Below are 65,734 nucleotides of genomic sequence, written 5' to 3' on the forward strand. Positions count from 1 at the left end.
TATTTTTATTTTTAAGATATGTATATTTTAACTAAATAAAAATAAAAATAAATCAGTTCAATCTCTAAGGATTATATATAGATAAGCTTGCACTAAGTTTTATTTATTAAATGTAATAAAAATAAACAAAACTGGTATTCGATAAAAATCCAAAACATACACCATCGCACTTTTTCGTAATAATGAAATAAAATATATTATAAGAGTATATTTGAACAAATGTGAAATCATTAATTTGAAAGGAAATCTAACTAGTTTGAGAGAAAATTGCCTATATAAGTGCAACCATTAATCACTTACTTCGACCTGAGCCCTGCGACCGTTTCACCTTTAATGAGTCGTTTTAGGAACGATCCTCTCTTTTGTTTCAAACTAAAGGTACTAGTACTAATTGAAATAAGTATTTATATAACTATATTTATTTATCCGAATAATTTCTTTTTGTAAGATTAAAAGTGATTACTAAAATTTATTTGTTATAATACAAAAAAATAACGGCCTGAAAGCCCCACTGACAAAGGCACTACTCTTCTTGAAACGTTTTTTTTAAGTTAATCGCAGCAAGATGCTTCAGTTCTGGTCAATCAATACACATGTGGTATAGATTTTTATACGACACATTCTTAGTATAACAATGCTATTCTACAACGCCGTGCACGAGATGAAATAAAATTACAAATGCACCTGGAATTCAAACAATGCTTGTCCAAATTTGAAACAGCGATCGAAATAGTTCCACGTGTTCTCTCCGTACAATTTTATTCTACAGTAATATTTCGTTGTTGTCCCACTGCTGGATAAATGCATCTTGTTAAGAAGACAGTCTGAAGCTTTATTATTACTAAATGAACCGTAAGTTTTAACAATATTATTATAATTGTTTTATGACTGCCTCGTTGGGCTGGTGGCTAGATGTAAGGCCGTAGACCCGGAGGTCCTGGGTTCAATCCCCAGATCGGGCTAATAAAAAATTATTGGATTTTTCTGTCAGAAAATTCTCAGTAACAGCCCGAATCTGGAAGTTGGAAGTGAAGAAGAAAGTACGTAAAGCCGTTGGTTTTGCGCCTGAACTCTTTCCGTTCGTGTCGGATTGCCGTCCTATCGGATTATAAGAGCTAGGGAATAGAGAGTGCACCTATGTTTGTGCACACATTTGGGCACTATAATAAACTCCTGTGCAGTTGGCTAATCTTTCTTGAGATTGGCCGCCGTGGTCGAAATCGGTCTGGAGGACATTATTATTATTATTATTATAATTGTTATATAATCTGAAAAACTACGGTTGCTGTCATCATTAAACTAAAGTGTCAAAATCGTGATTGCGACGGCGTTATTCTATTTTTATATGTCTAACTTTTGCCGATAAATAACGTAAGTAAGACCGGATTAAGTATATAATATATAATAATATGGTTTATATAATAATATGGTTTAGGACCGGTTCACAAGTGGCAGAGATTTATCCGAGACAGGACCCCTCATGATTTCTACCTTCACCGCCGATTACAAGATGAATTATATATAAACAGATTTAAAAATTCAACGGTGCTTTCACACACTATTACAAGGGCTGTTGGCTCATTTACGTCATCACTTATCCGTTTGAGTTACATATTATGATTTTTTGCTTTTTGCGATTTTCAAGCATTTACCAGAAAATGATATTGATGTTGCTTTGTTTTTAATATTAAAAGTTACTACATAAAAATCTAATTACAGTCACTTTAATACACTAAAAATCCAAGTAATTGTAATGATTGATCAGGTCTTATCGCGCATGATATTTTTTATAAACAAATGTCATGCGCGTTAAGACTTTTATATAGACATTGCGCGACATATTTTATTGTACGTTGATGGTACTATGTCAGAAACCTTCACGTGTCAATAGCACTGTATAAAGTATCAACACGAACAGTAGAATGGCTTAGATATGCGTACTACACAAACAAAAAAAAACATTCATTTTTATATACGATTAGCTGTTCCGCGCGGTTTCAACAGCTTTAAACGATACTACTCCTGCCCCGTGTTTCGTTACGTTCCTTAATAAATGGGCTATCTAACACGAGATATCATATTGTAGATTCTGATATAAGGGCGTTTAAACAAACAATAACAAACATTTCAGCTTTATTAATCCTCATATTATAAATTCGAAAGTGAGTTTGTTTTTTGTTTCGCTTTTACGTCTTAACTACACAACCAACCATCGTGAAATACACGTTGCCAAAATTACAGAAAAGGACATCGAGTGCATGAAACCAGCCTCCCTGCGAAGCCGTGAGTGGTAAGTATATTAGTATATGATAAATTCAACAACCCTGAATAAGACTTCCGTCAGTTATACTTAACCCCTCTCTCCGTAGCAATCTATTATTTATGCTCTTGCCAACGGAGACGTTGCTTTTTTTTTAATGCACAGTTGTGCCTTCGATTCGACGCGAATAACATATTTACTACTAGAACGCGAAATTTACGCTTGTCACATCAATAAATCTGGTGAAAACTATACTTATATGAAACAGTATTCCCCGCGGCTTCCCTTGCGTTTTAGGGGGAGAGGGTTAGGTAAAAAAAGCTCAGTTCGTCCTTAGGGTTCAAACTTGCTACGTACGAAATTGCAACAAAATCGGTTAAGCAGATTAGCATTGAAAGCGAAACAGATAAACAGAGCTATTTTCTTATTTGTATTATATGGTGTAATAGTTAAAGAAATACAAGAAAAAATTTGGTTTATTACAATCACAAAATTAATACATAATTATAATACAACCAACAAGCGACAAAGATTGCTTGATTTAGTTTTCATTTGCCTAATATTGCTTGAAAATAATAAAGTTCTATTTAAGCATTTGAAAGTGTGATGACTGTGTAATGCCATACAAATCATTTATGAGAAACATCTACAGAACTTTTGCAAAATTCAACCGAGGCAAAGTTTCTTTTTAAACGTTAGACGTCTATAATGTCAGCTAAAACCATTTTAATGATTCATAAACTATACTGCCATTTTAAAAGGAAAATATTAAGTTTTATGTTATTAAAACTTTGTGAACTTAAACATAATTTAATGGGGTGAAAATGTAAAAATAACAGATTAAATTTGCCTCCGAAGTTGTTATTAAACTTTGTATATATTAAAAATATATTTGCAAGAAACACGCTTCGCAAACTCATTAACTTCACTTATGTAAACAAAAAAGTATATATTTACAATTATTTAATACTTTCATGGTATCCGACTTAATGAATAAATTTCGCTCAATAATTATTTTTAAACACTATAGCCGGCCTACCGTCCAATTTAAGTTTCGTTCTTATACGAAATAATTGTAAAATTGTAAGTAATTAATCACATTATAAAAATTATTAAAATCTATCTGAATAAATCAAAAATTTTATCGTTATTGATACACCTTGTGTATTGTGAATATTAAAACACTGACTTTTGACTGCCTCGTTGGTCTATTGGCCTTACATCAAGCCAATAGGCCTTACATCAAGCCAATAGACCAACTATTGGCTTGATGTAAGGCCGCAGACCCAGAGGTCTTGAGTTCAATTCCTAGGTCGGGCCAGTAAAAAGTTATTGGGTTTTTCTATCAGAAAATTCTCATCATCTCATCACATCAATCTAATGAATTTCCGATTTTAACCGAAAATCAAACCGTTGTTAAACGCAGCATTGCAATAGGTATATATTTTTTATTTGTAATTCATCTCGTGTTCAACGACGAAGAACAACGTGAGAATACCTGCATATGTCGGATAAAATTCTGACACACCAATCCATGAAAAGCAGCGTAGTGGAATAATCTTCAAATATTTTTCCTTAACACGAGAGAAGGGTTTTACCGAGTATTTGGACATTTACTGACAATTATATATTTGTATTTAATGACACTTTATATTAAAAATAATAATAGAAATTCCGATAGTTTGAGTGTTTGAATTTTTGTAAACCAATCTTGCAATAGTTGGAAGTGTATTATGTTGTAAAGTAGGACATGGAATTTTTTTCAACAAAAAGCTTGTTGAATTTTATATACTCCTAGTGAAATGAGAACGAGCTAGAAATATTAAAAAATCAACTAATATAGTTCCCTAACAGCTTACCCAACTAATACGTATACTTAACACATATTGTAATTAAACAACATCAATTAATTTGTGTTACTAATGGGAAACTATTGTAATTGAATAGTTACTTGTGTCTGAGCAAACGGATCCAAGCCGATATGAGTCCCGCAATGTTTACTTCTATCAAAATTGATAGTGCCATTCCTTTATTAAAGCTTAGACCAAAGACACTTTACATTATAAAAGACAGTACGAAATGAATTGACGGTCTCGTTGGTTTAGAAGTTAGCTACTTCTAAATTCCCGAGGTTCTGGGTTCAAGCTCTGGTTCAAGACAGAATATAATTTATTGTGTTTTTTCGAGAAATTCTTTGGACAGCCTGAATCTTGAAGTTTGAAGCTGCCTCAGAAATTGTTCCTACGCATCCCATTGGATTATGAGATTAAGGAAATAGAGAGTACTTATATTTACAAATATGTTCGAAGAATAGAGCTTATCCCAACTCATGTTTGATGGGCATTTGATTTACCTTCTTTGGGAAAGGCCGTCCTGGCCGAAGTTGATCATAAATGTTTATTTTAAAACTATATTAAATTATATAATATGTAAAGAATATTTTATACAAGTGTAAATATTTTCAAAAGTTCTACCGAAATTTAACGATAAATATAATATTATTCTTGATAAGTTATTCAAAGGTGTTGGTAAAATCGGGAAGTTAAGTATAATGAGTAAAATACGTGATTTGAATATTATTAAATAATCTAATCAATTCCCGATCTATATACATATATATATTGTTTTTACTGTAACTATAATAAACTGCTGTCACACTGCTGGGCTAAGACCTCCTCTCCCTTTTTGAGCAGAAGGTTTTGAAGCTTATTCCAATGCGGGTTGGTAGAATACATATTTGGCAGAATTTCAGTGAAATTAGACACATGCAGGTTTCCTCCCGATGTTTTCCTTCACCGTCAAGCGCGAGATAAATTAAAAACAATGTTCTTGTAATATTATAAACATAATGTTCTTGTAATATTACATTATTTAAAATAAGATTAACCAATATTTAATTTGCTTTTCAGGTGCACCTGTCATTGTGGATAATCCCACAGTATACCAACATCGTAAAGTCTAGTGTCCTAACAACGCTACACTGTACAGAGTAATCCTTTTATGTAAATGAAGCGCACCTCTCGGACACACTTAGTTCTAACTGACACGGAGTCGACCTCAATTTGTCATTATAGAATCCCTAATTACGTTTTTACAGCGAAACTTTCCACAATGGTTAATATAATATTTAAACGAGAAAGCGTTTTTCGCGATTTAAATGAAAAGAAGCGAATCAAGCTACTGTAAAACTTATTATTAATTACAGAGGTTTTTATAGTGAAAATTTTTATTTGACTTTTTATTTATATTCGATAAAATTTTCATATTAAATGAACATTAAACGTACTATGTCTTAATATAGACTTTAATTAACGGCAGAAAAAATACATGTTTTGGCTCGATGACAATATCAGACTGAAAGTAGAATTTCTTTAAGATGTGTATCTTTATAAAAACAACTTACAGGCGACATGCTACCTGCTTTTTGTGGTATATATTTCGCTGTGGATTGTTTGTTTTACATTTGTTATATGGAATTGAGTTACTTTTTGTGTAAATAAAATCTACAATTTTAAAATCGTATAACTATCCTTTAGGCTTTAATTTAAGGAGGTATAAACAACACAAACCCATGGCTAGTAAAGTTGTAGTACTAAGGGAACTAAGGATTTGTAAATGCTGTAATCCCATTGCTGGGCTAAGGTTTGAGGGACCCTTCCCTTATGGAGCTTACTCCACCGCACTGTTGTGTGCTGCTGGTACACAGACCGAACACGAGATCAATTATAAATACAAATAAACCACATGAGAATTTAATGGTTGTTGCTCGTATATTGGATTATATTGCTAGCAAAGTAAGCTTTTGTTTCATGGTATAGGTTAGCGGACGATTGGTAAGTGGTCACCAATGCCCATAGACATTGGCTTTGTAAGAAATGTTAACCATCGCTCGCGCCACCAACCTTGGGAACTAAGATGTTATGTTCCTTGTGCCTGTAATTACACTGGCTCAATCACCCTTCAAACCGGAACACAACAATAACAAGTACTGCTCTTTTGAGGTAGAATATCTGATGAATGTCACCAGTAACTTGACTTCATAAAGTTAACATCGATCATACAATATTATTATATGTAAGTAAAGTACATTTGTGAATGTTGCCTACTCGAAAACAGCTTATTACATATCCATAACAAATACCTCGACGATCACTACGTACAAAGCAACGCATATACACGTGATTTACAGGATACTCTAATTAAAATGTAATAAATATAAAATTAATTCTTATAACGAATGACAATAATGTAGCCTTTAAAGTGTTTTGCACTAAATTTTTTTTTCTCTTGATTATTGTATTCTTGATGTTTTCTGTAAAACTGTTTTTGGATAGTCCAAATAAATAAAATAAAAATGTAATGCATCATTATACAACACCAGATTTAAAGGTTTTATAAATGTTTAAAGAAAATACTAGGTGATCATTTTTGATTACATACTTACTAACTAGTTATATGTGATAAAAGTAGGGCTATATAGTAGGATAGTAGGATTTAAATCTCAGACAAGACGAAATAAAGGTTTAATTTCAAGTCTAATACATAGTTTACCGCGTGATCATAAACTTCTCTTTATAAATGTAATAATATCTTGGTCAAATTTTAAATGTAAAATAGTGAAAAAGAAATACTTAAAATTAAAATGTTATTTGCTTTAATAATACTGTTTCACAATTAAAAATAATTTGCCGATATATGTTTCTGTACGCAGACAATAATGCTTTATTTGAGCAGTCCAATGAAATCAAAAAGTTAAAATAAAAAAGGTTATATTTCTCAATTTATTATTTCTCTTCCCGTATTCCTCTCAATAGAGACAATGATATGGGGATAACGTTATTTAGTTTGGCAAAGCGAGCAAAGACCCTAACACAATCAATTCCACATCACCGAACATTAGATCAGACTTGACTTGACTCGCTATGCACGGACTGGAAAATAATGAAGTTAAATAAACAAATACTTATTATATAATAGTAGTCCATTTAAATATGACCTCGTTCATCATGCATTACATTATGATATATTAGTTAGGTGGAGGTGCTGCGAATCAGGGCTTGCTGGGCGAGAGTCCTTCCTTTCCAGCGAGAGATTCCAGCGCCTTCAGCGCCGGCAAGTCCCACATACCCCTCCACCTTATGTGGGGGAAACACGTAAATGTGTTTTTCCAGCGAGAAAAAAAGTTACCCCCTCTATTTCCTGCTCTTAAAATTTCTTAAAAATCCTCCTCGGCGGATGCTTATGTTAAAATACACTTATGTTTCAAATTTCATATTTCTAGATTCAGTAGTTATGTCTAACTTTTTTTAAGAATAGATTTAAAGTAAAACATTTAGATATGATTTTCTTTTTTGAACTGAGCCAAACTAATGGAAACTCTTTCGCCTTTAGAATCTGACAAAAATATAAATTACTTCTTATATCATCAAGCGCCGCCAGTAATTAGATGTCACATGTTACGTCTCTTATGCCTTGTATAACACTCCGTCAAACTGAAAATTACTAAAACAAAGTATTGTTTTGCGATTGATTAATTGCTTTGTTTAGTACAACTGGTATCACGCGATAAAAAAATGCGATTATGCACTTTCCCCCACATAAAGTGGAGGTATGTGGAAAGTAGGTGGTATGGCTCACCGTTGCTAGTGCATATAATGTACCGGAATACCCACTAAAAAAACCAGCTATACCCAAAGTTGGCGGTTAAAATTAAAAACTTTGAATTCAATTCAGAGCACCTCGCCGAAAAACCTATTGCAATTACTCCTAATATAAAATTCAAGAAAATGATTAGAATCTGTCCACTTTACTATGTTATTACAAAACCACTACATATTTAATTAAAATGTGGTTTCAGCCAGGTCTATTAACACGTTTCAAAACCTTTGCTTTATCTTCAATGTTGGTAATTACAGAACGGGCTTTTGAAATCTTTAATGTGGTTTAAGCCTTTTGACCCTTTCAGCAGCTTACTTATGACATTGTAAAATATTAGTTTCAGGTTTATATTTATGTACAGCAATATATTTATTTATTCGAATAATTAGTAGCTTTTTAACAATAATATATAATATAAAATAGCTATAATACTCGCAAATACGAATTTTTTTTTTGAATCACGACATTTACTTTAATTTTATTTATTAGTATAGATAAGAATAAAATAGTTGAAAACAAAGATTACCTATCTTGAAATTAAAGATGTCTCAAGTTTTGATAGACTGACGGGCCGGTTGGCGTGGTTGGTAGATACTTGCCTTTCAAACCGAAGGTTGTGGGTTCGATTCCTATCCAGGACAGATATTTGTGTGCATGAACATGTCTGTTTGTCCTGAGTCTGGGTGTAATTATCTATATGAGTATGTATTTACAAAAGAGAAGTAGAGTATGTTCTGATAGGTACAATGTTGGTATCTTCAAATTCAGAGTAAACAGGTTTCTTATAGGCAAGCGTGTTACAACTTAGACTGTGTCGATGTTTAACATCAGGCAAGTCAACGGTCAAACGCTGGCCTATTAATTGTAAATAAAAATATATGTAGTATATCAGTTGTCTGGTTTCCATAGTACAAGCTCTGCTTAGTTTAAGGTCTGATGGCCGTGTGTTAATCGTGCAAGATATCATTATTATTACTCACACTCGACTCGAATTTAATTCAATACAAACTAAGCAGAAAATTCTAAACACTAAGTCGTACGTGTCCTTTTTCTGTCGACCACTTAAATCGTCGGTTTCTAGGTAACGTTACCATTTTGTGTAGTCATTAAAATACACATAAAAAGGGGCTTTCCCTACAAAAGGTTACGGAAAGTTGAATTTTGGTAGATAAGTATAGTTTAGTGGCCTGATTAGTATTCCAATTTGGTGACCTTGAGTGATCGCACATATCAGTTTTTAAAAATGTCTTCTCTCCAGTACCATCTACGTTAAAAATAGTTAAATAAAAATTAAAGAACATTAATTTATATAGAAAATATTTTGAATCAGAATATGGTCCACAAGTTACAGCGGAATCTGGACTAATTGTTTTCATACGACGTTCAGCGAAAATAAGACTACCCAAGTTTAAAGGTCGAACAATCTTCGTTCCATTTGTCAATATCCGTTCTCTGACGAGCACGATATTGACTCAATGATAGCAATCATGTCCATTTCCATATGCAGTGCCCATCTGTCGCAGATTGAAATTAAACACTGCCGCTGGCCTTATGATCGAAATTGAGTTACCTCGTGATTGCAGTATTACCTATTTCAAAATTTCCATTACCAAATTAAAATTTTTGCGACCCTAACTTTATCTCCCTCTAACTTCTCACATCTGATTGTTCTATTAGTATGAGTTTATATATATGAGTTTATAAGTTCAATCTGAAAAATATGCCTATATGTGGCGCAAATATTATTTCGTTTTTTCAAAGGCGAATGACAAGTCGCAGTCAACTTACTATATCGAGTTATAATTATAAGTTATTCTTAACTTGAAACCGAACTACGAAAAACATTTGGTGTACGCACACTGCTACATATCGCTACTATATAATAAGTACACTGTACGCTACATTACTAGTAAAACCGGATTCCATAGCGGCTAGCTGCTCCGCACGGTTTCACCAGCTTTAATGATTTCTACTCAGTCCTTACCTGTACCTTTCAGAATTAATGGGTTGTGGGTTATCTGACGCATTTTTTTTATTTACAGGTCATCTGATGGTAAGTGATTACTACCGCACAGTGCCAATGCCTGGCATTGGCACTGTGAGATATATTTACCGTTCCTCAAGATTTAAGATGTTATGTCCCTTGTGCCTGTAGTTACACGAGTTCACTCACCCTTATAATCGGAGCACAACAATACGAAGTGTTACTATTTGGCGGTTGAGCTTATGATGAGAGGGTGGTACCCCAAACGGGCTAGCACAAACCGCTACCACCAAGTAACAGTTACGTCTAAACATTGTGCTAAGAATCAATTTAAATAAAATTATTGTGGAAATTATGAGTATATAACAGTATCTAGTTCTATATTCTAGTTTTTGATTATTATTATTGACTATTTGATCTCCCATAATCTCGATTACTTCGATCGTAAACATTGCATAATTATTGTAAATATAAATTAGAAAATCCTTCAAAACAAATATCAGTATCGTTAACATAAATATTTGTATTGTTCAGATATCCAGTAAAGTACACTTTGGGCGTGGTTTCACCGATAAGCGCGATTTGGGATTGACGCGTTGGTTCGCTTCTATTATAAATAAAGATTAAATTTTTTAATTTACCAGTGATTCCTTTGTACGTTCGGTGTGCAATTTTTTATTGAAATTTATGTTTTAAGATCTTTATTGAATATATAAGTATTAAATTAAACATTACAGTACAGTAACAGCATGTGAATGTCCCACTGCTGGGCTAAGGCCTCCTCTCCCTTTTTGAGGAGAAGGTTCGGAGTTTATTGCACCACGCTGCTCCAATGCGGGTTGGTGAAATATACATATGGCAGAATTTCAATGAAATTAGACACAGACACATGCACAATCAGACACATAAGGACTCCTATCTCTTTTTAAGGAGAAGATTTGGAGCTTATTCCACCATGCTGCTCCAATGCAGGTTTCCTCGCGATGTTTTCCTTCACTGTCAAGAACGAGATGAATTATAACCACAAATTAAGCACATGAAAATTCAGTGGTGCTTGTTCGGGTTTGAACCCACGAACATCGGTTAAGATTCACGCGTTCTTACCACTGGGCCATCTCATGCTTTATATTAGATTTATTATTAAATTAAAATTTAAGATAATTAAATAAGTAGATACTACATAATACGCTATTATATTATATATAAAAACTAGTTTTCGCACACGGCTTTGTCCGTGTTTGTTGCCAGTCCGATGCCAGATATAAAAATACAAAACTAAATATTTTCCTGAATGGAATTCTATATATATATCTCATGTATTATATATATATATATATATATATATATATATATATATATATATACATACTATATATATATATATATATATATATAGATACTATATATATATATATATATATATATATATATATATATATATATAGAGAGAGAGAGAGAGAGATATAGAATTCCATTCAGGAAAATATTATGTAAGAGATACAATTAATGTTACTTACTATATCTGGCAATTAAAATTTAAGCATCCGATAAGAAAAGCATAACCGCATTAGGAAATTTAAACATAAAGAGGGGAGGGCGTTTTTAAATGGGACGTTTTATGATTATTACCCCCATACGAAAGTACTAGTCATATATCCTAACCAGGCAGCCAATTCTACTAATTCAAACGGTGACGATACGTTCACAATTCTATTCCGTTCCAACTTCGATCGAACCGGATCGTTGTGTTAATAGAATAGGAAAACGGTTAAACGCCAACAATTACGTTTCGATTCGATTACGATAAAGTGATAATTTGTTTTTAGAATTGCCTCAGTCCTTAAGCCGCTTACAGAAATCGGCCAGTGGTAAGACGACCCAATAAAATAACTGGTGGGTAGTAATTATTACTATGAGTTAAACATATAAATGTAAATAGCTACAAATGTTTCGAATGGTAATCAAATCACGAGTAGAGCTCGAAATCAACTCATGCAATACCAATTAATTGAATAGGTACTTAAACGTTTTCATACGGGCAATTATGTTTTTACGAGCCGAACGTTCGTTGCTGTATTATTTGACGCAGGCATAACATTCAATCGCAAAGGATTTATATATAGGAATAGTTTATTGTCGGTGTTATTCATGTCTCCTATGTATTTTATTGTTTGATGTTTTCGAGAACAGCTTTTGCTTTTTAGTTTTGATATTAATATTATACTCCAGCTCGTATTAAAATTTTGTCACAGTACACACAGCACATAAACAACTACAACACCATGCAAGCAACTAGTTTGATTAATTACAGATTAGGTTCGATAATTCATACAATTTGAGTACTGGTGGTAGGGCTTTGTGCAAGCTCGTCTGGGTAGGTACCACCCACTCATCAGATATTCTACCGCAAAACAGCAATACTTGATATTGTTGTGTTCCGGTTTGAAGGGTGAGTGAGCCAGTGTAATTACAGGCACAAGGGACATAAAATCTTAGTTCCCAAGGTTGGTGGCGCATTGGATATGTAAGCGATGGTTGACATTTCTTACAATGCTAATGTCTAAGAGCGTTGGTGACCACTTACCATCAGGTGGCCCATATGCTCGTCCGCCTTCCTATTCTATAAAAAAAAAAAAAAAAAAAAAAAAAAAAAAAAAAAAAAAAAAAAAAAAAAAAAAAAAAAAAAAAAACAATCTCATTGTTTGTATTATAAAGCGGTCATATCCCATTTATTAATAGAAATTGCGTCATTTAATTTGTGCAGTATACACAAACAAAACGTAGACATTCGAAACCCGGGGCGCGAATTGGCTCGACGGCGCGGGTTATGTAGAATTAAGCGAATAGGTATTTTTGACAGTTAGATTTCTAACGAATAATTAAAAGTATTTTTTAAGTGAAAATCACATAGTACCCTTAATCGATGAAATTTAATTTATATAAAAATTTTAATTGCTATTTACTAGGTTTTTTGCAAGCCCGTCTGGAGGGTGAGTGCGCCAGTATAACTCCAGGCACAAGGGACATAACATTTTCATCCCCAAGGGTGGTGGCGCAGTGCCGATGTAAAGAATAGTTAATGTTTCTTACATTGAAAATGTATATTGGCGGTGGTGACCATTTAACATCAGGTGACCCATTTGCCCGTCGGCCTACCTATGTCATTAAAAAAATGTATATAAAGTTTTTATTGTTTAGTTTTTAATTTTATTTCGATATAAAATTTGTGATTTCATTCTTTTGAAAAAAAATTTAGAAATCATATTTTCACAATATATATAACATATACAATATATACATAAGCAATCATATAGTATTTAATCCCAACTGTTCATGATTTAATTTGAGATTGATTGAAAACTTTCATTGTTATGCGGCATCATAAAAGTAATTTCGAAAGAAACTATCGTTCTACTGATATTTTATTATCACTACTTCCTACAATTAATTAATTTTAAATAACTTTAATTGGTTTATATGTAGGACTTATATAAATAGACACATATTTCATGTATAAATTAAGTTTAGATTAAGCTTACAAGGCCGCAGGCAGTTTCTCCTAAAACAACACCACTTATATACTATGTTTATCTTATTTTTGCAACAGAACCCTTTAGTTTACATTTAGTTTATAGATTTAAGACAAATGAATAAAAAAAATTGCATGAATGTACCTTAAATGTCCTTATATGATTTAATCTATTTATATAATTACTGAGAAATGACGAGATATTAAATTAAGAAAGGATTGTTCAAGCATTGCAAAATAATAAGTTAAAATTAAATAAATATTAAAATAAGTAAATAGTGTATTTATAGAAGTGATTTGCAAAGTTACCACATTTAATTAAATCTGACACTGACAAAAATGCATTGCGAGCGTTTTAAAAAAATACCTATTTTAGAATTAAGTTGGCATTTAGATATATAAAACAATGAGTACAAAGCTTTAGAATCTCAATTATACATTTTGTTTTTGTATAACAATGAGCTTGATGAATTTAAAATTCTATTTTAAACAACGCTTGTAAACAGAAAGACCTCTAGAGATCCCTTTCCGACCTGAGTTTCGAAGGTCATCATTTTAGAATAGAAACGTGAATCAGGATTTAGACCTTAAACTATTAAATAAAATACGTTCAAAATTATAATTTATAAATAAATAAATTATTTAATTAAATATCATATCTCTTATTTTATACCATTTATTTTATATCAGCTGAGATGGCCCAGTGGCTAGAACACGTGAATATTAACCGATAATCGTGGATTCAAACCCCGACTAGCTTAACTGAATTTTCGTGTGAATAATTTGTATATATAATTCACTTTGTGATTGACGGTGAATGAAAACATCGTCGGGAATACTGTATGTGTCTAATTTTGCTGAAATTCTGCCACATGTGTTTTCCACCAACCCGCATTGGAGCAGCGTGGTGGAATAAGGTTCAAAACCTTCTTCTCAAAAAAGGAGAAGCCTTAGCCCAGCCGTGGCCCAGGCTGTTACTGTACTATATTTTATATCACAATATTACAAAAGGCAGAAATTATTAATTTAAAATAATGTGGAACGAATGAAATAATAGAACTAGTGTAATTTTGTACGATAACACACCGGTGGGTTGGTTTTATGAAACTATCACCTGCATACCATTTCAAGCAACAATATAATTATATTGTTTTTGCGTATGAGAGTTATTTTCGTTGGTTCTTTTCATGTCTTAGGTATTTCTTTCCGATTTAAGAATCAATACGTAATTATAAGGAACATATTGAACTTCTAAATTGAATAAATTTAAATTTTGGCTTTTATGCTCTACCGGGCTGTTAAGAGGAGAAAAGGCACAGTCGCGAAATATCGACCTAAATACCTTCTGAATCCAAGGTCGTGATGACTGCTATGGGGTGGTTAGTAGCTAAATAAATGAAATATTATATACGTCAAAATTAGGGATGTATAACATAATATATAATGTGTTTTTTTCCTAAAACGATATATCCATTTTTACATTTAGTAAGAAGTTTGATCGGCAAAAATATCAAAAATATAATAAGTTTTCATCTCATACTGTAAAAAAACCTTACCTTGGTACTTTCTAAGACAGTCATGATATAATGAAAAACTGGCTAGTAAACGTATAAAAAACAAAGGAGTTACATAAGTAATTATTTTAAACTACCTGTTGCTCGCGGCTTCGCTCGAGTTTAACTATAAAGAAAGGATAAATGATAGTTTGAAAGTCTGTGATTTTAAAATGAGAAGCATGAAATGTCATTCTGCTTAGAAAAAAGTTAGGTCAAGGGTTTTTTTTTTTTTAATTTTTAGATTGATGATTAATCTTTTAATATTCATCAGTGAACTTACTGTGAATTCCTTACTAATATTCTTATCAACGATTCTGTTGCTTAAAAACCACGGCATCTACCCACGCCGTTAGATATAGTTAATACTGTAAATGAGCAAGCGTACCAATTTTTTTTATTCTATCAAATTCAGGTTAAACAAAACCATTCAACTAAATAAAAACTTTATTTATAATTAATAGCCGGAGCATCCAAAAACCTGTACACAATTTTAGTTTTATCTAAATCTAGGGTTTTTACATAAGCTACATAGGTGGTGGACCTCTGACTCTGAAACTAATATAAATTGTAATATCAGCGTCAGTGATTCAAATATTACAATTTACATACATACATATTATTTACATAAAAAAATATGATTGAAATATTTCCTTTTGGGCCAAAAGTTACTCGCAGAGCTCACTCTGGAGCATGCAACATAAAAACTGTCCATGTGATAACAGTTCTCGCTAAAATCAGTGCCGGCCATGTTCAATGGGAGGCCAGGCAATGGGACTTTTGATTGTCATGGGGAAGCACACTTTAAGAGGGAACTATTATATATTCTTTCAAATTCAATATATCATTATTTATTCTCATGGATGGTATTCTTGGAATGAAAAGTACCTCTTCTCGAGCATATCCTAAAATAAATCTGTAAGAATTGAAGGTTATGTTGAAGCAAAGCTTCGAGACTATCAATTAAGTGGTGCACATGGCATTAATGGAATACGATTTCTTAACACAAACTTCACACACGTTAAAGTTCGTTTAAAAAAAAGTATTACTTGCACCTCCCTAGAAAATATTGATATTAAGACATTGTGTATTTGCATTTTGTTATTTGCACCCAGAGTATATACGACCGTTCTAACGATAAAAAAAACTAATTGGCACCCGTTTTGGTGGAATTTCTAAAAACTTTGAAATACATGTATATCAATTCAATTAAGAAACACAAATAGTAAATTTTAACCAATTCAGACTATTTTTTTTAATTTTTATATTAATGTTTCAACCCCATTTCTCCCGGTTGGGATTGAATTTCTAGAAATGACTAAATATATATGCATTTATTTTTAATCAGAAGCTTTAATATAAAATATCATTCTTCTTACATCAAAAATGATGGAATCCCCATACAAACTTTCAACCCCTATTTTACCTTCTTAGGGGTTAAATTTTCAAAAACACTGAAATACATATTTATTTATAACCAGAAGCTTGTATATGAAATTGCATGCCTTCAAACTTACGGTACGGAAGGTATTCCATACAATCGTTCATCCCTTAATTTAACCCTTTAGGGTTGGAATTTCCAGAAATCCTTCTTTAGTGGGTTTGCACCATAAAATGTATCAACTGCTAAAATTTCAAGTTTCTAACCTCTGTAGTTTAGGCTCTGCGTTGATGAATCGGTCAGAAAAAGTCATTATATGTGTATTAGATATAACAACAAAAATGCGTATGTTTTTGTAACTTTCGTTAGACTCAACCGATTTTAATAAAATAAAGACTAAACGAAAACTCGAAAAACCCCTGTAATAAATTAGTTATTTCAATCTGTAATTTGAAGCCGTTTCCGGGATTAGTCTGGACAAACAGACAGACAGACAGAAAAAATTAAAAAAAAATGTTTTTTTTGGTTTTGGTAAATCGCAAATAGCCATATTAACTTCAAAAGGGGCGGTTATTTTAAAATCACAGAGAGACACTTAAATTTTATTTATATGTATAGATATATAGATTAGGTACATACGCAATGATTATACTTGTTTCATATTGAGTAAAAAATGATTTAAATTTATAAAAAATATACGGTACTACTGCTTAACAGCTGTTTAATTAAACACAGGTTTATCTCTTTCCGTCATTATTTATTTGACATTAGAAAAAAGAAGACAGCATTGTTTAAATAATCACCAGCTAAACAACGTTTATAAGTATGCCTAAACAATATAACCAATATTATGTATTAAACTATTTTCTTTCCAATATTGATAAAACATCCCCGGATTCTTGTTGACACGTAAAATCCACATCAATATTTCAAATGACATACATAGTTCTGATTTATATAAAAAAATTACCTGCCTGATGGATGAATAAATTACCAATTTAATTATCTAATAATAATAAAAATTACTAACGATAAAATAAACGTTTATCATTCTGAACTCTGTAATTGGAAATGAACCGATTTCCTGATTTATTTCAGGCAACATTATGTCTCCCGGACAGAGCAACAGGTATGAGGCTACAAGTAGGTCAAGGGCGTTCAGCTGGGTTACGACTTACGAGTGAAAAATTATTGATATGGATGATTCATATTTAATTAATTAAAAATATTAAATGATTTTCTTACAATAACTTTAATTTAAGCATCATTTACAATACATATTTAGTAACAATGAGAATAACTGCTACACCCTTTATTTCAGTATACATTTTTATAATTACATATACAAATCAACGATTAAATATGTGTGAAGGTAGTATTTTTGTTAAGAAGAAATCTCTACAAGACAATCTTTCGTCATGAGGCGACGTAGTCGCAGCTGTGTGTGTATAGTCTAAAACGGTGTTAATATTAAGTATTTTCAATAAATCAAATTATATAAGCATTTACAAAGTATACATAATTAAATATATATACAAATACATATACATACGTAAAGTGTAAGTTATAGAAACAAAATCGATAGTTATGACGTATACAGCGACAAAAAGTGTATTGAAACGCGCGTGAGAGCGCACTAGAGAAGATATTGTATATTATGATGACGATCCTTTAAAATCTGATTGGGATCCATTTGATTTTATTTATAAATAATTATATGAAATATTTCTTCTATGAAAGTGCTCAAGCTTATTTAAATGGTCCTCGTTATGAGCGCGCTTAAGCTAGCAAAATTTAAGATTTCATCCGCGCGTCCCTCACGCTCATTTCGACACGTGACCTTATTTTTTTGCGTTTTATATTTAAAACAACCGGCGGTATTGTATTTAATTTTAACTAAATTATAACAATGAATACAAAATTTTTGTTGTAGCCCTCTCGTCTCATCAGCGCTGCAGCGACCGATTTAAGAAACAAATATGTTTGAAGTATGGGTAAATTACAGCAGATGTTGTTTTTCGCGGCAAAATCTATTAATTGTTATAAAAATAAAACAAAAAGTTTTAATAAATAATCCCGAGAGACAGCCCTCGCATATTTGTAAATGTAATTCATGATCCATTTTTTTTCTCAATGTATTATCGGCCAATTAGATGCCAATTCGTGTTTTTTTATCGAGAAAATTTGCTCACAATCAATTGTTTATGACAATATAATAAAAGTATCAAACTTAGAAAATATCGTATAAAAGAATAAAAATTAAAACTTGTCGTCGTTTCACACGAATTAATCAAAAAGGTAAAGTTAGCTTACTATCCTAAATCACATGCCGTGACAACAGGAATAGGTATATATTAATTAATTAAAATCTATATAATATAATGAAATATTTTGTAAACATTAAATCTAAAAACATAAAGCCCGCATAAAATCAATACCACTCTAAAGGAACCCCTACATTAAACAACTTTCGTAATTTCCTTCCGAGTTGTCGAGTTAACTCTAATCCCTGTGCAGCTATTAAGTTAATCCCACCTGTCACGTCTGTATAGCCTTATACTTAATTAAACTTATTTAACACTAATCAGAAATTATTTTTATTAAATGATATCAACGCTACAAAGACTATGTTTGTTGACATAATTTTATTACATAACCATTTGTAATTTAAATACCTAGGGCAATGGAATTATTCTATTTTTAAATCATATTTTTTCAAACCTCCATGTTTAGAGGACAATTACGTTTATTGGAAGGATATTTGTGTATGTATGTGTATTCGTAACAGATATGTGTTCGACGTTTAATTTCAGATAAGCATATCCAACTATTCTATGTGCTAAGGTTTGTGTTTATAATTATAATAATAATAATATTCTGGGACATTTTTCACACACGGCCATCTGATCCCAAATTAAGCTTGTAAAAAGCTTGTGCTATTGAAACCAGGCAACTGATATACTACATATACTTGTTGTCTTTTGTAAATACATATATAGATAATTACACCCAGACTCAGGATAAACAGACATGTTCATGCACACAATTGTCTGTCCTGGGTGGGAATCGAACCCACAACCTTCGGCGTGAAAGGCAAGTATCTACCAACCATGCCAACCGGCTAGTCAATTCATCTAATGTTAAGAAAAAATCTGACCGATTATAAACCACAACTATCCATACCAGCTAACTGGTACCAGTATTAGTTCTCCTTCTCTTCAAGCCCTTTGAGGTAGCCGAAAAGTGAGACATTTAGAGGCCGTTACTATGTTCTTCCTTTTTAGACGACTTTTTATATGACGACCTCTAACTTTTGAAGTTTATAAATATAATTTTGAAATGAATCCAAAATAAATAAAGTTGTACCATACAATAGGAAATTGAGCCTAAGCACCTACGTTCAAGAGCGCCAACTAGCTTACGGAGACTGGGCCCGCTACGTGTCTTCGGTCCTCTTATTTATACGTTCTTCCATAGGTTACCAGTTGTGAGTGTCGTCCACACTTATATATATGATGATAGAACTCACAGAAAACACAGATGACAATTTTTTATGAAAGCGCATAAAATGTCGACCAGACAGTTCGGATATCGATGCGAAGAAAATACTGAATAGTTCAACGTATGTGGCGCTGTAGTCGCACATCTAACCAATAGGAACGTTTCTATTCGGTTACCTTCATTTTGAGTAAAAAAAGTACTCCAACTCATTCCCAAAAAAAGAAATAAAAAAGAAAGAAAAGAAATAAAGATAAATCTCGTTTCTAAAGATTGTGTTGTCTTATAAATTGAGACAAAAATAATCAATTAAAATTATAGTATATTAATACATTTGTAGTTTTAAAAGAAATTAATAATTCGAAACTTCATCATATGTGTTGGTAATTATGCAAATGAGATATTTTTTTCTCTATATAATATATATATATATAAACGTACGATGAACGCAGATTGTGGCTTAGCCAACCCCTCTGAAAATTAAATGAATACGTAAGTAATGCAAACTCTTATGTAGGAAATATATAGACGTATAGTTATAATACGCTAATTCAAACGAAGGCGGCAGGTTCATTTGCGAGATAATCTTTTGAGAATAAATGAAAATAGCGTAAATGAATCTGTGATGACTACTTTCACGTACCTCTCAATTACTTCCTCCGGTGCGTGATATTACGGACGGACGCACACGGAGGGAATATTATCCTTTGTGGAAACGCATGCAAATCCATAGCGGTGTGTCAGATCTGCTGCCAGTGGGTTCAAGTTCAACTTCAAAGGTGCTGTGGTACGAATTTTTTCACTTTGAAAGGAGAAAATGGCTTTTTATATTCGCCGGGAGGGCAAATGACTCTACTCCACCTGATGGTAAGTGGTAGTAGAGTCCAAACGCGACGACGGCCAGTACAGACGGGAAAAACGTTCTGCATTAGCCGCCTTCGCCTTGCCGGCCCGCAAGATGCCTCTTCACGCCTCGTTTGAAGGAACGCGGGTTGTAAGAGGAGGGGAACACGTGAGCTGGTAAGGAATTCCATTTTTTGGAAGTGCGACAAAGAAAGGAGTTGCCAAATTTCTTTGTTCGCGATGGAATTGATGTCACAGTTAGGCGGTGACATCGAGAACCAGCTCGCATGGACTTAAGAAGGAAGGGGGAAGCAGGAATTAGAGAGAATAATTCCTCAGAGCACTCGCCGTGATACAGTCGATAGAAAGCGCTCAGTGCTGCTATCTCACGACGCAATTGTAAAGGTTCAAGGGTGTTTGTGACCTTTACGTCGCCAATGATACGTACGGCACGTCGCTGCAACCGGTCCAAGGCCTCAAGTAGGTACTTAGTGGAGCCATCCCAAAGGTGCGAGCAATATTCCACGCAAGACCGTACCTGTGTTTTGTACAGCAGGCACAGTTGTTGTGGCGTGAAAAAACGCCGCACCTTGTTCAGAACTCCGAGTTTCCGTGAAGCTGTTTTTATAACAGCCTCGATGTAATCCCTTGGACTTCGAATCTCAAGACCGACACAGACCGAAACTGTTGGAAAAGCTATGGTGCGGTGCGTGGCAGTTCGTGGTCGGACAGCATTATGAAAAAAAAATAATCACATTCTATTACCTGAAACATTAACGACAACGACATTAACAAAACCTGCTGAATTTAAACACAAAAAACTACCCAAATACTGTTATAAGTAACGTAACACACATAATTCTTTAGATAAAAAAAGCCATTGTCCATAGAATCTGTGTCAAGAGTTCTACTTGCTTAATGATCGCTAGCGTTTGTTAAGACCAACACAGATGATGGAGACTTTTTTTTTAGTTTTCTTTGTGATTGCCAACTTAAAAAAAAAAAAAAACAAATCATTAAACTTCTATTTTACTAAATGTATGATAAAAAAGTAATATGGAACTAGTTTTATTATGATTAAGTTTGTAGTAAGTATTTGTTAGAGTATCCTTTGTTTTTTTAACAGATCAGGCATATTTATACATAACGTATACAAACAATGAGTAACAATGTTATCCCACGGCTGGGCTAGGTCTTAGTAAAGAGAAAGTTTGAAGGTTATACGACCACACTGATCAAATACAGATTAGGGGGGACACATACTGAAAATTTGAATTCACAATTCCACTAAGATTAATGTATTCCAACCACAATGAAATAGCGCTCTCCAAGCCATACATAAACTGCGACATAGCAACAGAAAAGTACACGGATTACCGAAGTCCGTAACCTACTCGGTCATCTTTTCAATACATTCAGAATTCTGAATGAAACTTGTTGAATTTATAACGGGTATTCGAGCTCGACTTTGGCCTCTCAATCTTCCACTGCGCTACAATATTTCACATTGATTTTTAAACAGCTCAAAACCTTATACTTTCTACTTTATCTATAAAAATATCAGTAACAAGTATAAGCTTATAGATATTAAGTTTAAATAATAAAAATATTTTAAAACTAAAAGTTTTAAAATCGACATGTATTTTGTAGTTATTTTAACTGGAACAATTTTAATAATCTTAAAAAAGTTCGAATTTAGATTTGGTAGAAAGAAAGAATGAAATATATTTTTATTGCCATGCAATACAGAACTAAAGAAATAATCAATTTAAGCTTAACGTTTAATTTTGTATGGCAAAAAGATTCAACTCTGTATAGCTGAGTTAAACACAATACTAGTTTTCAGCTTGTCCCTTTACCGGAATTAACAACACATAGCTACGTGATGAATCGCTGAATAAGTTTTTTTATACAAACTTGCTAACGGTCGGCTGTCGTTAAACTTGCAACACCTATTTTAATTTGTATATAACAATAAATATTTTTATGAGTATTTATTTTAACTGCCCCTGTATTGTGTGGGTGAAATCTTAACTTACTAAGTAGTAAAACTTAAATATAAAATCACACTTCTAGAAAAACTTATAGTAATCACTTAAGTAAAGCCTACTTACTTACTTGACTCATTTAACTTACTCACGTTGATCTTGACTCCTAGAACGAACACAAAGCTCAATGCTACAACCAAGATGACTTATGTCAGTATAAAATTCATATAAAATTAGTGTTCAAATTGTTCACTAAAAAGTTTTTCCTTACTAACGGCAGACTACCGAGTAAGAAATATTACTACGATGCACTAAAAGCGTGTTGAAAAACTTTTTATTTAGTTTCTTGACATCCACATGTACGAGTTTTTTAATTCAGAGTTGCCTGATAATACACGAGAACTAAAGCAAAATCTAAAACATTGCTCTAGTTTTTTATAAGGCGACATTAAAATTACATAGTAATCTTTAAAATAAAATATCTTAAGTCATGTATGAAAAATAAAAGAGCATCGTAAATTCGAAAAATTATTATTTATCTAATAATATTTTAAATACATTTTACAAACTCACTACATATTATAAAACAAAGTATAAAATAGTTTCAGTATTTACTTAAAATATGTAATAATGCAGCTAACAATATAATTCTAGGCTTAATGGCTCATAATATTATCTAACATACCATTACATTAATCCTATTGAATAAACACATATTAATAATATATTTTTAGATAGATATAAGCAATGTATTTGCAGTAATCGATCTTTATGATTGTTAGTTTGTCTCTTGGTTCATAGTATTGATTGTAATGTCATTAAATGTTTTCTCTAGCAAGAGTAACATACACTTGCCATGAAAAAAACTTGATTCATTGATATAATTTTCCTGCGTTTAATTTTCGTTTTACGAGTAAAACAAAACTCTTTGATCCTCTGTTTACATAAAAAATATAAAATTAAATGAAAAAGCTTCAAATATAACAGTATATCCACTCTATGTAATAAAAAAATTATTATGAGTTTATATATTTACTTAACAGTTTTGTAACAACATTTATTATGATAGCAATAAGGTAGTACATGGAATAAACAACAATCGTGTTAGCATTATAGATTTAAAGGAAATTTCTGCTAAGCTTTACCTGGAGTAAAATGAAAAGTCGTGAAGTTTCTTGTTTCGCTCTTGACCTGTTTGCCTTAAAAAGCTAAGACGGTTTACTCCCTGTTATTGTTTGTTTTTGCGTTTTATTAAAATCTTATAGTTACGCTTTAAAAAGTTTTTATATTTTCGTAAAAAAAATAACTTTTTTAATTATATTATGTAAGCTAAGGCTTTAAGCTATGGACATTGAAGAATCGAACGAGCAATGAGTTTATTACTTTCGTTTTTTTAGTCTGTGCCCGTTCAATGTGAAGGTCAAAGTAGAAATAAGTTGTCCGGGCATATCTCACCCCAACAAGAGCAGTGTTAATTATAAACGCAATATATATTTACTTAGGCTAAGTTCATAATATCGTAACGTTATTGATGACTTCCAATGTAACCTATATATATTGGATTCTTAATTAAAATGTCAGTCTTATTTTTAGTCATAGAAATGAGTCTTTGTTTATTTATTTCTTTTGGCTATCTTTGCCCAAGCTTATGTTAATAAATTTATTTGCAAATATAGAAATTAAAAACTTTATTATGTGATTTTCGATACACTTGACGTAAAAAGCATTAAAGCACAGACAATAAAAAATATAGCACAAGCTTCTGCAGTATCAAGGGCCTAGTACACGGTAGAGCACTGCTCTCAGCCTGGATGAGTCCCTAAAATAATACATCTACTTTTGACTTTATCTTGCCTCCACTCGCCTCTGAATCTTTACAGGTTATAAATAGTTATTTAGTATGCTTGTTTTCTTTATTTTTATATATTTAATCTTCACGTGTATGAAACACAACTCTTTTGTCTGTGGTATGGAAATTATCAATTTTTTAATGTCGTATAAAAATCACTTTTACATGACTAAAGCCTTACATTATAAGGCTTATTGATCGACAAACCGAGACCGATCGGCATAAGCTTGATAAGCACGTCTCACTTCTCATCAGACTCTAAAATATTCAGTTTCAATAATTTCGACACCTTAAAATACTTGAGATTGAGAACAAGTGTAAGTATTGTGTTAAATTAAAAATATCTAAATTTCTTTTTTTTTTTTCGTTGGTTAACACAAGTTGATAAACAACCTATAATTAAGTACTTACTGACAATTAAAAATACCATTAAAATCTTTATCCACAATTATTATTTCTATAAGATCAAAAAATCAATCAATCAATCAATCAACAGCCAATCGTTATCCACTGCTGAACATAGGCCTCTCCCAAGGTGCGCCAAAGCTCCCTGTCCTCCGCCTTCCGCATCCAGTTGGTGCCCGCCACCTTCTTAAGATCGTCGGTCCACCTGGCTGGAGGGCGCCCTACGCTGCGCTTGCCGATTCACGGTCTCCACTCTAGGACTCGTCTGCTCCAACGGCCATCGGTCCTACGACATACGTGACCAGCCCACTGCCACTTCAGCCTGCTAATTTTGCAAGCTATGTCGGTGACTCCGGTTCTTTTCCGGATAATCTCATTTCTGATCTTATCCTTCAAAGATACTCCGAGCATAGCTCGCTCCATAGCACGCTGAGCGATTTTGAATTTGTGGACTAGTCCCGCAGTTAGCGTCCACGTTTCGGCACCGTATGTCATGGCAGGTAAGACGCATTGGTTGAAGACTTTCGTCTTCAAACATTGCGGTATAGACGACTTGAGGACTTGACGAAGGTTGCCAAATGCTGCCCATCCCAAGCGAATTCTTCGATCGGCTTCCTTCTCGAAGTTGTTCCTACCGACTTGTATTATCTGTCCTAGGTAGGTATATTCACTAACAACTTCGAGAGGTTTCCCCTCGACGTATATCGGTCCCGGCACGACATGCCTATTGAACATGACCTTGGTCTTGTCCAAGTTTATACCGAGACCGAAACACCGGGAAGACTCGCCTAGGCTACGCAGCATTTCGGTGAGTTGTTGTTGTTGCTGGAATGACGACATCATAATGACGATATCGTCGGCAAATTGAAGGTGTGAGATGTACTCGCCGTTTACATTGACTCCATACCTAGTCCAATCCAGCGTCTTGAAAACGTCTTCCAACGCGTTGGTGAACAGTTTCGGGGATATTACATCCCCCTGTCTCACCCCTCTGCACAGTTGGATCGCCTTCGTCTTACAGTCCTGGATGTGGACAGTCATTGTAGCGGCGTTTTACAGACATCTCAGTACCTCGATATATCTCCAATCGATATGACATCTCTGCAATGAGTCGAGCACTGCCCAGGTTTCGATGGAGTCGAAGGCTTTCTCGTAGTCCACAAAGATACTTCAGGTATATTCAGGTGTCGTTTGTTAGAAGGATTCATACATGAATAGAGTTTAGCTTATGACAAATTATTAGATTAGATTTTTCTTTCATTTAATTATTTTAATAATTGATTATAATATTATAAGATTTCGTGAATTTCCTTCCTTTCAGTGAAAACAATATTTTCAATTATACTTGTTGCTACTATAATTACATACATTATAAATTGAACTCCACGACTGTTCTGTTTACAATTGTATTAATCTTACGCTCAGGTTTACAAATTTCCCTGTCTACCAAAACGTTTTCTTACTAGTACGAGTTATGAGACACGTAAGCATTGTACGTCAACTACCTTAACATTTATCAACCTTACTAATATTATGAACGTAAAAGAGAATCTTTGTTTATTTGTCATTCAATCAATTGAAATCCAAAAGGAATTGAAGAATACCTTAGTAAGCGTAAACTTACACTTATACTCTTAGGATTAGTACTTAAATACTAATAATAAAATATAATATAAAACCCATATATTATAATTTATAATTATTAATCTTTACGATTTATACTTCTGACAAAGTAATAAAAACAGCATTGAGCCGAGCCAAACAATGAATCAAGTACTTCATTGATAATAATAGATAGGCTGAGTTTAAGTCTTTGAAGTGATAATAAGCGTAATGCCTGTATTTTTTATTTTTGTGTAAGCCGGGTTGGTCCAGTGGTAAGAACGCGTAAATTTTAACCGATGATCGTGGGTTCAAACCCGGGCAAGCACCACTGAATTTTCATGTGCATAATTTGTGATTATAATTCATCTCATGCTTTACGGTGAAGGAAAACATCGTGAGGAAACCTGCATGTGTATAATTTCACTGAAATTCTGCCACATGTGTATTCCACCAACCCGCACTAGAGTAGCGTGGTGGAATAAGCTCCAAACCTTCTCCTCAGCCCAGCAGCGAGACATTCACAGGCTGTTACTGTATTTTGTCTAATTTTGCCTGACTGAGCGAGTTTCTGACCTGATGGCAACCCAGCACCAGTCCAGTAAAACAGCATCCCAAAATGATCCATTTTACTAACTTGACTGTCTATCAAAACTATAAAAGGTCCAAATGCAATCCAGGTCGCTACATATGACCTAAAAGCATTATATGGTCATGAGAATCGGATCAACAACAAAACATATTAGTCACTTAAATGTTTTCAAGATTTTGAACCATTTATAATCCGTACCGTAACAGCCTGTGAATGTCCCACTGCTGGGCTAAAGGCCTCCTCTCCTCTTTTTGAGGAGAATTTATAATATTAAAGAGAAAATGTGGCTTTTATTGAAGCCAACGACCCTCTGTCTGATTAAGCGATATGGCCTATTTTAACCTTTTAAAAATGTATAGAGTGAAGCCATTGAGACACACAGAACGCTGTCTCAATCGAAATCTCGAAATTCGGAATTCCGATTCGGACGGGATTTTCGAATATACTAATAGCAGTATTGCTACGGAGAGACATGTGCCTTGTCTTTACAACAATTATACTTTAATTCAAATCAGTTATAACATATCGAAGCCTAAGCAAATTTTGCGATAAAAATTAATAAATCTCCTTAGCATGATCGCAATATTCATTAGATCATTTTTTAGGACTAGTAACGCAGCGATGTTTTGTTTCAAATCATTATTATGTAGATACAACATACATACAAACATATGAAGACAATCAATGTGTGGTAACTGAAAACATTAGAATTTGAAATTCCGAAAATCCAAATTTCCGAAAGAGCGTAGTTTTCGTAATGCAGATATAAAAACTAACAATTCATAAAAAATGGTTTTGTAGTTACTAGATCTAAGTTAAACTATCCTTCATATATAATATTTCCTTTTGTATATTGCAATATAATGTAGAGGATCCCTTAATTGTAAGGCAAGAGGTAGCGATAAACCATCATATTCCAAAATTAAATCTAACACTCAAAAAAATATATACATTAGCCCTCCATAGAAAAGGATTTCGTAAATGTACAGAAGCGAGTGCCCAGAATTTTCAATAGAAAAGTTAATACTTCAAAGAACATCATTCGGAAAATTCGTCCTTTACGATAGTAATCTGCAGTCCGGTCTTTGGAGACGAGACTTAGCCTTTATTTGAACTTCTTAGACGTAGGGTTGTAATGAAAAAGTTTTAAATAACTTTTCTTTATTTTTCCCATCCCGAATTCATGGGCTTATTTCAAAGCGAAACAAACATAAATAAAGCGTAATGATTTTTTTTACAGTTTTCTTGTGTTTTATTTGTTGTTTGAGTTAACGTTCTCGTCTTTACTTCGTGTTGGTAATACCCAGGAAAAACCTAGATGTATATATGCTAAATTGTGGTCATTATTATAAAAAAAAGCATAACAATCTTCAATTTTGTTGTAAATAGTTTTTACATGTAATCTATATAAATATCATAAATGACAATAAATAAATAATGTAATGGCAGCCCATATTATATCTATATTATAAATTTAATTTAATTTTATATAACTTTTTCTTACATCCTCCGTGGCACATTTTTTTGAAAAAACTTCTTTTAAATTTGTGATGTTAATAAATTTGGATTTTTGAATAATATTTAATTTGGATGGAACTAGGAGACGATGAGTTCATACTTCAGCTTCTTCGACTAATAAGACACTTTTCGACGTTGAGTTTAGTATTTTTTGTTCGGTATTATATAGTTTTGTCAATTTCTGTATTAATGTTATTTTTATATTATAACAACATATTTTCACATAGAATTGTTCCACGACTAAAGTGAGTTGGCGCTGTATATGATCTATATGCCAAACATAATGCGTGAAAGTAGTCGCAAAATGCAATTGTTACGGTATTAAATGAAAATCTTTTATTCTTATTGCTACTTACTTTTCTTAAGGATATCAAAAAATCAGTTAATGTATTGTACTTTTAGGCCCTTGTTAAAAATAGGCGTTCCATGGGGATTAAATTGAGATTTTTTTTTGATATATTTAAATTACCTTAAAGATATTTGTGATATTATATTATTTGCTGACGATTTGGTACATTTTAAGTTGACAGAATTAAAATTGTTTTTGATTTCATGATACAAAATTGATTTACAACAAACTATTTTCATTTGAACCCTAATCTCTACTTGTAACAAAGAAACAAGTCATGTCAATTATCATAACTGACAAACTGCAAAAGTTTTAGATTAAGACGACGGTTCTTATATATATAAATAAGTTATGAGACAATAATTGGGCTCCAATGGTAGGAAAATAGTAAATTATTTAACACGTTATCTTAAGTTACACACGGGTAACTTGTGTACCACTATAACTTATATAACAAAGTTCGCCGCTACATCTGTCCGTCTGTCTGTTTGTCTGTTCGCGATAAACTCAAAAACGAACGTACGTATTTTTATATGTTTACTTTTTCACCACTCAATGTATTGATTCATGTTACACTATTTCAGCTAACAATAAATATACAATATGCGTGCAACATGCTACGTTGCACACATCTTAAAGGTGAACGTATTAAATTCTGGAGCTATTTCATTCATCATAACAATGAAATTATTCAATTAATCACTTCAACAAAAAATATACAGTAAAGTTGAGGTTATATACTAACGCCTATACGTTGTGAAGACACGATTCCTAAAAATTTTGTCGATAAAAAATAAATCAGAAACATGTATCGAAACTAAAATATAAACTGGACTTTATTCAATGATAGCTTTATATATACAAATTAAAACTATATATAAACTAAATTTAATATAATAATATGATTAACATTTTTGCAACTGCAGCTTATAAATTTAGACATTAAACCGATAGACATAACAATTGGTGTACAGGCAGGATAACGTATGCCGGGTTTCGCTAGTATTATAGATATTACATTGAGACTAAAGATTACTCCTTACTTATTAACGCAAAAGTTTCATAGACAAGGTTTTAAGACTATATGCTTTGTTTCAAGTACTTACTAGAAGGCTCTGTAGCGTTGCAAGCAAACGTCATTAACACTGATATATATTTGCTCAGTAACAGTACAGTACAGTACAGTAACAGCCTGTTAATGTCCCACTGCTGGCCTAAGGCCTCCTTCCCCTATTCGAGGAGAAGGTTTGGAGCTTCTTCCACCACGCTGCTCCAATGCGGGTTGGTAGAATACACATGTGACATGATTTCAATGAAATTAGACACATGCAGGTTTCCTCGCGATTTCTGCCCATTAAGAATATTTTGACGCCATTGTATCGGCATTTTAAAGAAGTCTTTCAGCACATGCTGGACGTCGCGAAAGAAAATGGATAATATTCATCGCATAAACTTTTTTTAAAATGTCTCGCGGTAAAAAGTTGGTCATTGCCGTGGAGTCCCCCCTCCCATAAACATCTTACTCCCCTACTGCGCTCGCCAACACGCCTGCCCAGCGCGGCGAGTATGGGCAAACCCCTCCCTTAATGGCAGATGCGCCCAAAAAAAAGGCCCCCAGTTACCGGCAAGCCCGCTAGGCCCGACCAAGGTAGCGGTCGCGGTATCGGCAGGGCAGGGGGTGCTAAGAATCACCGGTTCATGGCAGGCTACCGTATAAAACGACTGCACATGGCAACGTATAATGGACGCTCGATGAGGCTGGACCATCACCTCGCCGAATTAGAAGTAGAGTTAAGTCACATAAACTGGCATATACTGGGGTTATCTGAAGTCCGAAGACAGGGGGAGGACACGATAACTCTAGAGTCCGGTAACTTACTCTACTTCCGCGAAGGTGATAACCTCTCCCAGGGTGGTGTCGGTTTTCTAGTCAAAAAGGATCTCATTAGCAGCATTGTGGAAATCAGTAGTGTGTCGAACCGGGTAGCGTACCTTGTCCTAAAACTTTCCGACAGGTACTCCCTGAAGGTCGTACAGGTATATGCGCCAACTTCGACATACTCTGATGATGTGGTCGAAGCGATGTACGAGGACATCGCAAAGGCCCTCAACGACACCTCGAAGGCCCACTAGAATGTTGTTATGGGAGACTTTAATGCTAAAGTGAGAGTACAAGATAGCGGTGAATCGAAAGTCGGACCTTACGGCTTGGGCTGCAGAAATCACAGGGGGGCAAATGCTGGTAAACTTTCTCGAAGCGCAGGGGCTTTTTTTGATGAATTCTTTCTTTCAAAAGAAGCCTCAGAGGAGGTGGACCTGGCGAAGCCCCGATAACGTGACAAGGAACGAGATAGACTTTATCATTTCGAATAAAAGGCACATATTTAGAGATGTTTCAGTGATCAACAGGTTTAATACCGGAAGTGATCACCGCTTGGTTCGAGGCACTCTAAATATCAACTTAAAAGCCGAAAGATCGAGAATGATGAGGTCTACTCTCCGACCTACCATGCTCCAAGCTGTTCAAGGCTCCGAAAAGTTCCAAATGGAACTTCAAAATCAATTCACCGCGTTGGAAACCATAAGCAGCATTGATGAGAGAACCGACACGCTGGTCACAATACTGCAAAACACATCCCGCAAGTGTTTTCCGCCACAGAGAAGAGACAACGCACCAAAACTCTCTGCTGAGACACTCGAGCTCATGAGAAAACGACGAGAACTACCATCGCTTTTGTCAGATAAGGCCTTAAATCGAATAATAAAAACGCTGACGCGACACGATCTCCGACGCTCCAATACCCGTGCCATCAAGGCTGCGATTGAGCAAAATCGGGGATCGAAAGTGTTCGCTCGCAAGTTTGGGAGGCCGCGTCTGACAAAACTTAAAACTGAAAATGGTGGGGTCGTTACCTCTAGGCCTGAGATTGTCGGAGAAGTAGAGAGGTTTTATGGGCAGTTGTTCTCTTCAAGATCGGATAAACCCGTGGGAATCAGTATTGATGACCAGCGCGCCCCTCTTATGCGCCATTACTCCGAGGAGCTCCCGGTCGTTGACCAAGGCGAGATTAAGGTGGCTCTAGAACTCAAAATAACAAGCTCCGGGAGATGACGGAATCACAACAGAGTTGCTTAAGGCAGGCGGGACTCCGGTCCTGAAAGAGCTAGCAAGCCTCTTTAATTCCGTCATCCAACATGGCAAGACCCCGGAAACGTGGAGCGGGAGTGAGGTGGTACTGTTTTTCAAGAAAGGTGATAAAACCCTCTTGAAAAACTACAGACCAATCTCCCTCCTGAGTCACGTGTACAAGCTGTTCTCAAGAGTCGTCACGAACCGTCTCGCCAGACGACTTGACGAGTTCCAACCCCCAGAGCAAGCCAGCTTTCGATCAGGTTACAGCACCGTGGACCACATCCATACTGTTCAGCAGATTGTGCAGAAGACCGAAGAGTACAATCAGCTGCTGTGTATGGCATTTGTGGACTACGAGAAAGCCTTCGACTCCATCGAAACCTGGGCAGTGCTCGACTCATTGCAGAGATGTCATATCGATTGGAGATATATCGAGGTACTGAGATGTCTGTACAACGCCGCTACAATGACTGTCCACATCCAGGACTGTAAGACGAAGGCGATCCAACTGTGCAGAGGGGTGAGACAGGGGGATGTAATACCCCCCAAAACTGTTCACCAACGCGTTGGAAGACGTTTTCAAAACGCTGGATTGGACTAGGTATGGAGTCAATGTAAACGGCGAGTACATCTCACACCTTCGATTTTTCCGACGATATCGTCATCATAGCAGAGTCGCTGGAACAACTCACCGAAATGCTGCGTAGCCTATGCGAGTCTTCCCGGTGTGTCGGTCTCGGTATAAACTTGGACAAGACCAAGGTCATGTTCAATAGGCATGTCGTGCCGGGACCGATATACGTCGAGGGGAAACCTCTCGAAGTTGTTAGTGAATATACCTACCTAGGACAGATAATACAAGTCGGTAGGAACAACTTCGAGAAGGAAGCCGATCGAAGAAGTCGCTTGGGATGGGCAGCATTTGGCAACCTTCGTCAAGTCCTCAAGTCGTCTATACCGCAATGTTTGAAGACGAAAGTCTTCAACCAATGCGTCTTACCTGCCATGACATACGGTGCCGAAACGTGGACGCTAACTGCGGGACTAGTCCACAAATTCAAAATCGCTCAGCGTGCTATGGAGCGAGCTATGCTCGGAGTATCTTTGAAGGATAAGATCAGAAATGAGATTATCCGGAAAAGAACCGGAGTCACCGACATAGCTTGCAAAATTAGCAGGCTGAAGTGGCAGTGGGCTGGTCACGTATGTCGTAGGACCGATGGCCGTTGGAGCAGACGAGTCCTAGAGTGGAGACCGCGTATCGGCAAGCGCAGCGTAGGGCGCCCTCCAGCCAGGTGGACCGACGATCTTAAGAAGGTGGCGGGCACCAACTGGATGCGGAAGGCGGAGGACAGGGAGCTTTGGCGCACCTTGGGAGAGGCCTATGTTCAGCAGTGGACAACGATTGGCTGTTGATTGATTGATTGAAAAAGTACATATATTCCAGCCATACGTCGAAACGGGTAGTTTGGGGTTAGTTGAATATATGTAGTGAAATATTTACATTTCTCACATTTACGTCATCGTAATGGAGGTCTTTCCTTATCTATTGAAACATCTGATAACACTTCAATCGATAACTCCATATATAATTAAATATGATATTTAGATAACGTCCGTATCACTATCTTAAAAGGTATTTTATATATTTAATATTTTATAGTTTCATTCAGCGTGCTGTGCGTTTTTCCGGAATAATATTTGCCCGTTAACTGCCTTTATGCTATCGCTATTACAATATTTGGAAGCTTCACTAATTTATAGAACTAGTAACCAATAACCACTTTTACATTGATATAGGTCCACTCTAAAGGAGGGCCCACCCAGCCAAAAATAACACATTTTTGTTTTATTTAGTTCTATGTAGAAAAAAAAACTGTTTTGAGGAAAGTTAGGAGCCATATAGTTTTAAGCTAATACTCTAAAAACTAAAGGAAACCGCAAGGCACACCTAGTTGTAAACAAATTCCTATCTGGAACAATATACGTCTAAAGACGTAAATTACTTAGCTTTTTATGTCTAGTATTCATATTCAGCCCACATTTATCCACTGCTGGACATAGGCCTCCTCACAGGCGCACCAATTCTCCCGGTCCTGTGCTAGTCGCATCCATTGAGCACCCTCCATTTTCCTAAAATCGTCTGACCATCGGGCGGGTGGTCTGCCCACTGGCCTTTTTGCTTCTCTAGGCCACCACTCCGTGACGACTTTAGTCCACCTTTCGTCTTCTCGTCTGGCCAAGTGTCCAGCCCATCTCCACTTTAACCTCTTGATACGCTTCCCAATATCTTCGTCTTTCGTCGGATTTCCGAGTTTGGTACACGATCAACGAGGGAGATGCCTAGCATAGCACGCTCCACCGCCCTTTGTGCCACTTTTATTTTGTGCATGCTATGCTTAGTAAGCGTCCATGTTTCGGCACCGTAGGTGAGTATAGGCAAGACCCATTGGTTAAACATTGGTCTTGACGCATTGTGGGAGTTTGGATGTCAACGTATCTTCGAGCTTTCCAAAAGCAGCCCACCCTAATCCAATGCGTCATTCAATCTCCTGTATTTGAGATTTCCGATCAAATGATAAACTATGTCCAAGATAGATATAATCGCTGACCACCTGTACGGTGTCCTTACCTACGATTATGTTAGGTGCACGTATGTGGCGATTAGTCATGATTTTGGTCTTGGACATATTTATCCACAAATGTCTAGTATACTGTTTCTTAAATGTTAATACATTTTAAACGTATATTTTAATATTATATATCGTAATTTATAACGACGGAGAATTTGTAACGTATTAATTTCAAGCAATACAATAAAATAAATTAATAAAATGATTTTATTTATTATTTTAGTATTTTTTATTATAATAGAACATCATTTATATTTTTTATGTTTGTATAGGTTAATGGTATTTTTTATTGTTAATTATATCTCAAAATGAAATTAAGAATTGTATTTAATTAGCTGCTACCATAAATGTAAAATTGAAATCATTCGTTTATTACACTTATGCCTTAAGTGTCTCAACATGTCGTGGTAACAATTAGCACAATACCTTGAAGCGTTAAGACATATTTCATATATAATATGTTTATATATTCTATACAACAAAACACACCTTGTTTTGTTAAAACTAATTCAATTAACAACGATTTGGAGTATCCCACCATTGCCTAAAGTTGGGATACGTTGTAATTTTTTGGACCAAGTCTTTTTCATTTAGCATAGAGCAAAATCCACAGTAGTCATCAGTTTCTATACTCTCAGATTTATGATGATACGAGTAGTGATTCCTCCATCTAAAGTAATCCGCGTAGAGATCTGGATTACGAATTAGTTCATTCATTTTCTCGGCCAACTTAACTGCGCCTAATTCTCTTGCATTCAGATACATACCGTCCGGCATGAATCTGTAAAGGACGAAGAATAATTATCAGCTTGTGTAAAAATCATTACTGAATATATTGTTTTAATATTTACTTTTCATGAATGAATATTGTTATTTAATTACGTCATTTCTCCCTTAGTTTTAGAAAATATTTATAAAATTGTTAAAATATAATAATTACTCATAATAATTAATAAAAATGAACCATTTTTTTATAAACTTAAAATATATAAATATTTAATAAAATACATATTAATTTTTTTCTTTAATACATATGATATTTCCTTGTTTAGTTGATAAATATCAAACCTTCTCGTAATAGACTTAAAAAATTCTATCCAAGTTTGGTAGTCTCTGAATTATTTTATTATCAGTTGATTAGTAACCAAAGTATTATTAAAATTACCTGTGATTATAATTTATTTTACAAAAAATCTCATTCAGTTAAAAATGACTAGATTACCTTGTATAGTTCGCAGCACCGAACACAATCGGTACAGCATTATTTTGTACGCTGGTTAATAATTTTTCAGTCACGTAATCCTCAGCAAACGAATTCTCAAATGATAAATAAAAATAATAATCTTTTTCGAGCATTTTGACACATTCATTGTTTTTTTCTCGAGGACATTTCAGTGGACCACAACGACCATAAATATCTACTTTTAATTCATATTTTTTTAATTCTTTATTTAGCTTATTTACAAATATTTCTCTACCATTTCTGGAATTACAGTTGGAGACAAACCAAGCCGCTGCTTTTGTTTTTGATTTTAACTTTTCTCTGAATTCGTTGCTAACGGGATCCATTTCTGACAATTTTAACCAATGCATTTCAGCATTTGGTCCAATAATCGTATTGCTTGAATCTCGCACGATCATGTAGCCCCATCTTGCGTCTGAATTAACCTTGTAAGTCCACGTCCAATTAAAGAAATTATTAAGTTTGTCAGAACAAACTGGATAATAATCTGGTGATTCTAAGCTTGCAAATACAAATTTCTGTTGAAGTGATCTCTTATCAGGTAAATAGTCTTCAGGTGCACGCACTATCTCTGGTCCAGCAAATGCAATGACATCAAATTTTGTATAATCACCAAGATGATTCTTATCACTTGTTACAAAACAATTATTGTAACTACAGTGCCTGTCAAAAAATACTTTTCGACCATTCCCCAAATAAACGAAAGGAATATTCTTAGGCGAAGTCCATAGTAAAATATATTTCATATCAGATGTACCATCTACTGAAGAAATTTCCATGATTTTTGTTTCTTCTTCTGATTTTTGCTTGCTTTGTTTATTATCATAATATAAAATATATAGAAAGATTAACATTAACGACGTTGTTATATAAAAAAAAGGTTTTATCAACAAATTACACCTCATTTTCACCAAGTCACCCACTAGCTCATCACTCATGAAGTATACCTCCATTACTAAAGCAATTATAGTAAATATACAATATACCTAATAATACATGCCATGTACATACAATAGAACAATATATTCAAATGCAGAAATATACATAACATAACACATCCATTAACATATTCTAATTTGAATGGTAATACAAGAATACACTCTTATCTTAAAATATGTATATAATACGCGTTCTAAAATAACGCCTCGTCTATAATTATATTGTACAGTTAAAAATTGGTATATTTAAATAAATACATATTTACATTCTGTTATTACATCCTATTGTGTTGACGATAAGAGATTGACAAAATATTAAAATATATCTATAATTATATACAATCATTTAAAATTGAAAAATCTGTGTGTGATTTCAAAACAACTGTATTTTTTAAGTTAAAAGTACGATCTTAGATAGGAGCCTCTATGATCGTACTTTAGGTGTAATAAAATTGTATTTTACTCAAAAAAAATCCTTATATTTGTTTTTAATACAGCTTATTAGTGGTTCATAACGTCTTTTGCAATCGAATATCCCATAATAGTACGATAAGTTTAATAGCAAAATAAACTGCAATATTGTATACACAAGTCAGCCAACAAGAAATCAATTTGTTTTAATATTTTTCCTACTCTTAAGAAGATAAAACCATTTTACTATTTATAGCCCGTATAATTACGTTCGCTGCTGCGAAGAGCATAATGGATCTGGTTACGATCGTTCTGAAACAAGGTGAGACATGCATGATATTTTTAAAATGTCGTCTAATAGAGCTAGAGTGATTATCCATAATTACAGCTATACTAATTGGGTGTAAGTGGATGTTTCATATGGGTTATTGAAAAATGGTTTTATTTTATCATTCATTACAGTTTTGGCAATCTTATAAGCAGTTCGGCTTATATATATTTCCGTTTCTTCATTTCGTTGAGCTTTTATTACCTGTTATTTATTATTTGACAAATAAATAGACACGAATTCTTGTATAGCTGCTGCATTATTGCGGTGCTTAATACGATGAATATAATTTTCCGTATTATAACATTATTCCAACAGATTTAGGGAATGTATAAGCTCAAATATATATTGTTGACTTATTCTATGTTAAATGAACAGTCGTAATATATTATATAGTATTTTACTTTATTAGAAATTACATAGAGACATCCTTATTTTTTATTTTTTGTTTGCGATTTTTCTCATTTTACTTAAATGTCAAAAGATATTAATTATATTTTATTTTATACTTTGAAGTTTATATATGTCACCTTTTTCTAACCCCCCCCCCCCACCCCACGCTGCATCTCTTATAATATGAATTTATATTTACTCACATATCCAATCGAGAGCGGCTTATAAGAAAGTTCTGGAAGGAAACTGGAAGATTCATCAAAGGTAAGAAATAAAACAGTTTTGATTAGATTTATAATCGTTATTATTTTATTATTATTTGTATTTATCATCCATCATTATTTATCTAGTTCAATACATAAGGTACTTGAAAAAGTAAGTACTGTAAGTGTATTCAGAACATTTAACAAAATTATTTCTATATTATAATTCTACAGATCAGTTACATTTAAATGACTTTTGATGAAAGACGGTCTTATAATTCTGAATTATTTACATTATCCAGGTACTTCTAAAAATCATGAACACTGTCAAGAAAAATAAGCATTTAAAAAACAATGTATAGAGGTTATTTCCTTATCGTATTAATAGCGTTCTGCTAATTTAAGTACTTCCAATTAAAAATCAATAATAATAATTTTTATTAAGCTGAACATATATGTATATATATTACTGTACAGTAATTATGCTTCAAAATTACATACTTGTAGTAAATAAGTTATAAATCAATATTAATTCTTTTCTTCATTGAGATAGCTCGATTTAGGGTCGGGCGATTTACCATTCTATTGCCCGGTAGCATAAGAATTAAAATACGTTAACAATATTGTTAAAGCGTAAAACTATATATAAAGGTATAACCACCTAGGTTTAAGCTTATAAATTTAATTTTTTACCATAAATCTAAATATATTATTATACAAGAATATTTTTTAAGAAAAAACCAATGAAGCCAATTCAAGTTGGCTTTTGAAGACCATCTTCGGTTTTGGTTTTTTATAATATACGAGTATGTACGGGCGGGCAAATGGACCATATGATAGTTCACCAACGCCAGATAATCTTAGAAAAAAAATGTCTTAGTATGTAGTAAAGAGATGTCAGATAACTAGAACTATCGTCACTTGAGAGTACTGACTATATGATCTTATATCATTAAGTATAATTACTAAAAACTTAACATGAACACTATAAAAATATTTAGTTATTATCGATTAACTGCGAACGAACTGATAAAATAATTATATGTAAATGGGTGTGTTATTAATTACGAACGTATACGAGTATATAGGGGTTCACATAATGTCTCATATACGAAAGGTAATTTCATTGATTGTTTTTATTTAGTGTAATAATTTTTTTTTTGCATATTCAGCTCAAAATCTAAAGCCGTATAAGTACTTATTGTATTCATTTCATTATTGTCACAAGTTTCCACATATTTGTAAAATATTAAATTATATTATTATACGATATCACTTCACGTTAATTTCCTTTAGCAACGATGTGGCGGATCCCACCAACTTCGAAAATTCTCGTAAACCGACGTAGCAGTAACCAAGTCTTCCTCATTAAGCATAGAACAAAATCTACAATAATCATTCGTTTCGATGCTCTCATGTCTGCCGTAGTAGGAATAGTGATTTTTCCATCTGAAAAAACTGGCATACGATTCTGGATCTTTTATTAATTCGTACATTTTTAAAGCCAGTTTTTCTGGACCCAACTCTCTAGCATTCAGATATATTCCATCGGGCATAAACCTGCAATTGTATTTTATTAAATTAGACTTAATAATACCAATTTAAAATAAAATTTGAGATTAATTATTATTATTCATTGATAAATTTATCGATAAAAGTTACTACTAAGCCCCCGTTAGTCAATAAATACGTTCAAACTAATAAACAAACAAAATATTCAGCTTTATATAATGAAAGTAAAGGTAAGAATATAATATATAATAATATGTAGGTACTACTCTTATAGTATATTAAAGTCAAAAGGTTTAGTAGCATAAAACAATTGTAATAGAATTTTTACATTAACAGTACGTAATATCAACTCTCTGATCGCTAAAATCAAGGAAATATATTAAGTTATTTCAACCTTTCTAAAAAGAACTTAATCTCAAAACAAATAAAGTTTATATTTAAGTGACAAACTAAAAAACCATATAATGCAATGCACTTATAAATAAATTTCTAATATCAGTGTTGTAAATAAAAATACCTCGTATAATTCGCACCGCCATATACAATTGGCACAGCGTTATTCTTTAATGGGTGCAATAATTTTTCAGTCACATAATCTTCAGCAAACGAATTTTCGAAAGAGAGATAAAAGTAATAATCCTTCTCAATTAATTTATTGCATTCGTCATCTTTATCACGAGGGCACTCCATAGAGCCGCATTCACCATAAATATCAATTTCCAGGTCGTATTTTGCGAGCCGCTTTTGTAATCTTTGAACAAATATTTCTCGTCCACTTCTTGAGTAACAATTAGATATGAACCAAGCAGCCGCTTTAGTTTTATTTCTCAAAATTATTTTTAGATCTTCACTAACAGGATCCATATGTTCTAATTTCATCCATTGCATATTCGTTTTAGGCCCTACTATTTTGTTAGTAGAATCTCTTATCACAATATATCCCCATTTCGCTTCGGAATCCAATCTATATGTCCATGTCCAATTAAAAAAGCCATTGAATATATCACTACACACTGGATAATTTTCAGCTGATTCAATGCTAGCAAAAACATATTTTTGATGTGGTGACCTTTTTTTGGGTAAACGATCAAAAAAACCTAGTTTCGTCATAAACCTTACTTCAGGCCCAGCAAATGCAATTACATCAAATTTTGTATAATCACCTAGGTATAATTCATTAGCTGTGACAAAACAGTTGGTAAATGAACAATTCCTGTCAATAAACCCTTGTCGTCCTTCACCCATGTATACAAATGGTACATTTTTCGGTGAGGTCCATTGCAAAATATATTTTAGATTCAATTTGTTATCACTTTCCGTAACTATTTGAATATTTTCTATATTTTCTATCATAATTTCAACATTATTTATGTCATTTGTATATTTAAAATCAATAAATAACTTATATAAAAACAAGAAAATTGCAGTTACTAAACAGTAGGTAACGACTTTTGTAAAAATATTGTTTTTCATTTCTCTTCAATTCAGTAACCACTACTCGCGTCTACGTTTAGACTTACTATGTTTGTCGTGTGTGTTTAAAGCATGTCGTAGAAACTATGCTAAACAGATAAACAAACAAACCGTAAAATTGAGTCTGACACGACTGCATCAACAAATCAACAAATTATTTAAGGTTCATTCATCTCTAAATTTTAATAAGTACAAATCGTATTAAATCGTACTAAATCGTAATCGTATAATTATCTCTTTGAATAATATATTTATAATATTATATAATTATATCAAGGAATACGATAAACAAATTTAAATAAAAATATTTTATTATTCTTTTTTTAACATAATAGAACAGAAAACACTTATTTTTGCGTAAATAAAGTTTTCTTACACGATAAATAGATTTAACTGAGATTATAAATGCAAGCTATTTTATATACCATGGCATATGGAAATGGAAGGAGTTTGGTAAATAAGTCGAAAATGACGTAGAGATTTAAACCTAAGCATTATTAAAAAGCATGGATTTAAAAAAAATATTGGTATATTATTTTTTTATCGCCTAAGCTCGAATTATGTTTTTTATTATTTTATTTTATTAAATGATATTAATATTACAGTGCGTTCGTTCATTTGTCACGCTGGTACAACAATTAAAAACGAATAGCTTGAGATACGAAGGGAAAAGTGTCACCAATGTACAACCAAAAATTTTAATCAACAGCGATTTGGAGGATCCCACCATTTCCTAAAGTTAGGATAAGTCGTAATTTTTTTAACCAAATCTTCCTCATTTAACATAGAACAAAATCTACAGTACTCATCAGTTTCTATACTATCAGATTTACGATGATACGAGTAATGGTTCTTCCATCTGAAGTATTCCACGTAGAGATCTGGATTAAGTATAAGCTCGTTCATTTTCTCAGCTAACTTTTCAGCGCCTAATTCTCTTGCATTTAGGTACATACCATCTGGCATGAATCTGTTACACAAAAAACACAAAAAATTTATATATTCTGTATTTGCAAACTATGACCTGTTTTTTTTTATTTTAGACTTTGAACAATGACGTAAACATATGTCGATATCAAGCTCTAGATTTGTCCAATTTGTGATTTGTCCACTATTAACCAAGGGATCTAAGATGTAATATCCTTTAAGCTTGTAAAAATAATATTCTGTTGTTTGGCGGTAGAAGTTTATGGAATTATATGGAAGGTAACCATACAGGCCGACTTCACAAATCCTTTCACCCGATATAAGAAAGTGTTATATAACAATACAAGAAGCACAAATGAAGCTCAATATATATACTTTGCTAAAATTATATCAAGAATTATATTTTATATTAAAAAATGATAGCGTACAAGCTGGTGATGCATACAATTGTATCAAACCATTTATGTTAGTTTGACTCTTAACGTAAAATGGAAATTTCATTTTTGAAGGTTTACAGCTAGTACGTAAACAAACTGTCATGTGTGATCACTAACTATTTGACACATCCAAGCACTAATTTACTTGGTGGTAAGGCTTTATGCAAGTCCTTAACATCTCCTAAGGTGCTTGGGAACAATCCTAATTTCTCTTAGAACCAATTTCTATGGGCGTCGGTGACCACTTATCATCAGGTGCTTTTGCCAATAAAAAAAAACTATGAAACGTAACGTGGTAAATAATATATTTTTTTCCAATTATAATTATACATCCAAAAATTGTTATAAGCGAATTCTTATATTACTACAAAAAATTATTTTGTAATAATCGCATTATTTAATTACCATAATTTTATATTTTTATCATTATTTTTTTTTTATTATTATGTATTTATATGTTGGTATATAATATAAATTAAAGTTAGTTTATTTTTAACGTCTTAATTTACAGGAAATATTCGATCTTAAAATATTGGATGGTTTGTGGCTTTATTCGAACTCTGTTATTTCAGGAGAAATCAGTTAAGTCTTGCCCTATGAAAATAAAGCATTATCACTGAATATTATTACTAAATTAAAATTAGAATTAAAATACTATGAAAATTATTGTCGTTTACATCAGCTAATTTTAGTTTAACATAACGGTTTATTGTACTGATTGAATCATTATTATCTAAAAGTACATTGTATTAATTGAATATGTAAAATGTTAACGTTAGATTTATCTAAAGCTGATAAAATAAATTTAAACATAAATTACCTTGTATAGTTAGCAGCACCAAAAACTATTGGCACTGCATTGTTTTCTAAGCTTGTCAATAATTTTTCAGTCACGTAATCCTCAGCAAACGAATTCTCAAATGACAAATAAAAATAATAATCAGTTTCGATCATTTTGACACATTCATCGTGCTTTTCTGTAGGACACTTCAGTGGCCCACAGCGACCATAAATATCAACGTTAAGTTTGTACTTTTTTAATTGTTCATTTAGTTCATTCACAAATTTTTCTCTACCACTCCTGGAATTACAGTTGGAGACAAACCAAGCCGCTGCTTTAGTTTTAGTTTTTAACTTTTGTTTGAATTCGTTGCTAACGGGACTCATTTCTTCCAGCTTTAACCAATGCATTTCAGCATTTGGTCCAATAACCGTATTATTTGAATCTCGCACGACCATGTAGCCCCATCTAGCATCTGAATTAACTTTGTAAGTCCAAGTCCAGTTGAAGAAATTGTCTAATTTGTCAGAACAAACTGGATAATAATCTGGTGATTCTATACTTGCAAATGCAAATTTCTGATACGCGGATCTCTTAGCAGGTAAGGTTTGTTTAGATGCGTGTACTATTTCAGGTCCTGCGAACGCAATGACATCAAATTTTCTATAATCGCCAAGATAATTTCGGTCACTCGTAACAAAACAATTAATGTAACTACAATTCCTGTCTATGAATCCTTGCTGTCCCTTACCCATATACACAAAAGGTATATTCTTAGGCGATGTCCATTGCAAAATATATTTCATTTTCTTTATGTCATTTTTTGGAACATTTTTTATTACTTTTGATTCTTCTAATTTCGCAATCAATTTTTCCACTGATTCTTCTACGTTCTGTATCCTGCTATTAAATATACTGACATTAGCTCTTTTAATATCTTTTAATGACAGATATAGAAAGATCAACAAAGTTAATGTTGATATGCAAAAAAAAGTTTTAGTTGATAAATTAAACCTCATTTTCTCTTTAATTCACAATCAAAACACACGTGCACTTCGCTACATGGTCTGTATTATCACTATTGATATAACCAATTACTAACACAAGTATCGACATAGTTAATCAAACAAGCGATTTAAAAAAATACTATCTTTTCAAGTACGAAAATGATAAATTTCATGATCTAATGCAAGTGAATTACAATGCTTGTTAAATAGATCGGTTAATCCAATTTAATTGATTTGACTATGAAGAAACTCGAAAGAATTCTTAATGTCTATGTATGTACAAAAGTACGGCATGTGCAAGTCAGTAGACGCTAATTCGCTGCCAAAATTTCAAGCTTATCTTATCGTATTTTACAACAACAATAGAATTTTAAGCCAAAAAATTTATAAGATATCATATACAATCATTTTCATTAAGTATTTGTAATTCTGAGTATTCATATATAGATATAAATATCTCTTCGTGATGACTTATTTCGATATCTGTTAAGCATTTAACGGAAACAATCCTCAACTGTATATACCTCGCAAATTTCTTCGAAGGATTACAAGTTTAAATTACCGCTTATTAATAACATTGTCGGAAATAAATTTAAGCCAGAGCTGTCAGACACTAGTCATATGCGCAGCAGATATATAATGCACAATTGTGTGCGCAAAATCATGTGCACTTTCAAAAACAGATCAGGCGCAGTATATACGGATTAACGTTCTCTTCGATAAACGTAAACACTGGCGACTTCCTAACTCCATTTTCCACTTAAAACTTTATAAAAAGTCTCCATATATTTAAACGACTGTTTTAATAATTTGCTGAAACAAAAAAAAAATTGTATTTGTATTTCCTATCATCTCAATGATACTAAGTTTTCGTGAACTTAATTTGTGTCTACATGTGTCTTATTTCACTGAAATTCTACCACATGTGAATCCAACCATGCAGCGTGTTTTTATTTTATTTATTATATAATTATTTTAAAGGTAAATAATGGCTACAGTAATGATAATATTTTTTAAGTCGATAGAAATGAGTATGAATCAGACAGATCATTTACTTATAAAAAGAAGTAAATATATTAATATTCATTTTAAAATTTCATTGGTAAACGAAATATTAAGAAGGAAAATTCAACTGAAAAAGACTAAAGTAAAGAAATAATAAAGTTCTATTAATTAGCTCTGCGGGAAATTTTAATCTTGAAGCTAGAGACGCTTCCATGAAATAGTATTTACCATACTGATAATATTTATTCGTGATAATATTTATTACTTCGATAAAATATTACACACAATTACAAAAAATATGATCCAAAAACAGTACTAAGCAGTAGTTCATGGACACGTCGTTGTTCATTATACACCTGGAATATAGTGATGATGAAGACAACGCGATTGAATAGCGCTGACTATGCATTAAGTAGATTAAATGGATTCGTTCACAAACCTACAGTGGCCGCAAACACACAAACGAATTCATACGAAAGATACTTCGATAGTAACAGTATCACAATTGGACCTTCATCAAATATACTGGTTCATATATACCTACGTACCTCATCTCTGTCCTCAGTGCCCGCATTGGGGCAATCTGAATCAATTTTTGAGTATAGTAAATAACCAAAAATGCTTTGTCATTCATTTCAATAGAAAAAAAAATCACTATAAGTCGATCTTATTTCATCAATGGATTTATTTCTAGCTGAATTGGATCACACACGTGATTTGGAAAGTATACTACATTCAAAGTTACAGTTTCATCTCCACATTGACATTCACAGCATACTTGGTAAATTTTTCAGAAATGTTCAAACAAAACGATTTAACGCAGCTTTAGTACGTTTTCTTGTTCTTTTGTGAATATTTCAGATTTGTATGGAATCCACACTACGAACATTTCAAAAATAGAGTATATATATATACAAAAAAGATTCCTTTACATTTGTCTTTTAGCTTGAACCTAGTGATAACGCTAAGACATAACTCTGATCACTATCGACCTGATAGGATGCGAAAAGATCTATCTGGAGTACTCATTGGTGAAAAATGACTTCTTGTCTCTGATATTTTTATTTAATATTATCTTTATTTGCACCGTTATTTGTAGAGTGAACATTTATGAAGATAATGATTGTAGACCGGGCCAAAAACAACTCACCCGAGATCACTCAGATTGCGAACTGTGAGGTCGTCCAATCCTATATATATTTGGGAGCTTTAATATCGAATAATGGCGGATGCGTAGACGAGGTCAAGCGACGTATGGCAATTACGAGAACTGCTATGGAGAGGCTGAAGAAAATATGGAGGAACAGAAACATTACCAAAGATCCGGCTCGTACAAACGCTTGTTTTCCCTATATTTCTATACGCTGCGGAAACGTGGACTTTGCAGCTGGTCGAAAAAAAAGAAGATCGATGCTCTAAAGATGTGGTGCTGGAGACGAATGCCTAGAGTTTCGTGGACCGAATTTCGCACCAATATCTTTATTTTTATCCTTCAAGAACTCGGCATCAAACAGCGTCTTTCGGCGCTGTTTAGAAAGCGCATACTAACTTTTTTTGGACACGTTTCCCAGCAAGGAAATAACTCCATAGAGCGTCTTGTCGTTCAAAGCAAGGTGGATGGCACCATACCACGTGGAAGGACGCCCAAGCGATGGACTGACCAAATAAAAACAACTGTTGGGAGTCCTTTGAATGAATGCATCAGGCTCACCACTAACAGGGACATATGGTAAAACCTCGTGAGGCGAATAACATCTGCGCCGAACAATTCATAATACTTCATGGCAACCACGACCGCTCTGACAAGAGTGTCACGACGAAAAAGAAGAACATTTATCTAAAAAAAAAGTTCGCGGTACAACATCTGATGACCTACTCCAATCTGGACCTACTCGTACGGTGTTCTTGTTCGTAAAAATATACTTATATATTATATAATTTTATTTTTACGAGGCACTTTGTTGATGTATTATAAACAGACTTATCGTTTTTTTAATGACAGCAAGTTCACGTTACGCATCAGGGATTAAGTAGCGATAGCTGAATATTATACCACTGATATTTTTGTAATTCCCTAAAAACATCAATACCGATAAACACCCATATGCAAAATTGTGGACACTTTGATAAATTTGATATTTTTGTAATATAATCGTATATTATATGTTTAAGAACAGATAAAACATGTTGACCAATCTTAGCTCCTGACTCGATCGTTGATACAAATAATAATGGATTATCGATCAGTGCTACTAATATATTTGCGATTTAATATTTTTCTAATGCAATATTCGTTGAAGATGATGAATCTGTTATGTCCCTTATGCTTGTAATAATTATACTGGCTCACTCATCCTTCAAACCGGAACACATGGGATGATGACTGGGAGGCGTTACACAATATTATGTATACAAATTAAAAAAACTCTTTCGACTTTAGGTTCTCCTAATCCGCTGACCACAAAGAGGATTTAAACAAGGGGATTAACAATAAAGACCGCTGTCCCGATGCTTAGAATAAATACAAGGTAAGGCAAGTACTGAGACGTTCTATAAGTGCTTATAAATTATGTAAATACTTAAGATAGCACTTTATATTCTGAGATTTAGTCAAATGCTTTTTCTTTAATGCAGTAAATCATATTACAATTATGTTTTTAAAGTAATGTGTTTTTAAAAATAAGAATTTAAGATTAAGATTGTGAGGTTACGAATTTTGTTATGCGCCATTATATATTTTTGGCATAATTACTGAAACTTAATCCATTGTCGAAGGGAATAAAATGCAGTTATGGTTATTTTGATAAAGAAAGATTGCCGAGAGAGAATTTGCAATTTTCATCAATATAATTCTTTAATATATAATAATTTCTTGTGTTCGTTTTGTCAAGAATATCGATTTAATAGCAAAATATTTAGGAAATATATTATTAGTTTAAATAAACAATTTATTTTCTTTGTTGCGAATAAAAGATCGCATTCAGTGATACTTTTCTCTTTGGATGCGAGTAAAGCCGATCTTGATTAAATTCAAACAAAACTGTGTTCTGTTTGGGTAAAAATTTATGGAAAATAGACGTTGTTTAACCTATTTGTTTATTGGCTAGCGATCTGAATTTGGTTTTTGTTGACTGAAAAATATATAGTTTATTTAACATAAACATAAATAGGAGTAATATAACCTACCTTACCTTGGAACTAGTATTATTTTACTAGTCACGAGTTTGCATGAAAATAAATCAGGTATTTTCATAAACATTTTCCTGTTTTGTGTGTGTTTCAACATGTTAAGACAAAAACGTCTTTGTTAGATCTAAGTCTATTCAACGACCTTTTAAATCTCGGATCAAATCATAAAAAGAAAAAGAGTGTAGAAGAGGCATTGTAAAAAGATTTTTAATATTGGTTTGATGTTTACTATTTCCATGAAAGTAAATGTTAAAGTATATCAATAGTTATGACTGTTTCATTTTATAAGGGCGTACCTGATTAGAAAAGATAAATAAAAGATAATATATGATAAAGATATCACTAGTTTACGCCCGCGCCTTCGTCCTCGTTTGAAAGAAGACAGGACTAGTGCAAGTTAGGACTTTTCTTTACAACCCCCTGACAACTCTTTTAACATTTTTAATTATAGTAAGGATAGTTATATTATATTATATTATATTTAATTATAGCGGTTCCCAAAAAAGGGGATCGGTCTGACCCGGCAAATTATCGGCCAATAGCTATCACCTCAGTGCTTTGTAAGGTGATGGAACGGATTTTAAACAACCAACTGATCCATTACCTAGAAGATCACTGTCTGATTAATGATCATCAGTACGGGATTCGACCAAAACGGTCCACAGGTGATCTTCTAGCGTACGTAACGCACCTCTGGGGTGAAGCTATCGACAAGCATGGAGAATCGTTGGCTGTCAGTCTCGATATCTCCAAGGCTTTCGACAGGGTCTGGCACAGAAGTCTTCTCTCCAAGCTACCGGCATATGGTCTGCCTGCTCAGCTATGCACCTGGATTGCCAGCTTCCTACACAAGCGTAGCCTTCGTGTTTTAGTAGATGGTTGCGCTTCACAATTCTATGTAGTGAATGCTGGGGTCCCCCAGGGATCTGTGCTATCTCCCACACTCTTTCTTTTGCATATCAATGATATGTTATATAAGTTACGCGCAGTGGCTGGGCGGGCGGAAACTGAGGAGAGGCGGGAGAATCTTGTCATTGAACTCGATAGGACATTAGAGCTCATCGCCAAATGGGGTTCTGATAATCTTGTTGAGTTTAATGCCAAGAAAACACAGGTGTGCGCTCTCACAGCAAAAAAGTCACCATGTTACCCTCATCCCTCCCTCTGTGGCACACCGCTGATGATACAAAGCAAAATCGCCATGCTGGGGATTGACTTTCGCTGCGACCTTAGTCCAAGGGATTACAACGAGGCTGTTATAAAAACAGCTTCACGAAAACTCGGAGTTCTGAACAAGGTGTGGCGCTTTTTCACGCCACAACAACTGTGCCTGCTGTACAAAACACAGGTACGGTCTTGCGTGGAATATTGCTCGCACCTTTGGGATGGCTCCGCTAAGTACCTAATGGAGGCCTTGGACCGGTTGCAGCGACGTGCAGTATGCATTATTGGCGACGTAAAGGTCACAAACACCCTTGAACCTTTACAATTGCGTCGCGAGATAGCAGCACTGAGCGCTTTCTATCGTCTGTATCACGGCGAGTGCTCTGAGGAATTATTCTCTCTAATTCCTGCTTCCCCCTTCCTTCTTAAGTCCACGCGAGCTGGTTCTCGATGTCACCGCGTAACTGTGACACCAATTCCATCGCGCACAAAGAAATTTGGCAACTCCTTTCTTTGTCGCACTACCAAAAAATGGAATACCTTACCAGCTCACGTGTTCCCCTCCTCTTACAACCCGGGTAAGGAACCCGGGTTGTAAACAACGAACTATTGTAACAAACGAGGCGTGAAGAGGCATCTTGCGAGCCGGCAAGGCGAAGGCGGCTAGTGCAGAACGTTTTTCCCGTCTGTACTGGCCGTCGTCGCGTTTGGACTCTACTACCACTTACCATCAGGTGGAGTAGAGTCATTTGCCATCCCGGGGCATATAAAAAAAAAAAAAAAGTGTACTAAAAGGAACTAAATTTTAAATGCCGCGATAAAGTTGAAATTTATAAGGTGCAATGTCACTGTTAAAATCTATCCTGTCTATCTTCTGTCCTTAATTATTTAGGAAAAGCAAATTTTTATAATGTCAACATGTTATTAAATTTTTCCATGATATTTTACCGCTTTTTAGTTTCTTTTCCTTGTTACTATATTTTAATATTACAAATAAAAAACTGTACAGAAATAAAGTATTAGGTAAAAACAATAAATCTTTGTTACAGGAGCGAAACAAAGTAATTAGTTGCCCCAGTTTTTCAAATAACCCTCAACATATGCAAAAAAAACTGAACATCCATCCCTCGGTTTCTGCAAAACCACGCTCAACTGGTGCAATCAATCACCCGCTGTCAGCTGCTGTCGTAACTTCAATGTGCAACTAATCAGCTAAATAAATTCACAGCTTTTCACAATTGCACACTGAAAAGTTATTTTGTGATAGATTCGAATGCTTGTTTATAGACAGATGAAATAATAAAATGTAAATATCGTTAGGGATTTAAGGACTGACTTTTTTAGAATATATCAAATTTAATGTCACATATACATTTCTAAATCATGTCGATACATTTATTAATGCACATTTATATTCTTATTATAGATATATTTATTATATATATAGTATATTACACTAAAACGTCCTAATTAATTGCCAATTTCCATTTTTAAGTTTTATAAAAAGTAATTATGATAGTTGGACATCTAAAACAACCCATAAATAAAAATCATAAAGAAATGGGTGAAGCCAAAAACATAATAGATAGGGTCGGTCTCGTTCATAATAGTGAAATAAATCAAAACGAAGGATCGTCGATCCATCACGAAGGCCTGCTGACGCTCGCCGCAAATATTGCGAGTTTATTATGGATTACGGAAAATATACGGTGAGCTTTGCTACATTATGTTTTGTTACATATATTAAGATAACAATTACGATTTCTTAAGTACCCTATGGCTATGGCTTTAATTTACTCTCCTATTTATTAAATATTTCATTAAATTTGTCGCAAGAAATATATTAAAATTATTGTATGTTTTATTCCAATTATTTATTAAATATTTTATTTAGTTACCATCTTGTTTCTTTTTGGAGGCAGTGTTTTGCATTATTTCTTTTCATATCGTCAGTAAAAACTTCAATTTAGATTTACCTATTTAGAAGACCTCTATCACACGTGACGTCGTTGGCAAAATATTCAGATCTCAACAAACGTAGATATAGGCCGTGTTACTGAAATAAAACATACCTTTACTTCATATAAAAGATACGTTTATATTTTATTGTATGGAATTAAATTATTTTCTTTTTATCTTATCCATTTCGTCATAAACAGTTTTAAGATCTAAATCAATTGATTATTCAAATCTTTTGAAAATCTCCATTTTTTCTAAGGTTTCTAGAAAAAACTTTACAAGAAATAAATTATCTATTGTGGCCTTTTCCCTTTCATTGCATGCTTCAATATAAATTTTTTATGGTTCAGAAATAAATCTTAAAATAATATTCACGTATTATTGATTTCAAAAATAAAATTTGAAGGGTTAAAAATAATTACATATACATGTTTTTATTTTTTTATGCTGTTCTGTGTTTGGTTTGATAACTTTCATCCCAAACACTAATAAAGTAAATCCCCCCCGCTCGCGGCACTCGACAAGTCAACACGTATCTTTTGTTGCTCCGCTCAAATAATCTTAGTAATAATATAAAAAGTGCATATTTTCGTATATATTTATCACATATAAAACTAAAGTAATCAGTCGTAAAATAGTGTGAAATTTATTGAAGTTTGCATTAATAATACTGTGCTAAATTCATAAATTGTGAATAATATAACGGCCAGGTTTGCAAAACTCAACAGTTTGTGTTCAACGGATTCATGAGTTCAATGACCCGGTACCCCACCAGAATTACTGTTATATTATAAATACGAACTAATAGCGTATATTCGACACGAAGCCCCAGTGGTGGATGTACTCTGTAAGGTGTGCGACGGATTGTAACTTCGCGAACTTCTAACTAATCCGAGTTCAAACCCAACTCCTAACAGAATTTTAAAATGTATATACTTTTTTTTTGGGAACATTTTATTTAACAACAATGCCACTTAAGCGAACTCCACCTCCAGCTTCATCGGCTTCTGCTCAGACCTCCGGAATTAAGCCTAATAAAGAGGCGTCTCACTTACCGTCACAAGCGGCGACGTTCTGACGATGTTGGCGAACGATTTGCCTCTTTCATGTGCGAAATAAAGGACATATTAGAATCTTTTAAACATGACCAGAATAAAAAAAAATTGAGAAAATATCCTCAGCGGTGGATGAAATCTTGAGACAAAATAACGAAATTCAGGCGTCTGTCGATTTTTTGTCACAGAAATATGATTCAATTACTGATCAAATTGAGAAACAAAGAAATCTTCAATATTTACAACTATTGGAAGAAAGGATCGACCACTATGAACGGCTTTCCAGGTCTACTTGTATTGAAATCAAAAATATACCATCTGATAAATCTGAAACCGAAGAAAATTTGTTAAATAGGATTGTTTCTATTGGCAAGCTTTGCAACGTCGCCATTAACCCTTATGAAATTAAGGATGTCTTCCGTCTCAATTCCCGCGATGCCAGTAACACAACAGTGCTCGTCGATTTCACTAGTGTAATGATGAAAGAGAAGATTATCAGAATGTATAAGAAATCGAGCCGAGAAAGAAATGTATTAACAACAGTAAAACTCGGAATAAATGGCCCCTCCAAACCGATTTTTATCTCGGAAAGTCTTTCATCTAAAATGAAGAGGTTGTTTTATCTCAGTCGTGATTTTGCCAAATCTTATGTGTACGCCTATTGCTGGACGTCTAATGGCAAAATATTTCTTCGTAAGAAAGAAGGTGACCAGCGAATTCACATAAAAAAAGAATTGGACCTAGATTCCTTAAAAATGAAGAAATGACTAGGTGTCACAAATGTCGCTATTTGCTGTAGATGCATGCTACTTGTTCTTCGTAAGCTTTTTATATTAATGAATGATTTTTTCATATTTAACCTTAGCTCCTATTCCTACATTTCTAGGTTGTTAATTTTTTATAATCATTTAGATCAATATTATAATCCTTATATTTATACATATATATCCATCACAAAACATCCGTACTTTATTTTCCTTTTTTCAGTCTTATCAAATCTTTCATTTACTGATAATATTCCAAAATATTTAGTGAGTAAGGCCAAGATAAAAAAAGAAAAACAAAAAAAGAATCGAATCTCTGTCCCTAGAACGACTGTAAATCGTACCATTGTTAAACTTAATTAACGAAAATATTGAAGCTATAACAGCTTCAGAATTCATAATATCTTGTCCTGAGCAGTGTGGCGATTTTTTAAATTGCAAAACGGGGCTAAAGGTTTTTCATGTTAACATAAGAAGCTTAAACTGCAATTTCAATAGACTCTTGGTTTTGCTAAATAGATTGAACAACCAGGTTGACGTGCTTATTTTAATGTTGGTTAAGAAAGGTCTCAGTCTTACCTACGTTACCGGGTTTCAGTTCTTTTAAGTCACAGTACACTAACCAAAATGATGGCGTCATTGCATACTTCAGAAGCGGTTTAGATTGTCGTGTTGAGGAGTTTCTTTTTGCGGAACTGTCTAGTTTTAAAATTTCGTTCTGATATTGCTCTAGTAGCCATTTACCGCTCCCCTTCTTACTACAACATTTCTTCATTTATTAACAGTCTTGATAAAGTCTTACTTAGTTTATCGAGCTTTAAAACTGCAGCAATCATTGGAGATATAAACATTAATATTAACACAGCTATTAAGGATCCTCGTATGGATAATTACCTTAACATCCATGGAATGCTGCCTGCATATGTCACTCCAACTAGAAATGAGAAGTGTCTTGATCATGTCATCCTAAGAAGTAACAAAAACACCACCACTGTTATGTTTGACGCTCCTTTTACAGATCATGTTCCGGTTATTTTTTACTGTGACTTGAAACTGAAACCTACTAAATCCGCTGTTAGTTATATTCGTGTCAATGAGGTCGCTATCGTTGCTGACCTTGCAATCTGTGATTTTTCGGCCATCTCTAATTCAACTGATCCGGAGAAATCAGCCACGCAACTTGTGGAAACAGTGTCTTCCATCGTTAAAAATCACACGCATCTTATTCCTGTTCCTAGCAGGAAAAGAATTCTCAAGCCCTGGATCACGCCTGGATTACTTCGTTGCATTCGCAATCGTGATAAACTGTATAAAAAAAGTAAAAAAAATCCAGATAATACTATTTTTAAAATAACATATATCCGTTACAAAAACTTCTGCAATAATTTATTAAAAAAAATTAAGTCCGAATACGAATGCAACGAATTTCAGAAAGCTAGGAAGAGCAACAAAAATACTTGGAAATTGATCAATTTGATTGGTAATATACCTTTTTTTTTTTTTTTTTTCAACCGCAACCCCGCCAGCGGTCGTCGAGAGCGCGCCAGGGTGTTAGGGCACGCCTCCCTCCTCTCTGTGCCTCCGTCCTGTTACGTGACGGACTCCCCCGAGTCCGCCACTGGAGGCTGGGCGTCAGGGCTTGAAGCCCCGCGGCGGATCAACAGACTGGCTCCGCCGCCAACCACACCTTAACTCTGCGGCAGCGTCCGGCCTGCGAAGGCACGTCGCCGTCGAAGAGGTCTCCTTCTTCGTTGCGGGAGCGAGTCCACGTCGTCCTCCCGCTCCCGCTCTGCCTCCTCCTTTTGCGACATGACGCATGCGCTGAACCGGGACACTGCCGCCCAGATCTATTCGCTTCCGGCCATCTTCTCGACGACGGCCGGAAGCGACAGGTCTCCACCTACGGCCGTGGATAAGACCGCGCGAGGCTCCGCCCACGCCGGGCACTCTACGCGCGTGTGTTCCGCCGTATCCACGGCTCCTCCGCCACAATGGTGGCACTCCACCGTCACCTCCCTACCGACCATCTCACACAGGTACCGGCCAAAACAACCGTGGCCGGTCAAAAGCTGTGTGAGGTGATACGTTCGTGGGCCATGCTTGCGCTCGACCCACTTCCTTAGCACCGGCCGAATGGCCGCAACGAGGTCCCGGCTAGCGTTTGGTAATATACCTAGCAAAAAATCAAAGACGTCTGTTGACCTGTTAAAGGCATGCTCTGACCCAATTAGTGCCCTAAACAAAGTTAACAAATTTTTTGCTAATGTTGGGAAAAATTTGGCTTCTAGTACAATAGTCTCACAGCAGAAGTATAGCCCATACCTCCCCAATACTCTTCCTTTGTCTAACTCAATGGTTTAAGATAACGTCGATGAAGCTGAAATCAGATCTATTATTTTCAGCCTAAAAAATAACTGTGTGGCGGCATTACAACATCTATTGTGAAAACTTCTGAACCTATTTTTACCCCTTTGCTTACACATATTTTTAATCTTTGTCTGACTAAAGGAGTTTTCCCCAGGGTCTTTAAACAGGTCATCGTCCACCCTATTCATAAGAATGGAGCGAAGGACAATGTCAATAACTACAGACCCATTTCGGTCCTGACCACTTTTTCGAAAGTACTGGAAAAGATCCTTAATCGTAGGCTTATCTCTTATTTAAACAATTTCGGCATATTGGCTGATAATCAATACGGGTTCAGAACTAGCAGATCCACGGATGATGCTGTAATGAGTATGACCGTTTCTATACCTTTATTACTACAGAAATTGGATAGTATTGGTGTCAGAGGATTGGTCTTAAGTATCTTCGAAAGTTATCTTAGCGAACGGACTCAATATATCTCTATAAATAATCAAGTAAGTGATGAGGAAGATCTTTTCAATGGTGTTCCTCAAGGCAGCGTACTAGGGCCGACTTTATTCCTGGTCTACATTAATGATCTGTGCAAGCTTAAATTACCAAACTACAAAATCGTAACATATGCCGACGACACCTCACTAATTGTCCATGGTAAGAATTGGTCAGATGCTCGAAATAAGGCAGAATTGGCCCTTGCTATCATAATGAACTGGCTGTCCTGTAACTTATTGACTCTTAATATAGATAAAACGCGTTATATGACTTTTGGCTCCAGCTATACTTTACCGGCTACGTCATTTCCTATAGTCGCTCATAATTGTTCTGAATACCAGGTTCCTTGCAACTGTAATAAAATCTCTCGCACTAAGACCATTAAGTATCTCGGAGTAACAATAGATGAGAGGCTAAATTGGAATGATCACATTCAATCTGTAATTTAAATTTCACTTACTGTATCACAACGTGGGGAGGTGCCGCTAAGATCAATATACTTCGATTAGAGAGAGCACAAAGACTTTTATTAAAAATTATGATCTCTCAGCCTATCCGTTTCCCTACAATTGAACTATATAAATCTTGTAAAGTTCTCACAGTGCGTCAACTGTATATACTGCAAACAATTCTTCGGAAGCATAAAAATATTCCCTATAATAAGTTTGTATCTAACAAACGCAGAAGTGATAGGGTTTGCCAGACCATTCCATTTAAATCAGCGATGGCAAGTCACCAATACAATTATTTGAGCTCAATTTTATATAATAGAATAAATAAGAAGAACAATATTTTCTCACTTACGACTTACCAGTGTAAAATTCAAATGACCAACTGGCTTCTCAATTTGGGCTATGATGAGACTGAAGCATAAAACGATCAATATAACATTGACCTAACCTATTCTTTCTTCCTACCCCATCCCTTCCTTATAGTATATATATTTAGATGTATATATTTATGTAGTATATTTTGTTATTAGTTATTGTGTTATTAAATTAAATGATATTTGATTGTTATGTTTATAATGAACAAATAATAAATAAGTGTGCTGTCGAATTGGAGGGCGATAGTAGCTACGACACAGTTTTATACTAATGTAGTTCCTATCGTATTTATTGTTTCAGATATGTATAATTTGTTCAAAATAAATAAATAAAAGTACAAAAAAGCTATACTCCATAAGATTAGCACAAACATTTTGCCTAATATAATATTTGACCTGCGCTTTTGTAAATAACAAATTTAAATCGTACGAAACCTAAGCGGAATATTTACATATTATGTCCTCACTCTTATTTTATTTATTTTAAATATTATAATAAATATTAATTTTAAAAGACTTAAATTAATTCTTTAAAAAAGAAGATTTTAAAAAGTTATTTGACAAAATAGAGCATAATATGTCAAAGTAAAATATTTTGCACCTATGTTTCGAAATTGAAGTGTGAAATTGAAAAATTTAATGCGCCCTGTTTTTGCGTATAAAAAATATTCACAATATTTCAAAAATGTAAAAATAATTGCTTGGTTCGTAGCACATTTCTCCTTTTGAATATTTTAAAACGATCACGTTATTTAACCGTTAAAATGAAATGTCACAGAGTATACTAACGCTTTGGTAACATTTTGCAAGATTACGAAGCGCTTTACAATCTCTCTTTGAATCTTAATGGTTTTGTCTAGACTGAATATTTTTATTTTATCGCTTGAATAAGCGCTTAAAATACCTCAACTATTTCCTTCTGTTTTCAGGTATATGTATAACGTGTTTAAGTTTAACTGATCTTTTCTCAAATGTGTTCAAACAGAGCCATAGTTGACACCTTAGAATGCTACATGGACGATTTGGTCGAATGTTTTGAAGATTTTGTAAAAAAATCCCTTTTTGTGATATCCTTTGGAATTGGTTTAATAATCGCTTTGCTTGCTTATATATTAAAAATAGTCCAAGACCGTCCACCTACACCACATATTATCGCAGGTAAAATTAAATTTTAATTTACGACGTTATTTTTGGTAGTTTCGATTGTTAAAGTTGCAACAATTGATTTATTTTAAATAAGACAAATTACTTAACTATAGCATCGTCATATAATATTAAATAAATCATATTTTACACGAATGCTACCTTAATGTGTAATGTACTGAATTATTTTAAGAAATAAATCATATTATTACAGAAGCGGCAGTCAACGCTCAATATGAGATAAGAAATATGGAACAAAAAAATGATCAAAGTAACGGATTGTTTAATAAATTTTCTCAAAAGGCTAGCCAAAAGGATATTTTAAACCCTAACGAAAGCCGTGTTCAGACAACAACAGCTGTTAACACTATTCCAAGACTTCAACCTATGCCAAGCTACGATGAACAAGTTTTAAGGGAAATTGGTTTTTCTTCATGCTCCAAAGTAAGTTTTTGGATCAAAATAAGCAAAAAATATGTTTGTATATATAACCTAAAAATTACTTTCGTAAATTCGGTAAAAAAACTATTTGACGTAATAAAGTTTGAATGTTGGTAAGGTTTTAAGCTGCTTGCTGCATTTTATGCCGAAAATGTCCCCAAATAAAACACGTAGATCTTACCTAAATATTTCCAATTAAAATTAAGATAACCAATAATGCTTACGCTTTTCATGCTCTGCTATGGAGAGAACCGTCGTTAGGAAGTCAGCATTTATTTGAAGATATTCTCAGACATGTACACAAAAAAAATGCCAACCAATCATGGAGAAGCATTGTCAAAGATGTCCCGCTACTTACACTTTAAGAACATAACGTCTTTGTACAACTAATAAGCATTTTATTTAAATACCAGGATCAACAATATTCAAAATATGAAAACATCAAATCCAAAGATATAAAACGGAAAGAGGAATGAAATCTTATTGTTTTTTTCAGTCTGGCTGTAGGAGACGATTTGGTAATAACAACGATATTCCTTCCCGGTATGTAATTTCCTCTTTATATGTTTGCTCAAGCAATAAGATTAATACATACAAATATCAAAAACTTTTAGAGTCCCGGTACCAAGTTTTCCATCACCTACAAAGTACAGGTCGATTCACTCATTACTTTTAAGTAAACGTAAGTGCATATATAATTTGAGTATATTTATATTGTTATAAACATTTTACTTCATCTAGATAATGATGCATACAAATGTACTTGATTTTTCTATTTTCAAAATTAAATGTTGATCTTACAAGATCCAAAGTCGATACAACGATTTATAACCAAGTAGTATACATATTATCAAATAACAGTAGCTTCTTGTAAATATAACAAACTTATTTCGTCCCATATTCAAAATGACTAGATGCCTCTCGTGCGCTCTTACGAAATGCTACTAACGAGATAAACATTTTAATTGAATTATAAGTTCAGCAGAGTTTTCATTATTCAGTTACATACTAAAAAATGTGGAAACTTATTCTTACAGATAACAAAGTTTTTTATTAATTTTTAAGATTATTCTACTATCTTCTGTAAAATATAATATGTAGGAGTAAGTTGTACTGCTCTAGAGCTATTCTATAAGAACAAACTCAAAACTCTGCAGAAAATGATCGTAAAATGTCAAAAAATCAAATACGATATTGACTATAACATTTATAACATATTTGTAAAAAAAAGTTACGTTCATCAAAGTATCGTATCGTAAGACGTTTAATAATATTTCACTAGTGATATACGAAGTGAATTCTTACAGAATAGCACTAGTAACTCTAATTAGTTTTCAGTTTCTTGTAGACAAATAATTAAATATCTTGTTCACAGATAATATATCATCTTCCCAATTATGTTCGAAAACAAAATGAGGTTCCTCCTGTTCGATTCGTAGCAAAAACGACCGCGATGTACAGACACATTGATAAAATCATTGATAACAAATTTGTATTAAATAGAATCGATGTTGTGTTTGATCTTCAAATTGTAAGGTTTTGTATATAAGATGGTTTAAAATTATTGTGGAAAAAATATACTTAGTGCAAAAAGTAAATTGAAATTTTATTTGATTTTATTATATCGTGTTTTGAGTTATAACTGACTTCAAAATTAAAGTTGGATTTTTTTTTTATATAGCGATTGGAATCTTTTAACTTTATTCTATTAGGGCCCTATATTTTTTATGTACACATATATCAACGACTTTAGATAGCATTGTAGTAAATAATACGTACCTTTCAGTTAAAGCCTTATTATTTAAAAAATTTAAAACTACTAAAAATTGTATTTTTTTAATATATGTGTATTATGCGTTTCAATACAAATATTTAACATAATTTCCAGTAGTTTTGTAGTCGGCTTAATTTAAAAAGTTTTGTTTAGTTGTAGAAATTCGAAAGAAACCAAGACATTTAGAAAAGTGAGTACTTAGTCATCAAAGTAAAGGTCCCTGAGAACATTCTGGAAACACCATTTTCTGCTGTAGTTTTCAGGGCTATTTCTCATAATAGTTCTGCAATCTAGTCAATGGCCGCTCGCCGGTCCAAAGTAAATATTTTTCAGCTTTCCACATCATTTCAATGCAGTTTCCCACACAATAGCCAACAAAATGGATGTCCATAAATATGTTGAAATGTACTTCGCTTTGTAAAAACATTTTTTTTATTATATTTTTTTATCCGAAGCCTTTACATATGATGAAGTTTAAATAAAATGTGTTTTTGTGGGACATTTTTAGTCTGCTTATGTTATCGTATTTATTAATTGTTAAATGCCTTATTTGTCTGGTGACAAGCTTATAAGAGTGTAGAATCCGAGGTTCTAAGTTCCAATCCCCTATGGAACCAAAACAAAGTTATTGGATTTTTTATCATTAAATTTATATAGTAGTCTGGAATTTGAAAGTCGAACTCTTTACGGTCGCTTCGGATTGCCGTATTAAGAGAATTATGTGTTCAACCTTGATTATGAACTTGAAATATTCCAAGCTTTCATGTATACTTTTTATTTTAAATTAAGCTTTCACAATTTGTATCTACTAACAATGTCGCTTGCTTTATATCCATATTGCAATAAAATTATCCAGTGACATGTATATAGCCAATGCTATTATGTATCTATATTACTTGCATAATTTATTCTGCCTAAGAAATACGTCATATGTCACAATTTACAAGCTTCATAATTTTTTTTTAATATCTACACAGTTTTTGTAAATTTTGTAAAAGATAAAATGTATATTACATGAATAGAAATGGCGAAAAGGCGTATTTATAATGGTAAGTTTCTGTAACATTTATTGTATTAATGTTCGAAATTACAAAAAAAACCTTTCTAGAAGAAAATATATAACAAGATTTTTAAATCATATAAATCTTCTTGATATTTTTATATATGTCAATCAATCAATCAATCAATAGCCAATCATAGTCCACTGCTAAACATAGGCCTCTCCCAAGTCCTCCGCCTTCCGCATCCAGTCGGTTATACTGGTATATGTACTTTCAAGCAATTTATGAAAAAGCATATTTCAGTAAGCATGCTCCATCTAATGCTGCACCATGTAATTACTATCAAGTGTTATAAGATAATCAAGCGTAAGCATAAAAAACGTATTTTAGGTGTCTACAAAACATCTTCGACAACGTGTCAGAGAGTTCAAGACTGGCAGATATATATTCGAAAGATCCTAAAATATCTATGGATGTTATATACCACTGTGACTGCCAATTGGGTTTCTATTGCAACTTTTGGTGTTGTGATCTTTGCTATCCTTCTACCTATTGTACCTAACGCAAACAAGAGCAATGAATTAAATGAAATAAAGAAAGTTGTGGATCAAATGACGGTAACGTTTGTTTATTTTATAGAGATTACTTTATTTTTGGATAGCAAAGTTGGAATGACATCATGATATGGTAACTAAATTACAAATATTTTTACTAAGTTGTCTTGGTGGTAGGGCTTTGTGCAAGTCCATCTAGGTATGTACCACCCACTCATTAAATATTCCACCGCATCAAGAGATTGTACTTCTAAATTGTTGATCTGGCTGGAACAAAGTACGATTTGAATTCATTTGAATTTAATGTAAGTATAAAATATATCAAAATTATTACATACACTATTTATTTAAGCCATTATATTTCAAGCCCGTATTGTATTTTGAATTTAAGCTGGGTTTTTAATCCCTGTTATATTTCAGTATTTACTTTGTGAAATCGTGCGTCTGCGTATAAGTACCAGTTTAATTGTATACATTTATAAAGCCTTTTTTTGTTAAGTATGTACAAGCTTTAATGTCATATCTGCAATAATCGAGCCAAGATACCTTAGTCGAAAGAGCTCGTGGATCTTCAACAATGATCACAAGTTCAAATCTAGGTACCTCTGAGTTTTTCATGCTCTAAACTGGGTTAATGGAGGAACAGGGTTATGTGACCGGGGTTTATCCGCATATTTATTCTTATTGAATAAGTATCCGCAAAAGCTCGGTCCACAAGTATCCGCAAACTACTGCGATGGCCGTCTTTGGCATGTAATGATAGTATCGAAATAACGCATATATTTATATATCTACTGTGTTGTGCTATTCTCGTGGCTCAGCGGAGCTCTGATCAGGGGGCGCTAGTGATCTCATCAACCAGCACGTCACGTGCATACAGCATCGCGAGACCATCCCAGCTGCCTTCGTCCTCAGGGTCATCGGAAACAGGAGTCTTGAAGCAGCTGCGTTGATTGACGCCAAGACCTTCCACGCCGATTGATTGATATAAGTTCACGCACCAGTCTCTCCACATTTCATGCGGGCAAGTCTACAGCGTATACAGGGTGGTGTTACGATACACGCCACCGTAGTGACGCATCTCTGCCAATTTTGGATTTTAATTCTGTAGTGACAGACACCCGACAGTCTGTGCGCCCCGTAGAGGGCCATCGATCGCACAATTTCTCCTAGAGGCTTAGAAAAGAGCCTTTGCCAAGCTGTGTGTTATTACTACATTTTATGTAGCATCATGATTATATACTTTTTTAAATATATTAATGTTAATAGGACGAAGTAACGCGTGCTGAAGTAGCTTGTCTGACTGCTGCTGAAGACCTGTGTAGCTTACGTTCCTCGATTTCTGACGAACAAACGGAAACAGTCAGTATTAAATATGTTATCGTCGTGCCGTGACCATACAAGTTATATGAAGTACATTTTATTTAAATGTGCTTCAAGTTATCATATTACGAAAAGATGGCATTTTTATTATCTTTAAAATGGTCTAATCACCATCATCGACATAAATATATAAAGCAAAAATGAAATATGAATGGCTTAAAAGATGCGATCATGACCTAATTCAATTGTCCTATTACTCGTAAACGCTATTTATAGTCAAGGCACGACAACATATTTCAAAACATTTAAATATTACAAATGAATTATAATTACAGTCTTTTCTCAAACGAGAGATTTACGAGACCTGTCAATTTGTACAAACCGCGGATTATTCTCGACGCGATCGGAGCCCGTTCAAGTTGAAAAGAAAATCGGTTTCTTTCGCCGTATCTTCTCCCTCTGTAGAAACGACTCGAGAAAGGTTAGTAAGTACATGTATAACAAAAGGCACTTAGATTGACACATGGTGCACGCGTACATAATAATGTATGCTAATGGAAGTTCCTTTGCGAATTTTATACCTATAAATGTTTATAACAAAATAAACTGGAATTACTTTGCAATATGACTGCGCTATTATATACTTCTAATAAACTCAAGATTCATGGCACTCAAGACGTTATTAAAAATCACGTCGCAGTAATCAAAATAGTTTAGACAATTGTGTTTTCCAATTATTTGTTTAGATATGGTTTTTCCACGAAAACTTCTTTTTATATCCAATTTCAAACTTTCAGCTCTTTTCCGTTGAAATTGAATTTAAAAATACAAATAAAAATGTGAAATGTTTTTTCAGAAAATCGCAATAACTAATTATGCATACCGACTAATTCGACTCTTGAAAATGTTGTATGATGGAAAATTTTAAATACGAAAAACTCTCAAGATCTTGTTTTGCAAAATAAATATGCCAAAAAAAATAGCTGTTTTATTAGTAACAACATTACTATTACGTAATACTAATACGTAAAAAAAAACTCGGTATTAATCTCATCTAATTTTTTTTTATAACATATGGCAAATAGCAGTTCACCTGATAGTAAATGGTTACCATCCCCCATGGAAATTGACGCCGTAAGAAATACATATTAACCATTCCTTAAAACACCAATCACCAACCTTGGGAACGTAGATGTTATATCCTTCGTGCTAAGTCTAATTGACTCACTCACCCTTCTAACCGGAACATAACGATACTAAGTATTGCTGTTTGGTGATAGAGTATGTGATGGTTACCACCTGGTTACCACCTGGTAACCAGGCGGCATTGCACAAAGTCGTATTACTAACAACTATCATCGTTGCTATTTACGATCTTAAAAATATCCATTTATTTCTAAATTTTTTAAAGATCCTCTTTCGTGTATTCTTTTTTAAATGTTACAATGTCAATATTATTTATTATCGCGTAATAAATGCGTCAAATTAAAAGTAAAGTTTTATATTTTGAAAATTAAACACGACATTGACAGTACAGTACGCGCTGAAGAAGCGCATAATACAGTCAATTATAAGATGGAACAATTACATAACAATATGAGATAGAACCTATGAAGCGATTATGCCAAATCATCACAAATATCTTGAAAAATCGTCAATAGCAATAGCATTACTTTTTACAATAATCATATTAACAGGGATTCTAGCCGCACAGTTCTGGAAGCGATATGCAATTCGCAACGAACTTTCTAGCATGAAAAATAATTTGCATCATCTTAAGGTAAGCTTAAAATTTAAACGCTAGACACACAGCCTTATGAAATTATTTAAAACAACACTTCGCAATGGGATAAAGAGATATCATCAGTTGTATCCGATAAATGACCATGTATTCCACTGTAAAAGGAATTTAGAAGCCATTATTATGCTTAAATTTCTAATTTAGTTTCTAAGAATTTAAAAAAATGTTTTACCGGATTATTATATTTATTAAACACTTTTAACTTTTTATTTTTTCAGGAAACAGTCAACAACATAGGTACTGCTTACGACATCTTACACAATGAGCTATTTGATTTAGCAATAATGAATAATACGCAACTATGTTCTTATAAAAACAAGGGAGAATATATTTGCAAAAGAAAATCAAGCTTCGTTAAAAATACCCTTCAAAATCAGCAAAAGTTTTAAATTGTATACAAAAAATAATTGCCAAATGTAATAGAAATCAAATTAAAAAAACATGATGATTA

General features: G+C 33.6%; 4 protein-coding genes across 9 annotated transcripts; 1 reads left to right on the top strand and 3 right to left on the bottom strand.

Annotated features, from left to right (window-relative positions):
• Positions 1 to 29,820: 29,820 nt before the first annotated feature.
• Positions 29,821 to 36,961, bottom strand: LOC126770582 (alpha-(1,3)-fucosyltransferase C-like). Its single transcript, XM_050490049.1, has 2 exons — positions 35,998 to 36,961; positions 29,821 to 35,556 (listed from the first exon to the last, which is right to left on the bottom strand). Exons 1-2 carry the CDS (start codon positions 36,954 to 36,956, stop codon positions 35,289 to 35,291), a joined length of 1,227 nt encoding a protein of 408 aa, XP_050346006.1. The 5' UTR covers positions 36,957 to 36,961; the 3' UTR covers positions 29,821 to 35,288.
• A 1,195-nt stretch (positions 36,962 to 38,156) lies between these two features.
• LOC126770635 (uncharacterized) lies at positions 38,157 to 60,374 on the top strand. Of its 6 annotated transcripts, XM_050490137.1 has the most exons (9): positions 38,157 to 38,352; positions 47,874 to 47,961; positions 50,836 to 51,092; positions 51,282 to 51,495; positions 58,232 to 58,404; positions 58,604 to 58,833; positions 59,327 to 59,373; positions 59,445 to 59,512; positions 60,206 to 60,374. In XM_050490137.1, the coding sequence occupies exons 4-9, from the start codon at positions 51,299 to 51,301 to the stop codon at positions 60,244 to 60,246; spliced, it is 756 nt and encodes a 251-aa protein (XP_050346094.1). In that variant the 5' UTR covers positions 38,157 to 38,352; positions 47,874 to 47,961; positions 50,836 to 51,092; positions 51,282 to 51,298; the 3' UTR covers positions 60,247 to 60,374. The 6 variants fall into 6 exon arrangements, 4 of the variants coding, with proteins under 4 accessions (XP_050346094.1, XP_050346096.1, XP_050346093.1 ...); XM_050490139.1 differs by lacking the exon at positions 59,445 to 59,512; XR_007669470.1 differs by lacking the exons at positions 50,836 to 51,092; positions 51,282 to 51,495 and having other exon boundaries at positions 58,176 to 58,404.
• LOC126770584 (alpha-(1,3)-fucosyltransferase C-like) lies at positions 38,404 to 41,481 on the bottom strand. Its single transcript, XM_050490052.1, has 2 exons — positions 40,321 to 41,481; positions 38,404 to 39,851 (listed from the first exon to the last, which is right to left on the bottom strand). The coding sequence occupies exons 1-2, from the start codon at positions 41,274 to 41,276 to the stop codon at positions 39,584 to 39,586; spliced, it is 1,224 nt and encodes a 407-aa protein (XP_050346009.1). The 5' UTR covers positions 41,277 to 41,481; the 3' UTR covers positions 38,404 to 39,583.
• On the bottom strand, positions 41,663 to 44,486 carry LOC126770579 (alpha-(1,3)-fucosyltransferase C-like). Its single transcript, XM_050490043.1, has 2 exons — positions 43,461 to 44,486; positions 41,663 to 42,246 (listed from the first exon to the last, which is right to left on the bottom strand). Exons 1-2 carry the CDS (start codon positions 44,438 to 44,440, stop codon positions 41,979 to 41,981), a joined length of 1,248 nt encoding a protein of 415 aa, XP_050346000.1. The 5' UTR covers positions 44,441 to 44,486; the 3' UTR covers positions 41,663 to 41,978.
• Positions 60,375 to 65,734: the final 5,360 nt, after the last annotated feature.

Source organism: Nymphalis io, chromosome 9 (assembly GCF_905147045.1).
Source record: "Nymphalis io chromosome 9, ilAglIoxx1.1, whole genome shotgun sequence".
Lineage (NCBI taxonomy): Eukaryota > Metazoa > Arthropoda > Insecta > Lepidoptera > Nymphalidae > Nymphalis > Nymphalis io.

What these genes read in the sequence shown, in the direction of transcription:
- LOC126770582 (XM_050490049.1), bottom strand. Translation starts at nt 36,956, where the DNA reads ATGAGTGATGAGCTAGTGGGTGACTTGGTGAAAATGAGGTGTAATTTG. An exon ending in GGTGCTGCGAACTATACAAG is followed by an intron (nt 35,557 to 35,997) that starts GTAATCTAGTCA and finishes CGTCCTTTACAG; the next exon opens with ATTCATGCCGGACGGTATGT.
- LOC126770584 (XM_050490052.1), bottom strand. Translation starts at nt 41,276, where the DNA reads ATGAAAAACAATATTTTTACAAAAGTCGTTACCTACTGTTTAGTAACT. An exon ending in GGCGGTGCGAATTATACGAG is followed by an intron (nt 39,852 to 40,320) that starts GTATTTTTATTT and finishes ATACAATTGCAG; the next exon opens with GTTTATGCCCGATGGAATAT.
- LOC126770579 (XM_050490043.1), bottom strand. Translation starts at nt 44,440, where the DNA reads ATGAGGTTTAATTTATCAACTAAAACTTTTTTTTGCATATCAACATTA. An exon ending in GGTGCTGCTAACTATACAAG is followed by an intron (nt 42,247 to 43,460) that starts GTAATTTATGTT and finishes TTTGTGTAACAG; the next exon opens with ATTCATGCCAGATGGTATGT.
- LOC126770635 (XM_050490136.1), top strand. Translation starts at nt 51,299, where the DNA reads ATGATAGTTGGACATCTAAAACAACCCATAAATAAAAATCATAAAGAA. An exon ending in TGGATTACGGAAAATATACG is followed by an intron (nt 51,496 to 58,231) that starts GTGAGCTTTGCT and finishes GTGTTCAAACAG; the next exon opens with AGCCATAGTTGACACCTTAG. An exon ending in GTTTTTCTTCATGCTCCAAA is followed by an intron (nt 58,834 to 59,326) that starts GTAAGTTTTTGG and finishes TGTTTTTTTCAG; the next exon opens with TCTGGCTGTAGGAGACGATT.